The 72089-nt window shown below is 40.9% G+C and overlaps 1 protein-coding gene across 1 annotated transcript; it reads right to left on the bottom strand.

Annotated features, from left to right (window-relative positions):
* Positions 1-5870: 5870 nt before the first annotated feature.
* Positions 5871-24543, bottom strand: Rnd3 (Rho family GTPase 3). The gene is made up of 5 exons (NM_028810.2): positions 24157-24543; positions 23656-23743; positions 12568-12677; positions 9515-9649; positions 5871-7977 (listed from the first exon to the last, which is right to left on the bottom strand). The coding sequence occupies exons 1-5, from the start codon at positions 24304-24306 to the stop codon at positions 7726-7728; spliced, it is 735 nt and encodes a 244-aa protein (NP_083086.1). The 5' UTR covers positions 24307-24543; the 3' UTR covers positions 5871-7725.
* Between the last annotated feature and the right edge of the window lie 47546 nt (positions 24544-72089).

Below are 72089 nucleotides of genomic sequence, written 5' to 3' on the forward strand. Positions count from 1 at the left end.
AGCCTGGCTCTTGAAAGGCAATTTCATGCTCAAAGCCCACCACCACCTTTTACACCAAGGAAGTCAGAACTAAGGGGTAAAATACGAAAAGGGTGTCTTTATCATAACTGTATTGACTCCCATGGGCTGCCTGAGTAGCTTCAAACAATGCAAATTCATGATTTTATCTTAAGAAAAGAACACAAAACAAAACACAGAAGCTCATGGTTCTCCAGCAAGCTCAGAGGAGAATATCTGTCCATGACATTTCCACCTTCTAGGAGGTAACTGTGTCTTTTCAAATTCCATCTTTTTATGACCTCCCTTTTCTAGGATCAAAGCCCCCAGTGTGACATTTTTCACATCTCTCTCTCCTTTCTTCTGAGGCTCTGGTATCATGTGGCCACCGGCTGACGCTAACTCCTCCTGCACAACTTTTATAATGAGCTGTGGCTCCATGGGACTCACCAGGCTACCCAGGATCTCAAGCTTGTTAACCGGGTCCAGAGCCAGGGCCCTTTGCCATAGAAAACCACATTCATATCTAACTTCCATCGGTCGGTAGGCATGATTTGGAAGCCTATTTTAGCCAACTACAATACTTTGTGTTTGCTTACTTTTATTTATTTATTTGTACGAACAGTTCTTGTCATACTTTTGTATGAACAGTTGTGTTTATAAATATTACTTGCTGAGAAAGAAAAAGTAGAAAGAGAATTTATGTGGCTGGGTATTTGAAAAATGGTCAGAATTGTGTGTCTACAGCTTGAGTTTTTAACAAATCATCACCTGACTCTGGTGGACATAAAAGATAAAGGAATCTTCCCCCACTGGTGGTTTGTCAGACCTTCTGTCTCTACACCATTCATGTAGATGCCTGAAAATTTTGAGAAGGGTTTAAAAATGATAATAACAAAATTACACATTAGAATAGTATTATACAAATCCTATTATAGAACGAAGAAAAATGGGAATGTGTTCACATACTGCTGAGTTCCTTTGTGATAGATGCGATAACAGAACATCTAAGACTGGGTGATTTACAACAAACAGAAATTTATTTTTCTTGGTTCTTGGGTCTTAGAAATCTAGAATCAAGGCACCAACATGTGGTAAGACCTTTCTTACTGCAAACAAGGGAGAAGCTGGAAGGACTACAGACAAATTTTGTGTTTTCTCATATCAGGAAAGCAGAAGAGAATTCACTCCTGGAAGACATTTTTGTACTATTAATGCGTCCATTCAGACCACTACAGTTGCCAAGTGCTAATGTATGGGGCTGATGTGGGGTAGGTAGCCACATGGGCACAAGCCTTTCCCATGCTTCCTTCTCCAGGGGGGATTTCCAGGTCTAATATGCTTCTCTGGAAACCAGAGGAGTACCTCAGATCCAGAGTGCTAAAGAGAACTAGATCAGGAGCTGACAATCCTGAAAGCATCCTTCCCTTAATCCTTCATTCATTAACTCATTGCCTTACGGCCTACTTACTGTAGCAGGTTTCAGCATATACTGATGAATCAACCACAGTCACCTGCTAAGTGCTGAACATCTCAATTGGCCCTAGAGCAAGTGCTGTCTAGGAAGGAAAGGAGAGGACTCATCTGTCTGCAAACTGAGAAAATTGCTATCATAAGCTGACCAAAATAGTCCAGTTCAGTTTTTGATTTCAGGTAACTTTAAAACATAATAAAAGCCATAAGGCTGATTGCTTGTCTCACAGGACTATGTGTGAAGAAAGATAAATTAATAATGGTTATACATTAACTCTTGGACAGCAAATGAATAGAGATTAGGACTGAGTGAGAGGCAAGAACAATGAAAGAAATGTAGCCAGGAAACACATGAGTGTCTTAAGAGGAGAAAACCCTTACCACACAATCTTGATGATAGCCTAGCAAGTAGCACCTCGATCTATTGATGGCAATTACTTAAACTGCCCTGATCACTGTCAGTTCAGGGGAAGCCATTATATTGTTTAAACTCACTGCAGTTTGTTTGTTTGTTTGTTTCCCTATTCTCTGAGAATGTGTCAGGCTCCATGTAGGGAGTAGCTCACTCACAGCTACTCTTCAACATTTAAAATAACAATTTATTAAGAACATGCCTTCAGGAAAATAAAAGTGAACAAGGAAGCTTCCTCCTTTAACCGGGGTCCTCAAAATCAGGTACATGCAATAAGCATAATGTGCCTAGTGGATCTAATTGCTCCTAACACTCTTCATCTTACCCACAGACAATCAGACACAGAGCAGAAGAATCCTAGCAGTTAATGTCAAGTATTTTTCTGTTCCTTTAAAAACAAAAATTCAATGCTGCTATCCACAGCACACAGTTTGGGTCAGACTCCAGAACTATTGTGACGGAACCTCTTTCTAGATCATTTCCAGAGCAGTGGGGTGTGGAAGCCGTGTCGGCCATGGGTGGGGTTCCTTTCATCATCTCACCACTCAAGAAGTAGGGAAAAGATGGTGGTGAAAGAAGAGGCCACAGGCCAGGAGACGTGATAGGTGTCGGCAAATAGTGTGCACCAGGGGAAGGTTTGGGAAGCCTGAAGAGCAACGGAGGACAGGGTGCATGCAGTCACACCCAGTGGCTCACATAACTCAATGACTGTGATGGTCCCCTTCTTTCCACACCCCAACACCACACCATACTCAAGGACTATTTTCAGTGACATGATGTTGCTGGGGCAGAACACCATTCTACACTGCTTGCCTGAATTCTGTTGTTGGATTACCCAAATGACCCTGTAGAAGACAAGTCACCATGCCCAAACAGGGAACTAGACACTACTTGCCACACATAGGTGTGTTGGAGAATGGTGTGAACCTGTTCCAACAGTGTGCAACACATCCCCTCCTCACTGTGTATATCCACTCTGATGATACTGGGTCATAGATGGACCCAGTTTCTAATCTTACTAGGGGCAGTCTGTTCTTCATGTATGTCCAAATTAGAAATGACTTGTTAGTACTTCAGTGATCACAGAAACGAGGCACCAAAGAGCCCCTCAAAACAAAATCCAAAGTAACATCCCAAAGATACATGGGTGTTAAAAGGCCTACAAAGTTGTATGTGTGTTTTGTTTCTGGGTTGTCAGAATAAGGCATAGAGATGAGAAGGAATTAAAACTATTAGTGAGTCCTTGCCTAAAATTACTGTCTTTTAGATCAGTACAAAATACACATTTCAGCATTAAATAATGAAGCTCTACTTTCAAACAAATGATGTTCATAATTAATTTATATCATATTAATGCATTGGCAATAATTTCAATTTTACAGAAGAATTTCATGGATGTATGCCAATTTTAGTTTTGTTTTTTGAACTTAGCAATTTAAGAGTATGCAGGAGAAAGTTCCCAGGTACAACGAAGCCAACACATTTTATACCAGATGTCTCTGTGGGGTGTGCTCAGGCTTAATTGGAAAGGAGGATTGACTCCTACTGAACTTCTAGCAAGTTCCTAGTATTTTGTAAAATAGGAATAACACAGTGACTACTGACAACAGGCCATTGCTTTTCTGTCATTTTTAAATGGACTGCAGTCATTAATACACACCAAGAGTGTGTATCCCTGCACACTGAATTACAGCACTGTGGAGGTCCTTTAGCAGGTGCACCAACTACTCACAGAAACACTTATTTCCTAGCAACACAGTATTCGTGAGTTAGTTCACGCCAGTGCAGGTGAGCACTTCTCGGCAGCCTATGATCTGCCTGACTGTCCACCTTGACGACAATTCCACTATGAATCCTGGATGACTGTCAAGCAGACCTTGCCCTTTGATCACAGGTGCTCAGCTAAGCAAAGGGCTGAGCCTATTAGAAGGAACCCAACAAACATCTGGTGAATGGATGGGACAATGACCAAAATAAAAAACTGCAGGGTTTAAACCAGAATGCTGAAGTTAAAATGACCTACTCAAAAGAAGGCAAACCACCTGGAGAGTTTAAGAGTCTTTGAGAAGGAGGTCGTTTAAAACTTTCTTTCAATAAACCTAATCCCTTGGTCTATTTATGTTTCCACTCAAGCCACCCTCTCTGAGACTACAATCTTCGAAGCAACTATTGCTGAAAAAGATACCCACGGAAGGAGTTACAGAGACAAAGTTTGGAGCTGAGACAAAAGGATGGACCATCCAGAGACTACCCCACCAGGGAATCAATCCTATAATCAGCCACCAAACGCACACACATGGCATATGCCAACATGATTTTGCTGAAAGGACCCTGATATAGGTGTCTTTTGTGAGGCTAGGCCAGTGCCTGGCAAATACAGAAGTGGATGCTCACAGTCATCTATTGGATGAAACACAGGGCCCCCAATGGAGGAGCTAGAGAAAGTACCCAAGGAGCTGAAGGGGTCTGCAACCCTATAGGTGGAACAACAATATGAACTAATCAGTACACCCAGAGCTCATGTCTCTAGCTGCATATGTAGCAGAAGATGGTCTAGTGCCATCATTGGAAATAGAGGCCCCAGTACAGGGGAACGCCAGGGCCAAGAAGTGGGAATGGGTGGGTAGGAGAGCAGGGCGGGGAAGGGTATAGGGGACTTTCGGGATAGCATTTGAAATGTAAATGAAGAAAACATCTAATAAAAAATTGAAAAAAAAAGATTAACAGAAGTGAGAGAGACAAAGTCTTAAAGAGTTTTAAGACAACCTTTTCACATTAAAAAAAAAAAAAAAACTTAATTGTGACCACTACTAAATTGCAAGGACTTTCACACATTAGTCAGGTTATAAAGCCAGGACAAAAGTGGACCAAGGTGGCCAGTGCTGAAGCCAGACTCTTTTATTTTTTGGCTTCAACAAATTAAAGCTGCTGAGAACTGACCAGAAGGAACATCATTACCAAGTCCAAGAAGCAGCCAAGGTCAACAGAAGCAGAACATGAACTTTTTTTGTAGTAGATTGTTGAGAAGCAAGTTTGACCTTGCTGCAGGAATAGAAACTATCCAGTACTAGGGTTGGGAAAAGTACTTTTTCCCCCTTTAGTAATAAATGACAGGAGTGAGTTACAAACATACTCAGTAAACGTCTGGGCTCCAAACTCTTTCATCTGTCTAGCCCATAATACCCATGCTCTTAAGATGGTTCACTCATGTAGGAAACCCTGGTTTTCTCTGTTTTGTTCTGAGAATTCTTTCTCAATAAGTAAGGAAACCACAAAGATCTCTAAAGCCATCTTTTTAAAAAAACCACAGGATGCAGTTTTTATAGGAAATATCTTGCCTGTGTCAAATCGTAGTTTTGAAGTCTCACTGAATATTTTTAGATATTTATGTGGAACAAGCAGACATTTTAGCTGAAGACCGAGTCATCCGGCCTGATTGGGACCTATGCCCCTCTCCCCTAGGCTACCCCATGTGTACTTGACGATTTTGTGTTGAACAACATCCCTACCATAGATAGATGGGGCTAGTTTTGTTGTGCCTCTAGTAAGCTGCAATAGCTGGTCCTGGGCTATCCACGTGCTGTGAACAAGAACACACTTTGCAAGAGGATATCTGGGTTCCCAGGAGACACAGTAGAAACTAAGGTCACAGTCAATTTCCAGGTACCGAGAATCTGGGTCTGTATCATTCATTTCCACTATAAAAGACTTCCAAAGAATTTTGGTACTTTCTACAATTTAATCCTATCCAGTAACATGGCTTCTTTTGTCCAGATCAGTCGAGTACGCATGCCCCATTTCCTTAATTTTCTAAAAAAGATATCATGTAAATAGCTTCTATATACAGATACATCTTTTTCCAAGAGACTTTTGCCAAGTGTGAAATTCTGAACTCTAATTCAGCACCTCTCAACTCCCATCCTATAATCATCTATGAAACAACAGCGCCGAGCAACTAGGCCAAGAAGCAGAAAACATCCCAGAGACTGACATGGTTACTTTTTTATTTGAAGAAAAAAAAAAACCCATACGTTTTAATAAATACTGTGGAAACACTGACCAAACAAACATACAAAGTGACTTCAACATTAAAAAAAAAAAAAGCAACAAAAAGTTCTGCTTTATAACAGTTATAACTTATTTTCTTTTTACAATATTTAAATACAGAAAGCACTTGCCAGCGATTTTGTAATACTGCCCAAAGCATAATGCTGTACCAGTCAGAGCGTATTATGTTGGTAAGATGTCTGAGTTTCATGGGAAATGACTGAGATGGCATTTTCTTGCAGAGACAAAACAAAGCGCTTGTGAAGACACAGAGCTGGGTGTTGTAGTTACCTTCACCTCCCCTTCTGCCGCGGTTTAAGGGAGACACCGCTCCAGCGCTTCAAAAATGAAGCGTCATCATTGGGGAAAAAAAAAAAAAAGCTTGTTTTTAACAAGCACCAACTCTCAAAGATCGTAAATGATTTCTTCTCTGAAAGGAACTGCTCAAAAGGAGAAACCTGTAAACTATTTTAAATGCTTATTATCACTCTGGCAACGATCAACATTTTCAACCTGGCCCTGGCCATGTATGGTTAAGTGAGGTTTAGCAGTCACTTGAGAAACGCCCTAGGCTCATACCAGGGCAGACATTATAGGCTTCTTTGCAAACTGGGGTTTACTAAAGCATGAGCAAATGGGGGTTTTGCCAGAACAGCATTTCTTTGAAGGAAGTGGCACCAGACGACAGCTTACTTTCTGTTGCTAGTCTAGGGGCACCATCCCCAGACACGAGTGCTTTTGCTCTGTGTATTTGACGTATAATTTTGTTCCAGACAGCCCCATTCACCAACTGTGCTCTCGGCTACTACTACTCCTTCATTCAAGGTCTCTCCTGGTGAAATCGGCAACCACCTGCCTCTTCTTTAATCACGCTATCACATCTGACGATCACATCTTTTATTTGACTTCTCGTTTTCATCAACGATGGCAAAAAGAAAAACAAAGCCACACACACTCTTCTAAACAGCGCACAAAAAATATTACACGGAACAATTTACCACTTGTTAAGGACAATCACAAGGATGAACAAAACCATCAGACAGAATAAAAAGCAACACTCTCTTCTAGTTGATCTACGCAATCTCTGTAGTGCTGGTCTATGCATCTTGTAAGGGCTCTGAAGCTTGCTTTCAAACCATCTTGCTCAGCAGCGACCTTCAGGAAGTCAAGATTTCAAAGCCGCATCAAGTTTTCCTCTCGAATCCCAGCGGGTCCCAGTACAATTTCCATTTTAATGATGAGCTAGGAGGAAATTAGATCGCATCCTCTAGAAAACTAAACGCTAAGGTCACAGTGCGAGTTCCCCAATGAGGACGGTCTACTAATATATATTTTTTGGAAAAAGGGATTAAAACATTGAAAAACGAAATCAAAAAGTAGAGATCCACGAATAGGTTGTAACAAAACCACAAACACAAAACCGAAAATACTCAAGCACCATTCAGAGCGTGGATGTTCTTCTTGGAGGTACTGGCGTCCCCCACTTCTCTAGCGCTCGCCTGTTCATAGCTCCCTTTGTTTTTGGCGGATTTTTCAAGTCACACTTCTTGTCACACAAAACTCTTCAATGCATTCGCTTCTCACCACTCGGTCTACATGCCGAAACTAAGGACAGGATTCCGAAAAGTGGGTATCCTTTCAAGGGCCTCCTAAGCCTGTATCTATGTGACTTTGGCTGTGCACTTCATTTGACTCCATCTTTCCGGTTTGCTCCTGCTTTTTACATTTTTTAATTTGAATTATTAATTTTTTAAAACACCAGATATTCCCGCGTCCTCCTTATAGACGGCGAAGCCTCACATCACAGTACAGCTCTTCGCTTTGTCCTTTCGTAAGTCCGTAGCAACTGCTGAGAGTTCTGGTCTGCTAGGCATGTGCGAAATCCGCTTTGTGGCCCTCTGCGATTTGTTCCGCTTAACGTTTTTATTTGTCTTATTTACACACGCCAAGGTGGCGACGTGAAAAATGTCTCTGACGCTGTTTTCTGACTGTAAAGCTGAGCATTCTATGTAAGTGGCTGCTCCGATCTGCTTGGCCATATTTGCCCCCTGTGAAGTAAAAGAAAGAATTTCCGTCAGCAGCGAGACTTTGGAGAGACACTGGAAAGTGTTGAAATACCACAAAACTGTCTTGAATTGGAACATACCTAATATGCCAAATGGACTTCCCAAGTGGTGTTCAAAATAAAAAACAGATTTTATTTTAAAATGAGTTACTTTGTTACTACTTCCCAACTGCTGAAGACCCAGTCCGAAGGCCCTGAATTATATTACTCTGTAGAAACCCCTCTAGCTCCCCACAGCTTCTAGTATGGCGATTTGCTCTTGCAAGAGAATCCAAGCATCCAGCTCTCACTAGGAGGATGCAAAGAAGAGACAGGTGCAAAGGTAGCAGTTGACCCTCAGTGATGCTTTAAGCAGGTTGTGAGTAACCTGCTGTGTAGGTATCATTTGGGGCCATTGTGAGGCATGGTCTCTTGCTACTGGAGTAAGTCTCCTGATACCATAAACATCCTTCCTATAGATCTGACCAAGGTGCTTTGGCCCTCAGAGTCCTCGCCAGCATTTCAGGAGGCTCTCGTTTTCTCTTGTAGAGACTATTAATGACCTTCAACCCCAGCCAACAGGTTGTACAAAACATAGGGCTGACAGATGTTACTGAACACCAATTTAAATAAAAATCAGCTTCTAAGATTGTATTGAGTTTGTTAATGAGGAATGCAAGATAAAGATGAGTATAATGCTTTTACTCTGCACTTTTGTCACACTGGGGATGATGGGACCCTAAGCCTTTCTCATGCTGGGCAAGAGCTCTATGACTGATCAATGTCCCCAGCCCTACAATAGAATACTTTAAATGATGCATGCCACATATACCTATTTTAACAGGAACCCTCTTTAGAATCTGGTGGTGAGTTTTAGGAGAATAGATTCCTCAACAGATTCTCCTTTCTTTGAGTGAACACTCATATCACAAAAAACAATCAAAAGATGGCATCACAGAGTGATCTTTTTTTTTTAACAATGGCTTAATTGAGGATATTATTGGGCAAGAGAACAATAAGCTCTTTTAAGAGAACTAATTTTAATCACATTCTCTCTTTAAAAACACTGGTGTAGTAGAAGCATCCAAGGTTAGCACCTATCAATTGTTTGTGCACCCTACCCCTTGCTGACTTTTGCTACAGAAAGTCAGACAGCTCCTATTCCAGTTGACTCCTGCTTCATCTCTTGAAAAAGCGCTGCGTCTCATTTATCACAAATAATAATTCTCTACATATTTCCTTTCATTTTTATTGAAAGGTGACTTTTCAGGGCTTGGAGTGATGGCTCCGTGGTTAAGAGAGCCCTGGCTACTCTTGCGAGTGACTCAGGTTTAATTCCCAGAACCCACAAGGCAGCTCACAACTGTCTCTAATTCTAGATCCAGGGGACTCAATACCCTCACACAGATAAACATTCAGGCAAAACACCAATGCACATAAAATAAAAATAAATATATCCTAATAAAGAAAGAAAGGAAGGAGAAAGGGAAGGAAGGAAGGAAGGAAGGAAGGAGACTTTCCCACAGTGACAACACACTTACCTGGTCATATGACACAGGAGTCTGCCTGTGATTTGAGAGTTCCACTAATGTGCTGACATCTGTCCGCAGATCAGACTTGCAGCCCACCAACAGCATCTTGGTATTGGGACAAAACTCCTGGATTTCACCTTTCCACTAGGGAGGAGGGAAAGAAAAATTAATGAAGTATTGACACATACATATACAATAAAAACAATAGCTCCCCTGACAGACTTTGAAGTGCAACTTTAAGTGAAGAAGCCAGGTTATGTTGGATTAATTAGTAAGTGGGTACCAAACTTTAGAGACTGTTGTTATAGTCTGTGTGACTCCGTGGTTCCTCCCACAATGAACTTATTTTGTATCAACACAAGGTAACTTCAACAATGTCTTAATTATGGAGGTATTTGAAAGGTAAAAGCACCTTAATAGTCACAATCCAAATGGATTTTACATCCTGGGATATACTGAGTTCCTTATTACCCAGCCTAATATATAGTAAGTGGAAGGGTGGGCATAAGGAATAGGCCACACTAGCAAAAATGTGCATTCACACACTCCATCATGACAGACTAGGACATGCTTGCTTTCGTGTGCTGGCCTCCCGTGGTAGGTCAGTGTCTGGCCTATGATTACTAAAGCATAGTGTCTTGCTTCAAGGATCTTCCACTCAAGTGGCTGGATGGACACAGACTACAGCTTAAGCAGAGAACTACCTCTTGACATCCCAGGACAGCACCTAGTTTATAGCCCATAAAGACTTTGAGTTAATTTTTAACTGTCAGCCATTACTGTCTAGTCTACAATTTAACTATTTTCTGTCCTAACATGAATCAGGAGAACTTTGAGAAGTTTCTGGAAGGGATTCCAGCTGCCTCAAGCATCTAAACAGCTGATCATGGTTTTGCTTCTTCTAACTTGTGTTTTCCATCATCAGATGAGCAACTAGAGGGGTTGAGACTCTTCTGCCCACACTTATGATGCCTTTGGTGCTCTAGGAAGAATGTAATGGTGGTGGAGCTCTGACTTTCAGGAATTCACAGAGCAGAAGAGGCAATAAAGATTTGTAAGTCTAATACTAGGTAAGAGGGACATTCTGAAAGAGTGACTTAGGAGAGAGACCTCGAGAGGCTACCTCCAGATCTCAGGGTGTAGCTGAGCCAATGACATCTAGTTCTAAAGTGCTCCAGCATGAGGAGGGCAGTAACACACCGAGTGCCTGATCTGTCCATTGAGCCTTTCCTTTCTTCCTCCCTCCTACAATTATTTAGGAACATCTAGCATGTTCTTCTAAAGAATTAAAAAACAGAATAAGACTTAGTTTTTTTGTACTTTTTCTATTTTAAGTTACTTTAAACTCTTGACTCAATGGACTTTAAGACTCAATTAAGACAAAACACAGATGAACTAAGTAAGTTATGGTGAGCTTTTAAGCCTCACACAAAGAAAACATACTAATATCTACAGGTCCAATGTCACTATCTGATCTTAGTAAATAAAAATCAAAGTAGAAGAGGAGAAAAGCTTTCTGACATAAATTATGTATAAGCTGGTACTACATCAGGTACAAACACCAGTGAATAAGTGGCCCCTTTTCTCTTCAAACACAGCCAGACATGTTCTCAGCTTGTGATGTTGCGAGTCTCTCTCTATCTGTTTACAGGAGGACAAGAAAGTTGTATTCCCTGAAGACAGGAAACTTGTATTCTTGACAGAATCTGACAAAAAGCCAACCCTCTGTTTTATACATTACTCAGAACGAAAAGGTGTTACAAACTAAAAGGACCCCTTGATCTATCAAGAGTTCAATTTCATTGAACTGCTTGCAATCAATGTTTAGCAAAAAACTGAAGGAAGGCTATACCTCAAACCTAAATTTGTCTACTCAGGCAATTAAGTACCATGAGGAAAAATAAACTAATAAAAATAAAATAAAAAACCCACCCAAAATGCAAATGTCACTGAAAGTAGAAACCAAAAGCACACAGCCCAAATGGACCAAACCTGGACATCTACAGGGGCACTTCTCCCTTTATGCTATCTGCCCTCATGCTGACAGGAACACAGGGACAAGCACTGAGTGACATTCTCTGTTCCTATCCACATGTACAGTGCACAGAAAAGAAGGGGTAGTACAGCTAGAGTCTCACTCGCAAACCTACAACACCTAGCAAGGGTGAGTGATTAAGATGCTGCCCCATCTACCAGCACATATAACCCTCTAGAGCTACCATGGAACAAAGCCTGGGTTTGCTGCAGGCCAAGCGGAATCACCGTCCCACTGAGTTCTCTGGAACTCATCTGTGGAAAGTTCCTGTAACTACCCGGAGGGCCCAGTCCTCTGCTGGGGAAGGCTCAGCATCACTCTCTACACACATAAGCAGTTGCCTTCTTAGACCTCAAGACCTATGTGCAACAGGTACCATTCCTCCTAGCCCTGGTTCCTCTGTCTACAGCTTCTACTGGTCTCATCTCCACCTATAATCTGACCCACCTTTGTTTCCAGTAACCAGGGCTGTGTGATAACATACATATTTGGTGTAACTGGTGCTTTATTGGTAGACATTTATTAGTAGACATCGGATCATAATTCACATTGCTGCATGTCTAGGGACAAGCCCCACTACACATATTCCTCTTATGCTAATTTCACTTATGTTTCTATAAATAAGTGAACTAAAGTAGCTCTTATTGTATTAAGGTGACTATCTGAATTGAGATCAACAGCAAACACCTACAGAGCAGTCTGTCAAGCAAAGGAATGAAGGGATCAGGTAAGAGCTTACTGTAGCTATTTCCTACGTTTTCACTCCATTTCCTCCAAAAAACGAACGAGGAAGCTGTGAAAAGTAGTTTGTTCAGAGCTTTGGGAAATAAAGTTTCAAGCAGATTAATTAGTGCCTTATAGCAAGCAACAATGTATATGGGAATGTTGTTTTAGTGTGGAAGTATCCTTTCTGGTCTTTTCATTAGAAGAAATAAGTTCAGAATCTTTGAATCCCCTGGCCAATCACCTCTCTCCAACCCTATCTCATCGAAAGTTCAGGGTGATAGCCTCGTTCCTCAGCACTTACCTTTTTTAAGACACTGTCCAGAGTCTCTGGTCTACTGATGTCAAAGCAAATGAGCACTGCATCAGAATCTGGGTAAGAGAGTGGACGGACGTTGTCATAGTAAGGAGAACCTAAGAAACAAAAACACACAGGTCTCAGACAGAAATCCCCACTGTCTAAGAGGCACTAACTCTACCCTTTGAAATAAACCTCTTTCCTGTTAAAATGCAACATCCCATTGGTCCCCCCTCTCCAGCCTCCTTCCTGTAAGGAAATGCAAACACATCCACAAAAGACAGGTTAGTAATACATTCACTTTTACTAGGAGATCAGAGAGCTCCTATGCATGGGACCTCAGCTCCTGGGAAGGTCAGGAAATTAAGGTGCAATTGGTAGAGCTTAAGAATTAGAGTCAAAAGGGTTTTAGATGAACTGGGGAGTATGTGGGGCCAGGTGACCTTGAGGACAAACCCATTCTCCTCACAGGGAGAGAAGCCCAAGTCTTAAAAGTGTGTGCTTCTGATTCTTCAATCATCAGGGGAACATGGTGACAACCTATATCCACAGGATCTAAGCAAACCTAGGTAGCAGCTGGAATTTAGGAAGAGATGAATACATATTAACTAGAAGTATTGTGGCTGGTATGGCTGTGGTCAAAGGTCGAGTGGCATGGCAGCAGCCACTGGAAAGGGAGCTGCTTCCTCGGAAAAAGATCCAAACTCAAGATTAGCCCAATAGTTGCATGGGGGAGGGGTCAGTGGGGGAGGGCAAGTTTAATGGTGCACAGGAAGCCAGAGCAAAGCACACCGGAGTGTCACTCCATCCCCAGTTACAAGACTGGATAAGCCATTGACCTTTGTGCCTGCTTACACTTATCCCCCAGCTCTGTGTAAGTTCACTTCCTGCTACACCAAGAATGTCATAAATGCCATGTTGGATCATGTTGCCTTTCTACAGAGTCCCTCCTGCAAACATGACTGCAGGACATAATCCAAGGGCCCTCGCCTGAGTTAAACTCAAGGTAGTCTAAAAGTTCAAATTGACAGTCAATCAATGGAACCACAGAACTTTCTGGAAATTTAAGATTATTTTCTCTCTCTTTCTCTCTCTCTCTCTTTCTTTCTCTCTTTCTTTCTTTCTTTCTTTCTTTCTTTCTTTCTTTCTTTCTTTCTTTCTTTCTTTCTTTCTTTCTTTCTTTCTTTCTTCCTTTTTTTTTTAACATCTTTATGAGTTCCAAATGTTGGGAATTCATACAAGGCCAATAATTACAAAATAGATTGACTATAACACTGAAGATAACTTGACAACTGCTACTTTTAAAGAACTATTTCATCATATAGTTATTCACAGACACCAGGAAGATCATTTATTAGGCAAATGCAAATACGCTAAAGATTTTTTTGACTTTTGATTTAGTTTTGACATAATTTTGCATTTCTGGCAGGAAAACACAACATGCCTTCCCTAAGTCAAAACTTTGGTGGTCCAAGTCAGACACACAGAGAGAGGTGGGGGATGGGGGGAGCTATTCAAAGAAATGGTTTTAGTCAGGTCCAGTAGCAGGGTAAAGAAGGATTGCAATTTTGAGGCCTACCTGAGCTGTAGAGAGAATGCAAGATTGTTTAACTCTCCATGTGAGTACACTAGTATTTCCATGCTCCTTCTCCATTGAGCAAGAGAGACAATGTCTCAAAGAAAAAGTACAAAGACATCTGGCCTTCAGGAGTCTGTTGTCTCTTCCTAGAGGTTATTGTAGTTAGTGTGTGTGTGTGCTAGGCTCTGGGCACTCATCGCTGCAATCCCTACCCGCACTGTGTGTACCTCAGTTCTGCTTTAGAGATGGAGAGTCTGTGTGCTGAGCTAGGAAGATGCGGATGTCCTAGGAACCAGGAAGGAATGCCTCAGCAGTGAAGAAAGGCTAAGAAGCTCTCAGACAGGTCAGCAGCCTCCCACTGGCCTGTGGGAGGCTGGAAGTGAGGTAAAAAACCCTGAATGAAAGGTACTCCCAGAGAGCTAAGGCCTTAGTTGAAATGAATAAGAAAAATATGTAATGTGTTTCTAAAAATGACAAGCAGTGGCTACCCTTTCAGCAACTTGAAGAAATTAGAGGTGAGAGTAACTCTAAGGTGGACACTTAGAATTCACCCTAAGTTTTTCTTGAAAGGCACCAGAAAGGGATGGCTTTACCCTCTATGGATACACTGATATTTTACATTAGTTCTGCAGCTCTGACTCTCTCCACTGTAACCTTCCTTGTTTGCCTGTCCAAAGTCTAACTTTGGCACAGCTGCTGCTGTGAGCATTAGAATATCTCTTTCCTAATAGCCTGCCACAAAAAATCCCAGACTGTACAGAGAAGAAATTCAAAGGAGGACAGAGGAGGCTCTCTTCTGTTCTTCAAAGCTAGCTCCAACGACCTGACCCGACCTACACTGTCAGAGTCAGCCTACTGTGTAAAGCCAAACAGGTGTCAGAAAGCTCATGTCTTATGCTCTCCAGTCTAGACCTATGGGACATGATTAGAATCTGGAGGTGCCAGGCTCCTTTAGGACGCTGCCTGCACAGAGTGGCAGAGCGCAGTATTTACAGGACAATGGAGACCATCTTTTCCAAAGGTGGCTGAAGGAAGTCAAAGGGGCAAAACTAATTTAATTAAACTTGGGACTGCTGGGAAAAATCCAGAGGCTGGGTTGCAACATTCCAGTCACCATGTGGCTGCAGAGAACACCCCGCCTTTTGTGGGCTGCTTCCCCTCCCCCACCCAGTTTAAGGCCACAAAGGGATCTGGCTTTGTGCTCAGCCCTCTGTCACAGGCTGGAGATTGCTTGCCTCCAAAAAAAAAAAAAAAAAAAAAAAAAAAAAGATAAAGAAAAAAAAAAGAAAGAAAGGCAGCTTTTGTGCTCAGTGACTATATGCAAATAAGAGGGAAATTTACTCTCTTGATTGACTTTAAAAAGAAACAGTTCTCTTCGAGTTAAACAAGATTACAAGATTCTCATGGAGGCCTGTTTCTGCCTTTGTTTTTATTTGGTTTAACAGTTTGGATGAAAATACATATGTAGTGTAACGCTTCATGAGACATCAGCCACCAAGCTTGGAGGTAAAGAGGTAACTCCTAGGCGCTTTAACAAGATCTAATTAAGAGCAGGACTTTGATCTGAGCCCAGTCCAGCCCCCAGCAGTAAACAATGCAGCTTTTTGATCAACAAGTGCCCAAGGGCGCTAATAAAACAGATCCTCAAACTCATAACTGTAATTCGACCACCAACGAGAAGAGTAACTTGCCATAGAAGATAATTTATTCATTATTTTTTGAAAGCTTAAGGTTAAGATTTTTTTCCTGGATGGGGGGAGGGGGAACACCCAAAACTATTGTCTCCATTTTTTTTCAGAGTAAGGAAAGTGAACTTAGAAAACTGTTCTAACAGGAAAGATCTCACAGTTCATTGGGTAAGAGGGACCCTTCTCTTCTGTGATCAGCTCTGTGACCTGCACAAAGGAAGTCGGCAAGCTAAGGGCTGATCACCACAGGCATGTGTGGGAAGAATCCTAGGAATGCCCTGTCAACTGAGGAGTCCCGGAGACGCAGGAGACTCCAAACAGTGGAGAGTAAGCCCTCAAAGAGAGAACAAAGCCAGCCCCGGATTCCTGCTGCATCCCGCAGCTGGAGAAGTCCCTCGGCACCTTGGGAAGGCAGGCTTTCAGAAATACTAATTTCTATTGATTCTAGTTTAAGGTTGGAAGGTGCTAACTGAACGTGTTTTTACGGTGTGCTCAAACACAGTGGGTCCTCGTGTGCTCAGCCTACACTTCAGTACCTAAGAATGTACCAGAGTTAAAATCCAATAAATCTAAGGATGAAGCTTTGCTTGTCAAATAAAACTTCCTTGGCTTGTAGAAGGGGCTTCCTGCATAGGGACATTTCCAGGGCAGCATCGTCCTTAAAGACACAGCACTGCACTTAAGGCCCCCCTTTAAATAACCTACCAAACTCTCCATTGGCAAATTGCAGGGAACTGTTTTAGTATAAAGCTGTAACCGGACTATATGCAAAGCAAGTGTCTCACTCCGACCAAGTCCACCCACTCCAGCCCCACTCCAGCCCCACTCCCGCAGCTGAAAGGTCCACCCATCCCCTCTCGAAGCTGAAAGGCTTTATCCAGGCTTGGATTAGAATAAGCATGCATTGGGGGTTCTTTGTTGCTCGAGTTTGGCAAACATCAGAAAAGTTCTGACAGACTTTTGAAATTGCAGGTCTACCCCATCTCTGTCTTCAAGATCATTAATTTGGACTGAGAGGAAAATTTCCAGCCCAAGAAGAGTCACAAAGTGCCTCACCTAGAAACTAATTCTTCAAACACATACCTGCCTGCTGAAGTCACCCCGATGCAGAGATACAGCATACCATATATGTACATGATTAAACATATATGGACCAAGAGCCGTGCCTAAAAGGGAGACCTTTGGACCTGTTGCAAAACCAGCTCAAATACTAAAACTTTACCTTTCTAAAGTCTGCAAACTGAAAAATCCTCTTCACTGAATCTTTTAAAAAGTGTGATACCTTACACTTAAAAAAGTAAGTCGAAAGTTTTTCCTATAAGGAATTGCTACCAAGATAAGGAAGTTAGGAATAGTGGATACTTTGGGCAGAAATTACACAGTAAAATTTGTTACTTTAAGTGTTCATTAAAAGCACAGGGGAAGCAAGCAGCACGAGAGGCCATGGCTGGAAGGGGAGCTGTACAAGAGAAGTCGGCTCAGGAATGTGATTCAAGTCTGGACAAGACCTTGAGACTCTGTTTCAATATAAACCTCAGTTATTCCTCAACTACACCTACATTGCAAACATCAGGACCCAGTTAGCCATCACCACTTGGTCCAGCAGTTGTCTTTCATTTGTATCAAACTCTTATATATTATGAAGAGCTCTTATGAAAAGATATGGGCAGATAGGTGTTTCTAGAAAAACTCAGTGTTCTCTATTTCTGGGGGCAGTGCAGATGCACAGGTGGATATAAGTTCAGGTGGCTAGAACTAACATTGCTATTTGGTGGTTCTAAATAAAATTTTGGTACAAGTTCTCAATCTTGGGATACTTCAAAACAATAACATCTTACAGAGAGTGGAACCATAAGGAACCACAGAGCTTGATTATATAGATACCTTTTAAAAATCCACATTATCATTCACTCCAGACTGAAGCTATTCTACTATACATCCCATGCTCTGTGAGAGCCTGTTATCTGAGCATGGGGTCCCTTCAGTAGTTTCCCCTGACCTCATACGATAACACGAGGCTTGCGTTTCAGTCCCAATGTGCTCAACACCTGGCCAAACTTTTGAAGCAGCTTGCATTCTATGTCAGAAAAGTCTGAATTTTTGCCAAAAGGAGCTCTGTGAATGTTGCCAATATGTAATAAACCAGAAGACATTTCAAGGACATCAAAAAACAAGAGAGGCCCAGCTGATTCCTTTGGCACAGCCCAACCATGCATCATGAGCTGGGTAGACACACTGGTGTCTCTGGCGTCCTCTTTCCATGTAAGAGATTGTATTACTGATGGAACAAACACCTGGTTACTTTAGGAGCATTAGAATGACCAATCTGGTTACCTTCCTCCAATGTACAACTGAGGAAAAACCAAATTGGAGGCAAAATTAGCACTAGATGGATTTTGAAAAAAGCAGGAGAAGGGAAAAGAAGAAAGTCTAGGGACCGATGCTGTTTGTCTATCCCTAGCCCACACTTCAGTGTATGAAGGCTCAGTTTACTCTGGGCCTGATTTCGAAACCCTAAGTTCCAGGAATCATACTGACTTTGTGAAACTTCTGGTTCTTTGTAGTTTATTCTGTTATGCAGATAAAAACTGTAAACTCTTAGCCCACCTCTAAGAAGCTTAGGTCAGAAATCTCAACTTTGAGAACCTGTTTTTTTTTTTTTCTCTCCCCTGATAACCATTAAATTTAAGCAGGTGTGAAATTAAAGGGGAGTTTAAGAACTTTGGAAGATGAACTTGTAGAGAAGCTTTGGAATAATGGAGGGCTTTAACGGACAGGAAGACCTGAGCTGGGGACTCGGAGTTAGCACAGGTGCTGAACCCTCTTTAGTCTTGGTGCTGTGGGCGAATCCATTCCCACCAAAGCCCATCTTCTGTTTCCGGGTCCCTGTCCACCTCTGGAGTACTCATAACAGATGCCCTGGGAAAGATTCCTTGCCTGTTCAAGTGCACAGGCATTTCTTCCTAGCTGCACCCTACACTTATTCTGGGCTCCTCATTTGGTTTCTTACTTCACCCTGGAGAAAGAATGGGTATTTTAAATTTTCACCCATGTTCGCAACATTTTTGTTTGCTTGGTGGCCCTAACTAGAGTGCAAGCAGCTTGAGGACCTGAGCTTTTCCTGCAGAGCTCAGTACCGCCCATCCCCCATCAGAGTCCAAGCAGCTTTTGCAGAGGTAAACTCTGCCCTAATAGTTTACAATCATATCTTCCTGGCCTGCCCAGATGTGTTCATTTATATTTTAAATCACAAAAAAGGGACCGCTAATCTCCTTTTAAATGGCTTTCCTTGATTAATATGTAGATGAGCCTCCACAACTGTTGAACCTTGTCCATTAGGGCACTGGCCTTCAAGCTTGATTTTTTTTTAAAGCTGAAATATATGGGAGTAGTTAGATTTATATTGATCCTGAAGACCTTCCTCCAAGAAAAGTAGCTTGGTTTTTTCTTATCTGTTGTTTTATGCTAAAGTGTAGAGAATATATTGTTTTTAGTTAATAATACCACAAACAGATACAGGAAGTGCGAAGTTTAGCATTCAGGACCTGAAAGAGGTTCATAGCGCATTAAGATTCAAAAAAGTTTTCACTGGGCAATACCACAGTTATCAACTGGGAATCAGCAGTTGAATTGAATGTTTAAAACTAATAATATGCCTTAAATAAGATGTGCATTAACTTGCTCAAGCTAAAAGCTGCCAAGGACGACTATTGCTCCCTAAATCATGGATGCAGAAATTACACTGCCATCAAGTTCCTAGGAAAAGATACCCTGATCTTTAAATGACTAACTTTCTATTATTAGTAGGCATTTGGCTTTATGTTACAAATTGCTTCTACGTTTGGCAAGTGTTGCAGATTTTGAAGCACAAGCTATTAGAACTAACTACTTTGGTTTCAGTATCACTTTAAGATAGCAAGACTATTCCCCCACCCCCTCCCTGTTTCTCAAAACTCATTGGGAAAATCTGAATATTTTCCCAGCACATTTCTGCAACCATTAGATCAGCTCATTTTATAAGGAAAAGAAACTATACCTCAGTGAGAGGAAGACATGGCCCCAAGACTCCCTTTAGAAACCCCTCACTTTAGAAGATTTTCCTGACAGGTATGATAGTTCATTACTTTTGAAGTATTTTAAGCAGCCATGAGAGTCCATTGGCACTGTGCCACTGTGGCTGTTGTAATTGGTGAGTACTTGGGGAAAGACAGAAAGACTGAACCTAAAGACTGCTTGGAGCTCTACTGGGAAAGCCTCAGGAAAGCACATGAAGCCACCAGATAGAAGAAGCCATTACGGTTCAAGAGTAAGTGCACCCTAGGCTGGCAGTTGCCTAGCCCTGATTCCTATGCTGTCTAACAGAGGGCTTGCTTACAGTAGATGCAGAAGAAAGGAAGAGGGGCAGAAAGGAGGAAATATTAACTGCCTGGCCTCCCAGAAGAGAAACGAATGAATGGCTTCCTTTCCTCAGATAAGACTTGCACTTGCTACTTTTCCCCACATTCAAATTGGCGGCTTTTGCTTACACATGATGCTTACGTATGACTGCTTCAGGGGAAAGCAGACCACTTAGGAGATGTGGTTCGCACACACAGAAAACCCATAAAGAATTGTTTCCTACATGTGTGCTCCTCCACTGGAAGCTCAAACGTAATAGCCATGCAACCAAAGGGCAAAGTTGGTACTCTCTCTCCACCCAGTTTTCCCAATCTAAATCTCTTGCACACAGTCTTGGGAGAGGATAAAAAAATGACATTTAGAGATCCATAAACTTGGCTTGGATCTTCTCTCCTGAGATAAGCTGGTAGCAGTTAGGGAAAATCAAATGTATAAAGAGGCATAAAGTATATGCAATTATTTTCAGGCCTCAACCAAACAATGTCTTTGTGAGCAGAGAAAATGTCAAACAATGGGGGAGAAAGCTCTAGGAACTTGTCGGGAAAAGTGTATAGGAAAGATAGTATAAACTTCCTGCTGGAGGCACGCTAATTCTGACTGGCAAGCCACTTTCAGTAGGAACAGCCTCTTTCTAGAATTTAAGCAATGCTCCATCACTGTGTTTGATTAACTAACATCTCACTCCACCACCAACATGATAGGAATTTCAAATAATTCCCCATGCCTCTTTTTTCATTTGTATGAATCTAAATTTTAAGTAAGGTTTCATAACTGGATAATTTTGCAGTGCAATACTGTTGCAATCAGCTTTTAACCCTTCTTATCTTGCAGAAATAGGCATACAGAAATAAATAAATAAAATTTATTTCTTTTACTAAATAAAAATATGTCATTATGTTGCTACTACTGATTTCATTTCAAGTGATTAACTTTAATTTGATGAAAAGCAATATTTATAACGTTGCTAATCTTAAGGCAAAGGCAATTCAGTGCTAATTAATACCAGGAACCCCATCCCCTTAGCAACTATGCATATCATTATAATTTGCTCAGGCCTTAGGTTTTATTGGGTGACTACTGTATGCAAGACATTCTGCTATAAGTGCAGAGACTGAACTATATAGTTGCTGAGTAAGGCTAGAAAATACCTGAAGTGATATTCGCATTGGCTTCTCACTATAAACCATTCATACACATTCGTTTTATTTATTAGCTCTTGGAGAGAAAAAGAAAGAGGTGGCAAGTTTGGCCTTTGGGCACCTAATCTAAAAATCTCTGTTGGTGGTCTTGTGGCTTTGGGAGCTGGAGACACGGGATGTATAAGCCGGCATTCCTAGGAGCACACCCATCCCCCTTCCTTATCCAAATAGTCTCATTCCTAAATCCACCAGGCAGCCTGGCTCAGCCCGGAATCTGGCTTGGTTTGCAAGCTGTTGAGAACCTCAGCACGGGATGCCAGAGCCACTGAGACTAGGAGCTGAAGCCAACCAACAGCCTGGGACACACACACACACACACACACACACACACACACAAATCTGCCTGTCCAGTACACTAAAGCCAAGAAGCATAGCTGGGAAGAGATCTTGCACATTATCTAGCCCAGCGTCTGCCCTCTTTTTACAGATGATGAAAATGAGACCCAGGGAGGTAGAGGATTTGCACATAGAAATCCCTGGTAACCAGGAGCTGAGATGGAAACAGAGCTTTGTATCAAAGACTGTATCAGACCCACTGCACTGCCCCACTCCACGCCTAAATAATTCTTATCGAGTGTAAGTCCAAACGGGGCTGGGGGTTGGGGGGACGGGGGGGGGACGGGGATGCTGGTGCTAATTGTTGGTACCACACCAGCTGTCCGGCTCACTAGGCATAACAATTACCATAATATGTCTGAGAACAGGAGCCTAATAAAATACTAGGCTATGTAATAATTCTTATGATCGAAAGTAGTAATAAACCCCTAGAATTCCATCAACACTTTCTCTATAGTTTCAAGATTGCGTATGCAATCTGGACAACAAAAACCACAAAAACGCCCTTGGCGCAGCTCAAGGAAGAACTTGACTCTCCGGAGGGAAACTGGATCCATCCTTCTCACTGCAGCAGTCTGAGCATCTGGCACCGACCGTGAGAGGCGCCGGTGCAAGACTTCCCTCTAGTCTTTCTTCTAGCCTTTGTGCTGAGGGTTGCCTCTGGAGATCTTGGGACTCTGGCCCCTTCCTCCCACAGTCTAATTCCCCAAGTCCCTCAGAGGTTCCAGCCCAGGGTGTGGGAAGCTCGCTGAAGCTCCACGAGGCCACTCCCAGTTGAGCACGGCTCCACCTCGGGCCACCCCGCCTGACAGCAACCCTGCGTGTTGGCGCTTGTGCGCTCCTCCTCGCCAGTTTCGCCCTAATCTGTCTGGCAGCCCAGTTCCCCACCAGCACCGGCTTTTCCCCTCCCAGATTGGTAGTTTCTGCTCCTCTGGAGAAGGTATGGTTTCTACTAACAGTAGGCGTTTCTCCCGACGAGCCTCTGGCCAGTCTTGATACCGGGGGTGTGTGGGGGTTGGGGGGTGCTCAGTCCTCACTGTCCCTTCCCCGAACTCAGCCGGGGCTGCCAGCCTTCCTGCCCGCGAAAATCTGCCCTCCCCACCACCTTGTGCCACGTTGGTGGGTGGGCGCATGGGAAGGCAACAACCCGGCCTTGAACCCTAGACCTCTGGACGGAACCCTCCAAGGCGCCAATAATTCAAGTAGACAGGAAGGTCAAAGGCGATCGGTGCTGCCTGCGGCTCTGCAGGCAGGCGAAGCCGAAGCAAAAGGGTAGGGGAGTGGTATGTTCGGAGAGCTGGCACAGAGTGATCCCTGGGCGGCCGCAGAAGCCGCTCTGCACCGGTGGCACAGAGGCTGCGGGGGCGGAGGCCCCGCGGTGGCCGCTGCCGGCACCACCAGCGCATTCCTGACAGTAGGCGTCACGGGCGCTGGCTCCGGCCATTCACCCATCTCCCTCAGCCTGGAACACCCCACGCAACCCGGAGGCTTTGGGGATCTTCTCCCAGCTCAGCCTGCGCCCCTGCCCCCAAACCAGATGGCTGGTGACACCCATGAGGGGCTTCCTCCGCGAGCGGGAGGGCTTCCACGCTGCTCTGTATGCTCCAGCACTGGGCCACCCTGGCGGCCCGCTCCGGCACGGCTCCAAGGAAGGACAACACAAGGCCATGCGGCCACCAGAGGCTCCTCCAGCAGGGTCACTCCGGACACCTAGCGTCCTCCTGTCCCCAAGACCACAATCACTCCCATTGCTGCCCCTGCCCAGAAAGGATAACATTTTCCGGCGGCTCGGGACCGGGAAGTCCCTCAAGGAGCCACATTAGCAGACAGGGCACCAGATCCCGAGCCCCCGGGCGCACCGGTTCAGACCGCCACGCGGTGTGCCGAGTCTTACCTGAAGTGTCCCACAGGCTCAACTCTATTCTTTGTGTGTCGATTTCAAAACTGGCAGTGTAATTCTCAAACACCGTAGGGACGTAATTCTGGACGAACGAAAGGGACAGAAGAGGAAGGTGGCAAAGAGATTATTAAAAACACGACCCGTAGATCGAACACTTGAAAAACCACCAAGCCCCCAATTAAAAAACCACCACCACCAACAACCTCACACTCCTTACACAGTAAACACGCAGCCCCCTCCCGAGAGCCCACCCAGGTCTCCCCACCCGGCCTCCCACACTGAAACCAGCAAGTTTCTGGGGCCAAGAGCCCAGGGTGCTGGCGGGTCCCAGCCAAGACCCTTCCAGGACACTTTCGCTTCCCGGCCGTGTGGCGGCAGAGACGGCTGGGCATGAGAAAGATTTTCAAGAAAATCAGTGAAGCAGGAGAAAGGCGCAGTCCTCCAGACCGGGGACCCCACCAGCCGCTCCCCTCAAGACGTGCGGGTCACACTCACTTCTGGGAAGCAGTCCTTGGCGAAGACGTGGAGCAGCGCGGTTTTCCCACACTGGCTGTCGCCCACTACTACTATCTTGCATTTCACGTTCTGATTAGGATCCATGATAGATTTACTGGATAATTTCTGGCTGGCTCTTCTCTCCTTCATTGATGTTGCCTTATTTTCTCTTGGAACAGGAATTTTCTCTTTAGAAGAAAAAATATATATATATATATACTTCTCTCTATAAAAAGCAGATATAAAAATAAATCGCAAGGCCGGCGGGAACCCCTTTAAGCACAGCGGAGTGGAGGAGGAGAGGCAGCGGCTCTTTACTCCTCTCCTACAAGTTTTCTGCCTGACTCCGCGCCTCTCTTCCCAAGTCCAATTCCGATCGGTCTGCTTTGTTTCACGCTCTCCGCGCCGCTTTATACGCCCAGCCTTCCAATCCGCTCCGCTTTCTCAATGAGAGAAGGAAACCGATCCGCCTCCTCCCCTTTTATGGAGCCTGGGAGCCAGCACGGCCGCCCCGTTGGCGGAAAGTGTAAGCAGCGCGCCCTCTAGGGTGGCGTGCAGGATGGCTTGCAGACCCAGGTTCTGGCATAACCTGAAGGTGCCAGGCAGGATTTGCAGATGGGTAGGTTGTTCAGGGCCAGGGTGAGGGGAAGCAGATAATCTGTGCACATGGATTTGCATTGGGATTCCTTTCAAATTGCTTTCCAAGGGGCTCGCCTCCAGAAGCCTCGTCATCATTTGTGAAAATAAAAAAAAAAATTCCCAATCAAATTAATAATACAGAAGTAAATCTTGGAAGGGAAAGGCTAAGTTTTTGTGTTCCCAAACCCATAAAATCATTATCTATCTATCTATCTATCTATCTATCTATCTATCTATCTATCTATCTATCTATCTATCTACCTACCTATCATCTATCTTCTATCTATCTATCTATCTATCTATCTATCTATCTATCTATCTATCTATCTATCTATGTATCTATCTATGTATCTATCTATCTATCTACATATATAGTACATAATAACATAGATGATTTATTTCAAACACTAGAACTCGTTTTCCTTGACCTTTGTAGAGGACTGGCTTTTTAAACTGTCAGATTCAGCTATTCCAGAGAAGGTAGGAGGCTTTGGGGAGTGACATGATAATGTGAATAGGTGCAGGGGCGAGAAAAAAGAGAGATGACAAAAACTATCAGAAACTTGGCCGCAACTGCCACTCTCTCTGTGACAGCTCTAGAACCAGGGGTCTAAGCACTCTTTGCTCCCTTCAGCTGTACCCTCCCTCCTTCACCTAAGAATCAAGGAGTTGGACTTAAAAAGCACACATGCTCATTGTGGAAAATTTAGGGACTCCCCTCCTCCACACACGTACTCCAGTCATTCCAAGTCTCCCTTTCAACAAGTCTTAGAAGAGACAGACAAGACTGTGTTTGTTCTCTTGTCTTCTGAGAACAGTGTCTTCATTGCCAGTCACCCCGACAGCCAGGAAGCGTCAGTTATTAAATTTGTAGTGAAGGTGTCTGGGAAGAAAGTTCAGCCTGTGAAGGGCTTGGTCAAGTGCGACTTGAATTTCACCACCAGCACCCATATAAGGAGGCACTCCTGAGACAGACCCAGAGGATCCGTGGGGCTTGCTAGCCAGCCAATCCAGTCAAATTGAGGAACTCAGGATTCAGTGAGAGGCCATGACTCAAAGATAATGTAGATAGAAATTGAGGAAGATAAACAACCTCTGGCTTCCACACATATACTAAACACATACATATAAGTACTTACACATACACACACAACCCTTTAAGGAAAGTATAGTGACTGAATATGTAGTGAATTACTAGAATCATGAAATCACAGGACCTAGAATGCTATCTTACTTCTTTCAGACTCGAGAACCTTGAAGTCGTCCCCTAAAGACAGTCCTGAATCTATCTTTGGGGATAGGTGTGTTTTACACAGGCTGACCATGGAAAGGGCAGAGCTGGCCGAGGTCATATGTCTGCATTTGCCAAAATTTGCTTGGCAGAGCTTTATTCGTTTGCCCCAATATCATCTCTTAAAGTCTTAGGTTGCACTGTCATGTCACAGAGGGAAAAGTATCCTATGTGAACTTCATAGAGTTTACCCTAGCATTTCCCTAGTCTTCCTAGTGCGGGAAATGCTCCTCAAGCTGTTTGTGTGGTCGAGGGAGATTGGGCAGAGCAGTGGGGGCTTTCAGACAAAGATGCATTTAGGCCATGAGCTTCACAGCTTCTGGCTAAGTGACACTGGAGTAGTCATTTCATCTCTGTAAGCCTTAGCTTTATCTTCTTTAAAATAGGTTTCATGAAGACATTGGTAAGAAGATGACAATGGCGCCTGCCTGTACTTGGTATTTCCCTGTAGCTCCCACTTGCTTGCCCAGAACCAAGTCTCATGTCTGGGTGAATCCTGGATTCATTAGTCGACTTACTAATAAGAAGTGGGCACATTTTTGTTCTCTCTCTCTCTCTCTCTCTCTCTCTCTCTCTCTCTCTCTCTCTCTCTCTCTCTCTCTTTCTCTTTTTTAACCTATGACACTTCCCCTTCCAGAGAGATGACTTGGCCTGCCACATTCCTGAATTGATATAGTTTATATGGTCAAAGTCACCTTACCTACAATTAATTATTAGTTATTTTGAGTTGACTTGTTAATGAACTGGACATCAGATAATTTATCATCTAAGCTATATCTGAGCACCAAATAAGACACCGCCAATGATCTGGCAGGCCTCCAGGCTTAAAGGAGTTTACTCCTTGCTAATAGTAGTATAGTCACTTCCCCAGGGATTGCTCTGGAATTATAGTGGATAGATATTTTTAGAAACCAGGTGACCTGAATCTCCAGAAATTTGCCAGCTGCTAAGTGAAATGTAATAGACATGTGACTGAGTAGCAAATCAACTTCCTGAAGCCACCAGCACTTCTAGGAAATGAATTCTTTCTTTTGTCTTTTGAATGTACTTTTAACACCTAAACATTTAGTTTAGTAATTATTTATTAGGTGCCTGCTATATGCCAGGCACTGTTCTAGGAGCCTCAAATAGGGCAATAAACATGAAATTTTCTTTCTGCTCCCAGAGAATACATTTTAGACAGTGCTCAATAAAATATAAGGAAGAGAGTACACAAATCAGACTGAATGTGCTGAGCTCTGTAATGCAAACCAGGATTCTGTGAGAAAGCAAAGTTTAGTGGTGCTTTCTCAGTGTGTCTCCGTGGAGATGGATTCCTTGAGAGGAGGAGGGGGAGGAGGAGGAGGAGGAAGAGGAAGAGGAGGAGAGGAGGAGGAGGAGGGAGAGGAGGAGGAGGAGGAGGAGGAGGAGGAGAAATCAGCCATAAGCAGGCCTTACAGCAGGCTGTTCCAGGCAGGAACAGACAACAGGAAGGTCAGATGGAGGGAAAGTGTTTGGCAGCCTTGAGGAACAGAAGGAGGGCCAGACTGAGGCCCACTGAAGGGAAGCATCAGGAGAGGGAGACACCAGGAAGAGCAGGGGCTGGGTAACCAGTCTTAGAATCTGGACTTTTCTGGGAAGGGTCACATGAAACCAGTCACAGAAGGGCATATATCAGGGTCATAGCATGATTGTATGAATGAACAAGGAGGCAAACAGATGACTCTGGACCTGGGTCTGGATCTGGGTCTGCACTTTTCTGTAGCTTGGCTTCCTGGATGAAGCCTCATCTTAACTGAGAATATTGGACACAAACACACCTTAAGCCCTAGACAACGTAAAGATGCTAGAATGCAAAGAAATGTTTCCCTGGAGACACAGAATCACCCCATTGAGGGCATCATCTATGGCCTAATGGCCTTCCTTGTGCGGTGCTCCTTGTTAGTATTTCTTTGTCTTCTCGTGGCTCTTTCTTACTTGCTAAACCATGAAGGTTAAGAAAGGGGAAAATAAGCAGCAAGAACGTCTGTACGGTTTTGTTAATTGTGCAAATATTCAGTTGCTCTAAATGGTTTTAACGGAAACATTATTTCTTTCTCTTGTGACAAACCCTTTCATACTGGGGAGAGGGGCCATCCTCCTTCCATAGCCAATGCATCCCTTTTCACGACAATAAAAGATGATTTGATAACAGTATAAAGAGTGGATGTAGATTCTGTATCTAGGGGCAGCACAGATAAACAACAGTTCTGTGTCCTTCCTTCCTTCCTTCCTTCCTTCCTTCCTTCCTTCCTTCCTTCCTTCCTTCCTTCCTTCCTTCCTTCCTTCCTTCCTTCCTTCCTTCCTTCCTTTCTTTCTTTCTTTCTTTCTTTCTTTCTTTCTTTCTTTCTTTCTTTCTTTCTTTCTTTCTTTCTTTCTTTCTTTCTTGTTTTAAGGCATTTATTGTAAAAAGGCAGAGAGAGGGAGAAGTGTAGGGAATTAGAGAAGTAGAGGGCGACCATGGCCATGTGGAAAGGGAGGAGAAGGGAAGGTGGAGGGGGGAGCAAGGGAGCAAGAAAATAAGAGGTAAGAGAGCAAGAGCTCTGTGCTGTTCTATGAGGAACTCCCACTTTAATTCTGACTTTCCCACTCTACATATGGTCTGACCTTGGACAATCTCTGAGTTCTTTTTCTTCCTTACAGGAAATGAGGTATCATTATTTCACTTCTTTACATTGCACAATAAGGTTGCTTAGAAAATTGTGGGTCTACACTTTAAGACGTTACTGCTTAGAAACACACGGCAGCTCACCCTGTGCCACATTCCAAGTTTACTATGTCCACAGATAGCTCACACAGGTATGCCCACAGTGTGATAAATCCTAATCCTAATGGTTTACACAGGTCACCTGTCTGTCTTCCATCGCCAGCAGATGTGTTTGAAACCCGAGTGCCCCGTGTGGGGAAGGCACAGGTCACCAGCAGGTGTAACCCAGGAGCAGAGAGAAATTTGACATCAAAACAAGAAAAGGAGCAGGGTGCCCTCAAAGACATTATGTCAGAAAATATGGACATGACTCATAGGCATGCTCTCTGAGAGCCTAACAAGGCGATGGATAGCAAATAGCTTCCAAGTTGTGGAGAGTGAGGGCCACAGCCTAAACACGGACTTTTCTATACTGAGAAGTGTTGACTTCATTGGTGTCTCTAGTGGGGTAGTCTGTCAGAGGGTGCTCTCTGTACTAGTTCCACACATTAACAACAGAGGAGCATTTGTTTGTGTTTTTTTGTTTTCTGTAAAAAAAAAATGCTATTCAATAGGCTAAACCTGCTCTTGGGGAAGAATATGTTCCTACGGAAAGGAATGTTTTTATTTAATTATCTTCTTAAGAGTTTGCCTATGTGCCGTAGCTAAGGGCATTGGTCAGGTTTCTGGCTGTGTGGTAAGAATACTCCAGTCTGGGTAGAAGTAACTGGTCTTGTTTGTGCCCAGTAATGCTAATACAATTACCAGTACCAGGTGGACTTAGGCTTCTCTGTAGCCAACAGAAAGCACTGCCCTGTGAATCTGCATGATCGGCCAATCTGTCATCCTTTTCTCTGTTCATAACACAGTTGAGAAAGAATATCTTGCCTTCTATAGTGTCCCACAACATATATATTTTGGTCTATCAATTTTAGGGCACATATAATCCTTTGCAACGGGCCTCTTTTTAAAAGTTTTCAATTGTTTGATGCCATTTTCTCTACTTTAGTATTTCCCAGAAAAAGCAAACAGGCAGCAGATTACTACAGAATCATCACACTGGGTGACTGCTTAATTTGCCACGTATTCAACTATACTTTGTATTAGTTGGTAAACAGAGTATGAAGAATATATTTGAGAATGACTTTCAGGAGAAGACATTTTTTTTTCTTGTGTTTTTTTGTTTGTTTGTTTGTTCTTGGTTATTTTGTTTTGTTTTGGTTTTGATTGCTCTCTTTTGAGAAGTGCATGCAGTTAGTTCTAGAGAAATATCTTTTTGGATGTTTTAGGTACAGCCAGAGGAAAGCGAAGTCTTTATTGTGAACAGATCAGATCACCTCTCAACACTGCTGGAGCTTCACTGCCAGTGTCCAGAGATACTCTGAGTGTGTTATTGTTGGCCCTGTGAGTGGCCAAGTGGTATTTGATATTTTAACTCAAGACTTCAGGAGAGATATACTATTAAGTTCTGGGGGGGAAAAATCCCCTTTGGAAATCCTTGTCCCTTATGCCAAACTACTTAACTAGTTGGTATGTAAAAACTTAATTAAAATCTGTGCTTGCTTAATGCAACCGAAATAACTGTTACATTAAAATCTATTAGATATGTGAAATATCCCATAGCTATTATCTGACCAGAGTGAGAAAACAAAAGGCAGCTGACTGGGACAGCTTGTAAACAGCAACTAGCTTTCATACAAGTAACTAAACTTCGAAAATGGAGTCTGGGTACTTAACCTTGACTTGCCCACTCATTTCCTCCCCCGCCCCAGGTTTTTGTTTTTTGTTGATAACAAATTTGACAAAGAACTTGTTGCATTAGCTCTATGTATTTGCCAAACTACTTAACTAGTTGGTATGTAAAAACTTAATTGAAATCTGTGCTTGCTTAATGCAACCGAAATAACTGTTACATTAAAAACTATTAGATACGTGAAATATCCCATAGCTATTATTTGTTTGTTTGTTTGTTTTGTTTACATTTGCTTGGCTCCATCCAACACACAGGTCCTAGGAGCAAACTGAAGTCATCAGCCATCTTTTGGGCCCCAGTTGCTGCATTTTAAAAAGGTTTGTCAGATCTACTGGCACAAGTCTGAGGGACTACAAGCTCCAGGCTCGTCTGGGCCACAGTCAGTACAAGGCAACCTAGTAAGACCCTGACTCCAAATGAAAGTCAGAGAGAAGATTTGAGATGTCACTTATCAGTGGAGTCTTACACGTGTGAGGTCTGGAGTTTCATCCTTAGTTTCTATACAAGAAAAAAAGATAGAAAGACCAAGGGACTTAGCTGGAAGGGGCATGTTGGGGGTGGGGAGAATATTTGACGTGGTTGGCTAAAATCCTGCTAGAATTTTTTATGTTACATACCTGATGACCTGATGACCTGAGCTCCATCCCTGGAATTCACACAGTTGATGGAGAAAGCTCACCTCTGAAAGTTGTCCTTTGGCTCCCACCCCAACTGAAACAAATACTTAGATATTTAAAATTAGAAAACAGAAAACCATGCCCTTTACAAACATCTGATCTTTATGGTCCTCTGCCTTTTCCCTTCATGGCTTCTGGAACTCTCTCTGCAAGATTCCACTTCTCCAGTGCTAGCTGAAATATCATTTCTATGTCATTGTGAGGTGACTGCTAGCACCTTGGAACCTGCCATCTGAGTGGAGGACAAATGACTCAGCCTTCTCCTGGCTCTTATGTAAGATTTTCTGTAGGTCACATCATCACTGTTAGCAAAGCAGGGCAGAGTGACCATAGGTTGAATGAATATGCAAGCGTTATGATGTCATGTCTGGTGACTAACAAGGTGTATAAATTATGTGGGGGTGGGAGCTGTTCTGTCCTTTAGAAACAAATAAGAGGTCCTAATATATCCATAATGTCATTTCTCTCAATTCTGATGTAGTGCAAGAAGTTGCTACCAGCATATATTATGTGGCCATCTATCTGAATAAATATTTACTAAGCTTTATGCTGGCACAGTTTGTTCTCATGTATAGTTTCATAACACCTTAGAAATACATCAGAATGAATCTGTGCTGTCATGGCAACTCTATGGAATCAATCAAGTGCCTGCTCTCAGGAGTATCCCATGTCATCAGACTGGGCTGAGATGAGGTGGGACTTACCAAAGTCCCAATACACCAGCAGCAAGGCACACAAGGTGGTGCATGGATGATTAAAACTTTGAATATATAGCAAAGGGAGCCCTAAAAGGGTTGGAGAGACTAAAGTTAGTGTTTGGAGTGAATGTTCTGGGAGATGTCTGGGTTGAAAATGATGAGTAATGGCTGAGAGAAGTGTCCAGATATAGTGATTGGACACTGTGCTGGGAATAAAGTCACTGCCATTTCAGTCTTAAATTGTCATTGAGCAGCTCTGTGTTCCTGGGCAAATACCTCTCTGGCACCAAGTTTCCCATCTTACATTTTGAGGGATGGTCTGTACACCTCTGAGATATTTTATGACTATTGATACCATGTCCTATAACCAGTTTGTTTTGTAGATCAGTAGAAGGAACTATGTATCTTCAACTGCCTGTCACTGAGAAACCATGAATCCAGGATCCTGACCCAGTATTATGGAGCCTTCCTAAGTCCTAGATCTTTTACGTACTTGTACTTGTAAATTTAACTTCATGACAGGTTAAGAATATTGGCAGATAAAGGTGATCTTCTTTCCCAACTTGCCTAGATTTAGAGTCACAATAGAAGCACACACCCATAGGTTTATGAAGACATTTCCAGAAAAGTTTAATTACTGAGTAAATACCCATCTCCTGGCCTGGAGTTCCAGACTGAATTAAAAGGTAAAGGGAGCCAGCCCAGCAGGAACAGTCATCTCTCTCTGCCTCCTGACCAAAGAGGCAATGTGGCTGCTTCATGAGCCTGATGTTTCTTCCTCACTATGATGGACTGTAATCTCATACTGCGAGACAAAAGAAATCTTCAGTTGCTTTGTGCAGGTATATGTGTTTGTGTGAGGTGGGAAATTGAACTTAAGACTTTGCACATCCATGCTAGGATGTGGAAACATCCAGGACATTCAGAGCCTAGCTGTAGTCCCAGTCCTTTTCGTTTCTTTTTGTTAGGTGTTCTGTTGCAGCAGCAAAAACAAAAATGCCATTACAGGAGATAAGAAAAACCCATTCAAATCCAAATGTGTGTGTGTGTGTGTGTGTGTGTGTGAGAGAGAGAGAGAGAGAGAGAGAGAGAGAGAGAGAGAGAGAGAGAGAGAGAGAAGAGAAGAGAAGAGAAGAGAAGAGAAGAGAAGAGAAGAGGAGGGGAGGGCAGGGGAGGGGAGAGAGGGAGAGAGGGAGGGAGGGAGGGAGGAAGAGCAAGATGAGGGAGAGAGAAAGAGAGAGAGAAATATGATTGCACTCCAGGTTTTGTTTCAAGCACACACAAAATTTTCTGCATAAATATCTCACATCACATATTGATTTTATTGAGATCCAATCACAGAAAAGAAGCACAGAAGCTTAAGAATATAGATAAATATGCACTTTGACCAATAATACGTGTCTGTGCCTTCTGTATGTAAAGGGAGACGAAACATACTAGAAGCTTGCTTCTCGACCTCGCTCAATCAATCTTTCTTCCACTCAGAGCAGTCATCAGGCTGATTTCACCGGACTGGCTTTATCTACTCCTTGAGTGGATACATGTATTCTAGTGGACTTAACTATGAGGCAGCAAGTGTTTGCACTTTGTTTCCATTTGTTGTGAGCAGGAAGCTACTGGATGAATACATCGCAGCTCACATATGAGCTTCTTTCAAAAGATATTTAGAGAAATTCTCAATTTTAGGGTTATGAGTTAAGTTGCTATGGGCATTTCCATATGTGACTGTATGTGTCTCTTTGTCGAGGTGTTTTTATTTTGAAAAGTCAATGCCTAAGTGTAGTCTGTGGGGCCAAGCTTTCTGTATAAGCTTAATGTGATGAGGAACTATTAAATGATTTTCAGGGTAGTAATACTATGCTACTGCTCGCCAGCAGTGTGCGAGCAGTTCCATAGTTTTAATTGTAGCCATTTTAATGGACAAATAAGATAATTTCTTTATGTTTTGATATTTATGTTCCAACATATTTATTACACGTTCATGTGATTATTATTGATACCCTTTTATGAAGTAATCATCCAAGATTTTACTGATTTTTCTTAGTTGCCTATGTTCTTATAGATAGATGAGAATGTTTTAAAAGAGTTTAGATTCCAGTTGCATGTCAGGTATTCATCCTGAGACGATTTTTACCTGAACTGTGACATGTCTCATTTTCAGTATTATTCTCCATCTATTTTGGTCTTTAATTTTTGACAGTATTTTATCATTTTTCAGTGTAAGAAGTCATGGAAATATTTTGTTAAATAAATCCCTATAAATGTTCTCTTTTGTGCTGTCATAATGTAATTTCCAACTACTCAGCAACAGTACATAAAAAAAGAATCGATATTTGTATATTGATCTTGAGTCTCCAAGTCTTGCCTAAGTCACACAATTATATACTGTGCCTAGTAGATCTATCAAGACTTTTTATGCAAGTATTCTCTCTCTCCCTTCCTTTCTCTCCCTCTCTGACTGGAGATTCCCTAGAATTTTCTTCGTATACAAACATTCTGTCTAAATTAAAATATTTTCATTGTTCTTTTCTGAATTTGGTTATTACTGAAATATTAGTGAAAGTACAATGTTGAATAGAGTTGGCAAAAATGAACAGATTAGTTCTAGTCTCTGTGGAAAACACTGGGGATGTGCTGAGTTGTTCAGATTTCTTTTATTGGAGCCAGGAAATTCCCATCTTCAGTTTGCTAAGAATTTTTACTGAAATCATAAAATGAGTTTTCTTCTTTATCAGGGAATACATTGATATTACATTTTAAACAGAATCAATGCCGTGATCAATGTGGTTGGATTATGCTTGTCAACATTTTCTTAAGAATGTTTATGCTACCAAAAGGTCCTGAGCTGTAAATCCTCTTGTAAAGTCTTTCAGATACTGGTAACAGGGCGATGTGGCCTCAGAAAACTCACACTTTTCAAAACATCCAGTTTTTAGAAACATCTTGAGTTTGAAGAAATGGTCAAACTCACTCTCAAGACATTTGGATAAACTTTCTTACTGGAAATAATCTAAATAAAATGTCTGCTGCTTGGACAGCATAACAATTATACATGTGTTTTATATTCAGCCATTTATCACATTTGGAAATGATGTTTTAAAAGTGTCTGTTCTTGTCATTCATGTTGTCAGAATTTTTAGTTTGTTCGTGGCATTTTCTTCTTCCCATTGTAATGTATGTCTGTGGAGTTGGCTCCTTTTAGTCTTGGGTGTTTTTTGACTTCTCGCTGTATGGTGATCGGTCTTGCTGGATGTTTGCCAATTTTATTCCCAATTAAAAGAAACAACTTTTGAAATTGGATCATGTACCTAAAAAAATAAAAGTAAAAGTATAATTTTAAAGATTTGTTCGACTGATTTCTGTTCTTGTTTTGGTTGTTATTTCTTACTCTTATTTACTTAAAACAATTGTATTTTACTCTGTGTCTAGATTTTTATAACTAGGAAAGGAAGATCACTTTAGGACTTGATATTTTCTAATATGAACATTCAAAGCTATACAGTTCCCTTTAACCAACCAGTTATTTTTCTTACTGCAGGGAGAATATATATCAATCATCTCAGAGAAGGGTGTATTGGGCTCACAGTTTGAAGAGATAAGGAGATAGTCCATCCTGCCAGGGAGACATGTCAGCAAGGCTGTACAGAGGAGTGCTGGTACTCTGACGGCATGTCCTTTTTATTTGGTGTAGGCCCCCAGTTCTTAGAATGGTGTTGCCCACTTCAGGGTAGGTATTCTCTTCCTCAGTTAAACTTCTGGAAACATCTTCACAGCCACACTCAGAGGTGTGCTTGTATTGGTATTCGAAAGCCAGTCAAATTGACAGTGAAGATTATTGACCACAAGCAGTGTGGTAGAACATAGCCAACAAGTGTCATCGTGTCGCATTTGTTATTGTTCAGAACAAATGGGAGTCCTTCGGTGAACGATGGATCACTTAAAAATGTGTGCTTAATTTCCAAACATGTGGGGGAATCTATTGATTTAAAAAAATTTTCATTCCACTGAAATTTATGGGAAATTTCAAATGTAGTTTGTTCTTTTTGTTAATAGTTCATGCATTCTTGAACATCTGAGTCAGCTGCATATAGAATTCTATTAGCCTGTGAAGTCATATGTAACAATGCTCTTCAAATCTAATACATTCCTGCAGATTTTTAAAAATATACTTGGTTATCAAATGTGTGCCTCGATGATTATGAATTTGTCTATTTAATTTGCTTCATTTTTGTTTCTGGTACTTCAGATATATCACTTATGAAGTTGTCATTTTAAATGAATTCATTTTGTTCTATAGAAAAGGTTTCTGTTCTCATTGCACAGTGTTTACGTGTCTGTGGTCCTCGGGAGAGAATCCAGGCGCTCACACATGTTAAGTAGGAACTCTCCCACTCACTAAGCTGCATCCCTACACTGTCTGACTTCTTGATTGTTTGCTACTTGTTGACCCTACTTCCCTTTCTGTCAATAGAGTCAGAAATTAGCTGTCAGCGATTAGTATTGGAATGGCTTATTTTTTTACCTTTACTTTTACATGATTTGTGCTTTATATTTAAATATGCTTCTTTTTTGACAGCATACAGTTAGATCCTGTATTGTTAGTATACCTGCTCTGATAATGGATCTTTATCTGTTATTTAATGTTTAGGTTGAATATAGTAATTGATTCCATTGGATTAACAATGGCTTTTTATTATCCCCTTTCTTTTCCTTTCCATATTGTCATTGAAATGTTTTTGGAGCTGGGACTACTTTCTGTCTCTCAAGAAAAATAGATCAATACAAGTACGCTGAATAGAATCAAGTAAGAGAAGTCATGGCCCAGTGCCAACCCTGATGCCAGCACTGGATCTGGCAGTGGGCAACAGTTTCTTTTCTCATTTGTAAAAATAATAATTAAAGCAGCAAACAATATGTTGCTAGCTGAAACTGTCGGATAGTTTGGATAGCCCAGATCTTAATATAAAATGATATGCTGAAAACATAATCAGAAAAAAAAAAGAATGCAATAGACTACATCTTTAACTGGTAGGCTAGAAAACAAAACTGAACACTTCAAAGCTGAGAGGATACAAAACAACATTGCAAGACAAATAGCGCTGGCCGCGGTGGTAAGGCGAGGATTCCAATACAGTGGGAAAGCATCTCAGAATGAAGGTGTGGCCTTTGTATTTAACAACAGGATCCTACACCCAGTTCTAGATTCCATGGTCTAGAGAACAAGTGGATTCCAGAAGAGGATCAGAATGTGATATAATTAGCGATAGTTTTGTCCTAACTCTGCATGTTACTGATTCTAACACAGAGAGAAGTTGAAGTAACTTAGACAAAAGTGCAAGTGAATCTGTGGCCAAGCCGTGTCTAAAGCCTTTCCTATTGATCTCTCCCTAGCGCGTCTTCCAGGTCTTACTGTGAACCAGGCACTGTGAAATTAGTGTGAATGAGGAAGGATACAGAAATGTGATACAACTCACTTGAGGGAGAAAATGCTGATAGATAAAACATCTATCATTAAGTTTGTAAAATAAAGAAAGAAATGAACACATAGTAACTATAATATAATGATAATAGATCTTCAGATATTTGAGTTTAAAAACACATTATTGTATATATTTAAAGTAGAGAACAGGATTGTATAGGATACACACACATAGAGTAAGTTGGTTACTGTAGTACACTAAAACTCTGTATACATGTATACATACACACATGCATATGTGTGTATGTATGTATAAATTATCTTGCATACATTATGTGGTGCTTTGAGTGAAAATACCCTATTCCCATAGGCTTATATATTTACATGCTAGTTCCCAGTCGATGGGCTGTTGTTGGAGGTGTGTCACTGCGGGTGGGCTTTGGGGTTTCAAAAGCCCATGTTAGGCCCAGTGTCTCTCCCTCCCTGTTGTCTGCAGATCAAGGTGCATCTCTCAGCCACTTCTCTAGCACCTTGCCTGTCTGCCACCTAATTCCTTGCCATGCTGATAGAGGGCTAACCCTCTGAAGCAAGCCTCAACTAAATGCTCTCTTTAAGTTTGCTGTGCCTGTGTCTCTTCACAGCAATAGGGTAACAAAGACACATTACTTATAACTTTGTGGCAAAAACAGTTACTATCTACCCATTCAGAAAAATCCTGAATATAAGCAGGAGTATTAATGACAGTCTGCACGTATTAAGTGCTTTATATGTTTCTCTAAGATAGTATTTAGAGTTGAGTGAAGTACTTGTGACAGTGTCTTAAAATTCCATGCTACACATTCTTACTTACCTGTAATTTTGCTTGTTTCTTATTCCTCTTGTAAGATTACTCCAGGAATTGAAGCTATGTGTGGCTAACTGAATATTCATCAGGGTAATATTATCCATTCAACAGTAAGCTGACTTGCAGCTAAGCCTCAAGTGTGATGTTACTATCTCTATGTTACATTAACTACGAGCTTATGATATCATAAGCTGAGACAATTTAGTTACGCAATCATCTTAATTGGCCAAAATATGTTCACAGATGCATTGGTGAGCATGTCAACCCTTGTAAACAACAAATGGAATCCTTAACAAAAAAACTAGCAAAAATTTAGACGGTTGATTTGTTATTTTTTCAGTATAATAACTTATTTTCAGTTTGTCTAGAATCTTTGAAATCTGTAGCATGCATCTGTAACACATGCAAAAACTATAAATTAACTATGCTTACCTGGGGGGTTTTTATTTGCTTATAAATAAACTGCAGATCCAAGTAACATTAAAGGGCATCATGTTATTTTAAAGAACCATTTTAATGGTCCTACATGTTCAGAGATTACTTTATGCTGTTATGTTTCTCCTCTCCAGAACATTCTACTCTATAAATAAAACAATACAGACTTTTTGATAGCTGAAAGTAAAATGGAATTCCTTTTTAGGCCGGTGCTTTCAGTCGAAAAAAATCAATGTATTTCAGTTCATTTCAAGGTTGATTCTTTTCCATTATGGAAGAGTGTTTACAAATGTTTCTGACAAAGGCTACACCAGCAAATCTTTATTCTGCTTTCAAGAATGCACCTCTGTAAGAGATAACAAAATAAGAACCAACAGAGGAAAATAAATAAGGTTGTTTACTTCTTTTGAAGGGCTGTGGAGACCATCTATTTGACTTCTCCATATCTGACCTAATTTACAAGGAAGAAAAACAATTACTCTGTAATAGCTGGCTGCTTAGAACAGCTTTGGTGCTTTTAACATTAGCTAGTATGTTTGGTGGGCTCCCATTGATTAACATGTGTCCCATTTTGGATACTTTGGAATCTGTAGCCTACATTTTAGGCCTAGTTGTTCTTTCTACATAAAAGTGTCTGTATCCTGGAGTGGGTAAGGCCTTGACCAGTGGATGCTGGCAAACCTGGTTTCAGATAGTTGCTTTCTCTGTACTTCCTGTAAAGAGCAAGGTGGGATAGACCTGGAGTCTTTCACATCTTTGTGTTTGTACATGATGGCACAATTACAGCTGTTGGTGCTATAGGTAGGAAGTTCACACTCCCCTCTCATTCTCTGACTTTTTGCTTGTCCTGGTGCTAACGCACTATGAATAAGCACAACAAACTCTGCATGGTGAGAAAAGTTCCTAGTGATACTTGCTGACCTTTAAGATGTCCCTCCCGGTCCACGCTCTCCTACCTGGAGGGAGCATTTGTGCCTTTCTCTATTCTGGACAAAAGCTAGAGAAAGGACCCAAGAAGCTGAAGGGGTTTGCAGCCCCATAGGAGGAACAACAATATGAATAAACCAGTACACCCAGAGCTCCCAGGGACTAAACCACCAACCAGAGTACATATGGAGGGACCCATGGAACCAGCTGCATATGTAGCAGAGGATGGCCTTGTTGTTCATCAAAGGGAGGAGAGGCCCGTGGTCCTGTGAATGCTCAGTGCCTCAGTGTAGGGAAATGCCAGGTCAGGGAAGCATAAGTGTGTGGGTTGCTGAGCAGGAAGAGGGGGATGGGATAGGGGGTTTTCAGAGGGAAAACCAGGAAAGGGGAAAACATTTGAAATGCAAATAAAGAAAATATCTAATAAATATTTTTTTGCATACAAATGTATAGAACTTGCTGTCATTTTGATCCAAAACTATGCACCTGGTATCTATTACCTTGAAAGTCATTTCACATAGCCTCATGATAATCGTAAATGTGCTGGGCCAGACCTTCCTTACTATACACACAGGGTAATTTTTGTTGTTGTTATATGCTTCATTTTCTCAACAGCCATGTGTTTCAGATAGTATTGCGATAGAGCTGTACTGAAAACTGCCATGGATTTCAACAGCACAATACATTATTGTCTGCTAGTACTTTAAATGTATATATCAAATACATTTATCAGCTTAGAGGGCTATAACCAACCACAGAGTCTGTGGTTTAAGTAAGATAAATTCTTTTTTTGTTGTTCTGGGGTTCTTATAAGTTGAAGATTAACTTTGGGGCCTTTCCATTGCTGGTAGAGTCTCTCCTCCTGGCTTCTAGATTGCGATCCAGCGATGGTGTTCTAATGTTTTCTCTGTGCCTAAGTAGAGAGGAATCTTGCTGTTATGAAAAGGTACCTGTATCATTTGGAAGATACCCTGTATTACAAACCTCATTTAGCCTTCATTGCTTACTAAAGACCCTTCTTCCAATTCCAAAGTAATTACAATGTAGTTAGAGTTTTAGTCTTAAAATTTGAGGGGAACAAAATCCATCCATAGCACAAATAAATGTGAAGATTTAAGGGCAGCAATTCAATCCCATAAATACATTTTTTTCCCTGAAAAAGGTGACCTGAGTTTTGTAAGATTTCTTTCTAAATTTTATTTTTTTGGAAACTGCATCTCACTGTAGCCCATGCTAGCTTAAAACACTTGATCTAGCCTAGCCTGGACTCAAAACTCTGATCTTCCTATGGTGGGAACCAGTTGCCCTTTACAGAGATTTTTTTTAAAGCAGTTATTTATATTTATATCATTTAAATATTTAAACCTTGCATATGTTTATTCAGTTTTGCTAAACATGTTTTGAAGTAGTAAACTCTTTTTATTACACCACAGTTTGAGGGTTCATAAGGTCACTGTAGAACTTTGTGGGGTGAGAGCATTAGCATTTCATTATAGTGTCAGTGAGACATAGGTCTGGACCTCTGCTGTGAAGATAACAGACCAGAGGTCTAGAAAAGCCCCAGACTAATTAGCAGCCATCAACCCCAACTGTTGACCCCCACTTCAATGCTCTGGTTCATCATTCTCTTATGCAGATTCTTTAGAGTCTAGAATCAAGCTCAAAACTCTCCTCAGATTTCATTTGAATTGTTACCAGAGTCTGTAACTAAGAAAAGTCTGGTGGCTGTAGAATGCTAATACAACTCTGACCTTGTCTATTGATACAATAAATCTAAATTTCAAAGTAAATCGAGCCTTAGGAATTAGGTAGGTCATAAGATGACCTTACTTAGAAAATCAGATAGTGTGATAAATACTGTTGGCATGTTTCACAGCTATCACATAGACTAGAATATTGATAAGACCCTGTGTAGGTACTTTACCAAACCTATTTATAGCAGTGAAGTAATCAGCAAAAGCTGTTTATTACATGATTTCTGGGAACACAGTGTGAAATAAGAAAATGGCGTTCTGATTCTGCATTCCAAGTCACAGACAGCACTCTAGCAGTTCTAAAAGTAGTTTATGCTACTGTCAGACTTACTCAGCCATTAAAAGTTGAAAATCAAGATCATAGACACTGTGAAGAATACACACTAGTGACTCTTAGTCTATGTGAAATGGTGGCGTTTCTTTGCCGGAACAGCTCCTAATTCAGTAGTCAGTGAAGGTCAGACACAGAGGTTGAGAGGAGGCCAAAGGGAAAAGGACTGCACTCCTAAATAATAGTTTGTCCAACTAATGTGTCCAGCCAGGCTCATGGAGTCTCTCTTGCTCAGCTGAAAGACACCTGACTGTGCCGTGTTAGTTTGCTTAGCCTTCCTGGTCTCTCAGACCAGCGTAAGTTCCTCCTTGAAAATCAGAGAAAAGGAACTCCACCTTGAGAGTGAGTAGTAAAATGTTTTGGTTAATCATAGTGTAGCTGAGTGCTCAGCTCCGAAGGGGTTAAATTAAGGGCATGGGACATTCCTGCTTTGGGTGGAAGAGCTACCGGTCATGTTACTGAGCACCAATGTCACGTTAACTGCTGAAGAGCAATAATTAAACTCATACCTTTAAGTTCGCTAAACGAATTATCTACCGAGCTCCACCTCCTCTAGAAAACTGAATCAAGCAGTATGGAGTCTGCTGCTAGAAACTCCAGTGACTGCGTGGGAAACGGAGGTCAAGATTAGCTGGTTTAAGAACAAACTCTGTGTGTACAGAGTGGCCACTCAGGAAGTAGTCTGCTTCCAGGGCATGCTTCCTCTTCCATGCTGTGAACATATATCAGATAAAAGCAAAATCGCCTTCGGAAAGGAGTCAAGTCACACTTCATAGTGACATGTTTAAAAATGGAGAAAAGGCATATATTTCAATTTAGTTCTTAAAGCAATAAAGTGATGCATTGTAAAATTTTACTAAACGCAACTAATAAGGGGATATTTTCATATGGACCAAGTAAAAGAGATTGAATAAACTATATTGGAAAAGGTCTAGATTTTTTTCATAATACAATAAATTTGAGAAATCAGAGAAACAAAGGTTTCATTCAACCTAAGAGAGATGTTAAATTTATCATCTTCTACTGTGGCTATGGACTTAAAAAATGACCCTGTATTTTTCTTTATTCTGGCTAATTAATGTACATAATGTGTGTTTATATGTGTGTGTGCCCTGCTTGCATGTCTACTGTGATATGTTGAGGGTGCCAAATACTGGAAGAGCTTATCAATGAATGACCTCTGGAAGGTCACCACTTCCTAATTGATCTTTACTAAAGAAGCAAAGAGCAACTGATTCCTCTTCCACAAAAGAGATCATTTTTCTGAAGACTAGCTTCCTTGTTTTGCTTTCTCTGCTGAACTAGCACTAGAAAAATTATCTGGAGATGGGCAAAACACCTGTAGACTCTGGTTACCTCATGTTCTAGAGACATACCACACAGACACCTAGAGGCATCTCAACTAAGTGGGCATGACTATCCGAATTAGGCAAGAGTCCTCACCATTAAATGTCATTAGATTTAATTTCATGCCCCGAGAAAATTGTTGATGAAGCCCATACCACTAAGGGTAGGGCTTTGTGTACTTAAGCCAAAACAGGATGCTCAAAACACACTTCTACAAGAAAATCCATTAAAGGTTTCCAACAATAGCATTTGGCAGCATATTCATGGCATCTAACACTTTTATTTTACAGATGAAGGAAGTATGGCTAATTAAGAGAAATAAGACTAAGTTTTAAACCTCACTCATCTTCCAGCCAAGAACACTCTACCTGATACCATCAAGCCTCCTAGACATTGCAGGAATTGGAGTATACCTTTAAGGTAATGAGTGCTGGGTGTAGTTGTATTGTTGATTGTATGCACTAATGATGAAATCAGAGTGATATGAGTTTTGACTAGTGTTTCACCCTTGAGGAAGTCAGTCCTGGGCCAATGAGATGGTTTCTCAGTTGGACGTGCTTTCCACCAAGGCTGATGAGTGAAGTTCAATCCCCAGTACCAACATGGCCTCCACATATGTTTCATGGCACGTGAGTGCCCACTCCCAAATCTATCTATCTATCTATCTATCTATCTATCTATCTATCTATCTATCTATCTATCTAGAGAGACAGAGAGACAGAGAGACAGAGACAGAGAGACAGAGAGACAGAGAGAGACAGAGACAGAGACAGAGAGAGACACAGAGAGAGAGAAATTCAATCTTATTACATCTGATTTTTTTGGGCATTTGTAAATTAGAGAGATAAAGGTAAAGATGTAATAAAGAACTGAGTGACGTGTTACTTTGTGTGTAGTAAATATGTCTGAGGATATGTTGCTAAACCAGTGATGAGAAGTTGTTTTTATAAGCTTACTTGTGACTTTTAATTCTAGATGGTGGATGGCATGCATCTTTCTTTTCCTACTTGACTATTCCATTTCACATGAAATGCCAAAAATAAAGAGGGTTAGGCTTCAAAACACAAGTGATCTAAACATGCTCTTGGAAGACATGCATGGACATACAGTAGACTGTTTCATAGAACATAAAGTTGATCAGTATAAAACACTGGTGTAAGTTCATTAATATTCCTGGTTGGAACTTATTGTTCCTGAAGAATCCCAAAGAAGATTAAGATGAAGAGGTACCAGGCAGTGATGGAGAGAAAGACAATGGGTGCAATGATGGCAGTAAAAAATATATGGACCACATTTCGATTGATCTCCACAAGATGGCCAGGACCAAGTTTCTGCTTATCACTCAACCATGACCACCATGACCACAGAAGTTAGAGGAGTCCTCCTTGAGAAACTGAAGCCACTGCTCAGGGGAAGTTAGGGCAGAGGGTATGGGAGTTGTCATTCTACATAGAAAGCCACTGGATTCTGCCTCTTAGAGGTACCAAAGCAGGATTGCCCATTCCCTGCCAGTTTTCGGCAGAAAGGTTATTGGTAGAAAATTCCTTTCCTGTACTAAAGCTAGCATGAATTTTATATTACCTTTCCCATAAGTATAATAAAACAAATAAAATCAAAAGGCAGTTGTGGCAAACTTACAGTGCAAAAAGAAAGAAGTAAATAGAACATAAAAGCCCAGAGAAATATAAGTCAATTTAAGCAGCAAGTGAGAATAAAGCAAAAAATCTGCAGAGGCATTCATAGAGTAGAAATGATCTTAAATCCACAAAAGACACATTCTGGGACGGACAAAAATGAAGAAAGAGCTCCTGAAAATTTGAAGACATAGTTAAAAAATAATAAAAGGGTTGTAAGAGGAGGAAATTTAACATTTTTAGAAAATCAAGTCAAAACATTATGTGTAAAGGGAAGAAAATATGTGAAAAATAATAAAATAATCAAACAAGCAAGTGCTTAGTCCAGTTAATGGAATTCAGCAAGATATAATCAAGCTTAGATGGGAAGACATCTTAAAAATGAAAACAAACAAACAAACAAACAAAAACGAAGTAGAAATGTCTTTGCAGGGAAGGGCATGAGCCTTTGAATGGTGGCCTCAATAACATAGCCCTGAGAGATGCTTGTTGGAAATGTCACAATGTTCAATGAAAGTGACGTGTGGAAAGCACAAAGAAGACGAGACACGTTCATTTGGATGCTAGAAGAAATGAGGACCCAACAGACACAAGTGCCCAGACACTCAAAACTAACAAATAAGCAAAACAAAGCAAAGCAAAGCAAAGCAAAGCAAAGCAAAGCAAAGCAAAACAAAACAAAACAAAACAAAACAAAACAAAACAAAACAAAACAAAACAAATCCCAGCACCTTTAAACCAGAAATGTGGTATCTGATCCAGCCCGATCCTTGGAGGCATTATGTTATAGCCAGCATTCCACCACAGTACCAGAGATGCCAGAGATAAACAGCATATTGATTATGCACAACCATTTTGACTGTTTTGTCCATGGTCAGCTGGCTCTGTTGCTCTATGGCTCGTGGTAAGGAATAAGATACCCTCATGCCCCTATGCCTAACAGGAAGGGGATAGGAGCCCGTTACCGCCTTGAGACATGCCCATTTAGGACTTAACTCTGTTCAATTACGTTCCACCACAGTTGAGCACCACGAAAGGGCACTACCTGCCTTTCTAAGTGTGTTGAATAACTACTACACATGGTCTTAGAAGAAAATGGTTTTAAACAATTCAACATTGCAAGCAAACTTTGGAAAAAGTTTGTGAGGATGTTTCTTGGCAAAAGGGGGAAACACACCAAGAAAAAAAAAGAGACATGAACGCTCTAGTAAAGAATATATCCAAGTAAGAGAAAGAGTTGAAAGTGGTCCTAGAAAGGCAGCTGAGGAACCAGGATTATCTTGGTTTGAAAGTTAGCCTTTTCTGATGAATCTCTTCTTCCCACGTGCTCATCAGTCATCCGCACTTTTACTCGAGTCTTTCGAGTTCTTTCACCACTTGACTATTAGTCTTTTCCCTAATTGCACTGTTCATTGCTTCTTAGGAATATATCTTTTATTACATCTAATATAAGAATTTTTCCACATTTAATTATTTCTTTTAGGTTTTTAATTTGTAAATATTACAATATGTGGATGTAGAGCTTTCATCTGATCTTTCTTTGACTTTCATTTTCATCTAAAGAACGAGGTTATAACAAAATGCATAATGGGTTATGAGAAAAGGTCTTACAAAACTGAAGCAAAATTTGCTATTTCTTCAGACACCTAACTTATTCAAACACATTGATTCTACCTGACTGTTGAGTTCTTAGTAGACATTAATATAGTGTCAATGAAATATATTTTGTAGGTACTTAGCAGATATCATATATGGTCATTAAATTTTTCTAAGTCTATACATCTTAGCGATCATTTGATTTAAAGAACAGTTGAAGAGCTGACTTGGAGACTCGGGAAGTCAAGTTCCTTGACTTTAATCATACCTCCTAATATTTTTCCTTTCCCTTTTAATAGTCTGAAGCTCCTCAATTCACAGAAATGTGAGCCATCCAGCAACATTTTAGAACATATTCTATATGACTTCTCATTCATGTGATTATGAAAAATAACAATTTCTCCTTCCATTTTGCCCAGAGACTCCATCCAAAGACACCCACCCACTTTTAACCAAAAAAGGAAGAGAGCATGCAGCTGAGCACCTCCTTTAAACCTCCCTTGACTCATCCCTGACACTGCCTGGCATTTGAGTTCTGCATTAGTCAACAGTCAACCAGCTTGAAAGAAAAAAGTGAGCACAAAGGCTTAGAGTCTCCTGACACCCCTTTCAGTTTTAGGGTGCTAAATACAATTGACAAGCAACTCTACAGCTCCTGAGAAACCTCAGGGCTTGAAATGCTTGCCAGTGCCAAGACACAGCTAGGTTCTGTTGGCACACCTTCATCTCATCACCTACCCAGCTCAGGCATTCCTCATTCACCAGAAGACGTACATTTCTCCTCCAAAGATTTTGTCTTTCCTCCATTCCAACAAAGATCATGCATAGTCTCAGAATATTTTGAATTTTCTAGTGGGGGGGGGTGAGAAAAAAAAAAGAAAAAGAAAAAGAAAAAAAAGCCCAGGTCAATTGGCTGTACCTGCAGTCCTAAGCAATCAGAGATTTGTTTCTGAATAGCTCTGGGGATTTCACCATATGACTCCCATTAATGAAATTGCTGGGTTAATCTCTCTGTGTGACATTACAAACATCAGCTTCCTGTCCAACTTCAGTTGAAGGATTTTTTTTTTCTTTTTCTGTATTTCTTTTGCTGTTACTACCAGAACTGTGAACCTGGAAAGGATTTCTAAGATCAATCAGTTCAGTCGTTCAATTTTACAAATGAAAAATTGGGCTTCTATGGGCCGTTGCTCATTGTAAGTGGCCATATGCTTGCACAGTTTGCACAGGCAGTCTTGGAATTTAGGAATCACGTTTTAAGGCATAATTTACACTAAGTTATAGAGTAAAGAATGAAATATGGAGAAGGATACAAGGTTGAAGAAGTTGCTTTTGCCTTGTAAGTAGTCTAATTAATGGTTGTATTAATATTTGGAAGGTTCTTATTTAAAAGATTATATTATAGAGGCAATGTTAAGGTTCAATCAACTACAGGGACCTATTATTATTACAGATAGTGTTAATATTGTAGGATAATCTCTCAAGCCTGAGCTTACCATGGTTACCTAAATTTGTAGTCTGTAGAAAGCAATAGCATCATAAAATTATATGCTAAAGAGTTGGAGAGATAGCTCAGCCTTTAAGAGCACTTGCTGCTCTGGCAGAGGACTGGAGTTTGGTGCCTGGTCCTCACAGTGGGAAGTTCACAACTTCCTGTAACTCTAGTTCCAGAGATCTGATGTCCTCTTCTGGCCTTCTTGGACACTGTCACACAGGTGGCACAAAGACACACTCATACCCAATTAGCTATGGCTCAACAGGAACTCTTGGATTAATTTTGAATATCTCTGAAGAGGGTCATGGAGAGCCACAAGAGGTTTCAATCGTTATCTGTGTTTTCCCCAAATCATTTTCTTTTGCATGATTGTCATAGTTTTAAGCAACTTCCAGTAGCTAAAATTCTTTCATCTTATACCTTCATAGATTCACCCAGTTTATTTAGAGCAAATAAGACACCCGTTTTCTTTTATTTATTTCTGTTTTCTTTTTTTTTCATTTAGTTTAGTTTTTGGTATGGAAAGATTATTTTTTTGTAGATTTTAGTGATATTGTCCCATAATTTAATACTTTAACATATTACTAGAATCACTCGAACATGTGCTGTACTTTATAAGCTGTGACTTCACCATCATGCATCCTCTCAGATCCATCCAAAGCCTTTGGTGTTTACTGTGTGACTGAGGATCCTCTAGGTCTGCATTTGTGGTGGCTCCAGCGACCTAGTGATCAAAGTCTTAGAGGCCCATGAACCATTTCAGTTTGAACTGGGCTTTTATCTTTGTTTCTTTAGCTTCCATTCCACTGAAGAGAAAGATTGTAGAAACCAAAGCTTCTATATCTTGTTTCTCCTCAGGAAAGGGCAAGTGTGGGACTAGCCAGAAGAAAACCCATCCATACCCACATTCCATGTTCAAACCTAATGTATGTGTTTCTGTACTGGCCTTTCGCATTTCATCAAATAGTTCCGAGAGATGAATGGCCACTTATTTTAGTTATTTCATGACGACCACAGAACTCTTAGCATGTGAGAGTGGCTCACCTGGCTCTCTTCAGATCTTGCATCTCTCACATATGTTTTAATTCACATGTTTGGTACTCTATCATGGTGGAAGGGTGATTCAGAAACTGCAGTATAACCATGCAAGTTGCCCTTACTTGACCCTTCCTTGGAAAAGGCTTATACTGACATCTATATTATGAGGCCAGAGTCTGCAATTAGAAACAAGTTTATTAATTTGATTTTGCCAAAAATGAAATAGAATCACTCCAAACTCTCCAAGCAAAAAGAGGAACACACAGAGCCCTTCACCTCCAGCTCCTGGCATTGACATTTTCTTATCCCCTTTAGCCCTTACTCCTTTGTAAACCATGCTAGAAAAATTGCGAATGAAAGGCCTTAGTTTCAAAGAGTCCCTTAGGATTCTTTTCAGAACAAGAAATGACAGTGTGGATTGACTGAGCCTGGACAAAGCATCCATCTTATATATTGGAGTTTTGCTCTGCCTAATTCCTCAAGCAGACTCTTAATTTAGCAACGACACCTGAACTGTTGCAAGCATTATATGGAGATTAGTGAGCTCATGACAACGAACCCAACAAACAAAAGCAAACTTAGAAACTCAAGTTGTGAGGCAGAGCTCATGTACAGACAACAATTTGAAATATTCTCCCAAAGTATGTGCCAGTTTTACGAGAGGAACCAACATGTAAAAGCTGGGACCCTTTGCTGTTTCAGCTATGCTGGCTTCTGGCAATTGCTTTTGAAAAGACACAGAGGTCTATAGATAAAAGCATTCCTGGGATATTGCCAACAGGTGACTCTTCTCTTTAGGAGTATGGACAGAGGTAGTATGGTCAAAAGCTTATAATTTTCAAATGCCATAGTTTTTATTTAGGTGGAAATCATTATTTTAAAGCACATAGTTTCAATGGTCCATACTTGATTTATGGCATAAGAATTGATTTTTTTCCTCTTTATGCTGTGTTAGCATCTTCCCTTAATAGGTTTCCTCTTGAACTAAGATCAGAATGGTTTATTATAATACTGAATATGTCATTACCAACTGTGTGTGTGTATATGTGTGTGTGGGGGGGTATTTACATGAGTTTTGAAATAAGTACAGAATTGAGATAATGAGGTGGGTAGCTTAAGGCTAAAGTCTCCAGAAATACGGAAACCTGAACTGTTTCATTTTATGGATTCAAGGTAAAACCCTGTCCATCTAAACTTGGCAGGCACAGTTATAATGCTGGCTTGCCTGATTTGGAGAATCTCTGCTTTCCTTTGCATCTTAGTCGTGTCAAAATGACATGGGTGTGTGAGCCTGGTTAGATTTAATGAGATCTGAACCTGAACACATATTTCAAATGCAAATCAAGTCTCCATTGTTTTAACCATAAAAGGTATGAGCATGAATTCCAAAGTGCATTTCACATGAGATGACGTGGATAATAACATTATTTCCTTTGTGAACCTCTTCCCACAGGCCTTACCACTTCCTTACCTGTCTTGAGGCTTGTTGGGACATGTTCATAAACATTTATATGAATAAACGTAATTAAAATACATATCCCAGTCTTTTAGCAGTTAAATATATTGACTATTATTCACCCTTTAGAAGAAATTCCTTAAAGATCTAAAGAGTGACAACCTCATCCAGCTTTCATAGCCTACCTTGATGCACATGACTATATTTGGAAGCCTAGTCTGACTTTCAACTTGATATATAGGGATAGAAAATGAAACTCAAATAAAGGTACCTTGAAAGAAGATCTTCATTAAATGATTTTCAAATTAGAAAATTACATACTCACACATCACGTGTACACATAAAAAGATGAGATATACATGCGTCTGCATGTTTATATGGGGCTGTGCAGTCTCTGGGATATATAAATATGCATAAGTTTCTCATACAACATAATTAGAGAAAATTACATATCTAGTCAATTAGTCTTCAGAGCATCTTTCTCCCTCCTTGCCCTCAGTGCCCCTGATAAGCCCGCTTTCGCTTTCTGCGGTTGGGTTCACCCACATGCCTCCTCTGGTTTCTCCCCTGATACTTCAAACATCACACTTTTCCTGCAGGGCAACCTGCTTCCTCCTGCTCCCTAGTCCCAATCATTTCCTCAACTGCTTCCAAGTCTCAGATACTGGGCAAGACTCCAGCTGTTTGTGGGTGGACAAAACAATTACACAGAGATGCTAACAGAAACAAAGATGATTTTCTGTCTGATGTCATGGATGGCCCTAGACCACTGCTGGTCCTCTCCATCTGTTTGTCCCTCAGAGAAGAAGTCATTGCTCTAAGCAGAATTGGATTGCCAACACATCTTTCTATGCCAGCCCGCTAGCTTATAGAAAGTCCCGTGTCAGCATGAAAAGGAAAGACTTGCTGGATTTGGAGAGACACAAGCTTAGGCTAAGCTCTGCCTGCTCTATGGAGAGCCCTGGGAGTCCCCATCTTCCAGTTCAGCACACCACTCCTAGGAAAGTCTGGGCAGCTTATAGTCTGCCTTCCACTCTCTGAATAGAGATGCAGCAGTCAGTCATGTCCACCAGGGCTCAGAGGAGTCTTTGTGTGATAGTCTCACGGACTTTTCTTAGTGCTCCCCCAACCCCACTTCTGTACTCCTGTGACAGCATTTCTTAGCCTTTCTCATCTTTGCTTTTCCAAAGAGCATGTATAGACGCTATCCCACAATACATCTGCAAGTTAATAAAATTTACCACAGGATGATTTAATGCTATGATTACACTGGCTGCATATCTCCATCTCACTTTACCACTTGGTTGTGTAATATTTGTGTGTGTGTGTGTGTGTGTGTGTGTGTGTGTGTGTGTGTGTTATCCTCCATATAACACTAGTTAGATGTTTTTACTCCCTAAGAATCAATCCTGGAGGTAAAGGCACATCCATTAATATTCAGGCACTAAGTATATTCTTTATCGCCTAAGTAAGGCTGATTCCAAATTTGGCATATCCAAGGTCCTTATGTAACCCTCAAGGTGGTCTATCTTAAATAAGTATGTATGTCACTTCTTCCATCTTTTCAGCTATACTTCATTTCTTTGTGCATCTGCAGACATAGGGTTGCCTTGGAGAGTGTGGAGGGCTGCAAAGGTGAAGGGGAACAGGAAAGCGAGTAGAATGTTCCTGCAGAGTTAACAGTACTGTCGAGAACATTTCCTCGATATCAGACTGGTTTTTGGCCCAGTTCTTTATCTAAACACCAAGAGGGAGAGAACAATTACACAATACATGCATGGTTTAGGAAATGTTCCCAATGTAAACAAGGATTGATACTCAAGGGACCTTATATTGATGCCTAATACAAGGGCAGGTCTGGAGATGTTGGAAAGGGAGAGGCATCTTTGAAATGGGGCAGATTTGGCAGAGTCCAGAATTGATATTCTCAGCGTGAGAATATCACATGCTATATTTTGAAGACAGAGCCATGCTCTCTCTTGTTCTTGATCTCTATAACATTTGAGGTTTCAGCAGGGACAGGGGTGTGTTTTGGCAAGACCAATAATTACATAAATAAGTCCATTTGATGCCTTCAAATTTCTAAAGATTGAAATGTACTCAAACTAAACCAGCCTGTTAGGAGCTGCTCATTGCTCTTTTACTGGTTTCTGACTTGCTATCTACATTCTCCCTGTGCTAACCCTGGCTCTCTACCTACACACGCTTCCTGTATATTGCTATCTGCTCAAATCCTGCCTTTTTTGACACTGTCTAGGTCAGCTTCTATAAGATAACTTTTGGCATTTCCCAGCAGCTTTTAGTTCCTCGTTCTTTTGTAACCTTTATATCATTCCCTTGGGCTATCACAGGAGAGGAAACTAGGTTAGAAGGAAAGGAAGAGTCCAGTGTTTATCTTCTCCATGACACAGCTAACCAGGCTCTAGGTACACTGACCTTTAACCCTTTAGTGAGGATACTGTCAGAGAGCTTAGTGTTTTGTTGTTTCTGCTTGTGTTCTTGCTTAGAGGCAGCAACTACAGTAAAGGGCTTGGCTGGGAACACCCATCCCCAACCCATCTTCCTTTGTTCTGTTTGTCTTTACTCCCTTTAAGGTGGAAGAAGTTGCTAGGGCCAATGAATTTTAGAATCTAGAGGGTATATCTGCCTGGATTTTAATATCATTAATTTGCAAAGCTAAAATCAGCCCCTCTGCTGGGATCTGGTAGACTCTTTTCAGGCCATTGACAGAACTGGACAACCAGCTCAACAATCCACTCACTCCATCTTCACATCTTGTGTTTTTTTGTTTTCTTATTTCTCTGACATCCTTTTTCTGTGTGTGTCCCTGCTGGCCAGTCCTATCACATTATCCAAACAATGAAAGCATCCACATGACTGTGCTCTGGTGAAGTTATTTTGTGTTTAGAATTGAGCAGCAAGGTGGAGAGAATTTAAAGTACATTTCCCCTTCCCTTTTGGTAACCATGGGGACGGGAGAGCAACATACACCAAGCTGGTGGGAAGGAATAACCTTGGAAATTCTCCTACTGAGGAATGAGTAAAACATTATTGTGACATAGAATCAGTAGGGCGTAGCTTTCTGTCGACCAAACCAGAAATTCCAGTTTCCAGTCTCCAGTCTCCATGCATTTACTAGAGCTGACATCACTTCTGGGAAATAGCACATTGATGGGGGAATTCTCCTAAAATCACCATGAAAGAGTACATGTAACATAGGAAGAGGCAAATGATATTTTCTTCTAGATACTGGGTGCATAATATTGATATTCCTGGACTGTATAAACAACACTGTGAACAACTCAGATTTTATGGCTAATTTGGAGGATGAGTAAATGGTCAAAGAATTTTTTTTTACCTGCCAATATCAAGGCATAGATGATGATCAAAGCAAAGCCATTCTAGCTGTGAGTTTTAATGTTCCGCCTGCATCTCCTAAAGCAGATATGCAGATATGCGGGCGTGTTTATAGTAGTAGTTCAAGAGATTCCTGTGGTCCTTTCTAAAATTATTCTGTAGAAATGGTTACTTTAAATCACTTTAAAAAAGAACAAGAGCAAATGTGAAGGATCATCCCAGAAGGTCTGAAAACTCCATGGGTTTTATTCTTGAAGTTGTAAGAGAGGGGTCTGAGAAGAGCATGGGTGCAGACGCTCTGTTGTGTGACCACTTTATCTGAGAGCACCTTGATTTTTTTCTTTGCATATCACTGATGTGCATAGCTGCATCCGTATCACACTTCCCTTTGCATTTGCTTCACTAAACTGTATATCATGCTCCTGATAACTCCGTTAGAAAAAAAACCAGAAGCTTTAGATTTTAAGTATTTTTATGAACAACAGATATTAAACGCCTATACCAGTTACTCTGTTCCCATCATGCCTTCACTAGCTTTCTCTACTACAATTCAGAGACAGGCTATCAAGAGCCATATTCACTGTCTAGACTGGCAGAATGCCTTTACCTCCCTTCTCCCTCCCTACCAACAGGTTCCATGCGTGTTGATCTCACGCTATTCAGCAGCCTCACAGGATACCCAGTTGGTCATCTTCACATTCTGTTGCCTGTCTAATAATTACTATATTAAAATTATTATTATTTATTAGCATTAATATTATGCCTATGGTATGTGGGTGTGGGTGCACATGTGGAGGTCAGAGGGCAATTTGAGGAGTTAGTATCTCCTTCCACCTTTTCTGGGGTTCTGGGGATGGGACTCATGACACTTATATGGTGATAATGGCTTGCTCTGCAAGTGTCTTTTCCAGCTGAACCATCTTGTGACATACTATATGCTTTTGATGCCGGCTTCAATCTTCTGTGCTCACAAATGGGTTTAAATACACCTTATGTTAAATGACACCTTATTTGTCAACACCCAGTATACCACACTGTAATCTCAACCTTCATACTTTTACCAGTCAACCGTCTTCATTTCTTTACATATGCCTTTTCCCTAACTCTCTGCTTCCTTGAGGTGAAGGACTGACTCATCACTGTGAGCTGCCCCAGGCTTCCCTTCCTACACAGCTTGGGACACAGGCTAACAAGAAGCAAAGCCAGAGTTTATTGCCTGGCAAATTCTGCCTTTCCTATGACTTTGAAGCCACTAAAGGTTCATCATAGAAAGTCTGTAGCTTATAAATTGGTTCTACGCCAGAAATAACTTCTGGGTTTGGATGAAACAGAAACTCATCAAGCATCTGTGGAGATGGAGCCACAGAGACACGGTTTTGTGATCCTGTGAGTGTGATAGAGATACTGTGTTGAATTGCCGAATAGGAGGAAGGGGCAGAGAATGCTGGAGGAGGGAGGGAATAAGAATCTCTCTGGCATCTGCTGTGGTTTTATCAAAATTCTAAAATTGAGGTTCATTTAGGATATTGTCTATGTTTCATTTTTATTTCCAATTGTCCCCAAATCATTCTGTATACTTCTCACTCCTACTCTCTACCCTCTGGGTCACTTTGGCTGTCTTTTACCTTCTGCAGTTAATGACAATACTGCAGGGGTGGGTGGTGACAATGGCCACATGCAGAAGCTGACAGCAGCCCTGATTGTACTCTTACCTGCTTGGAACGGAATGACTAATAGCATTTTAAATTCCTCTGTTATTTGGAATGTGAAGTCTTCCCACACAGCAAATTACACTAGTTATAGCCTTTGGAGGTTTTCTCTTTACACCCTAGACCTCATGTTCAGAATAGGAAGAAAAAATTCTTCATGTGTATGTGATAAAGCAACGATTTTGTGTGAAGGTGAACATTGGTTGAGGAGGGAGGAAAACCTGTGCCTGACATCCTGATGGATGAGTCTGGTTTGAAGTTAGGAATGTAGAGAATGTGGGGAAAGGTTGCGGCTTCCATACCATTTTTGTCTCTATTTCAGTCTTTGCAGCTTAAATAAATAATCCCATGAAAATCTTGGGTGGAGAATGTCACCCTCAAACTAGTTTTCTTTCTCCGTACACAATCCTAGAAACTCGATTATGTCAATTCGGTAAGGTTTATGTTTCCTTGTTTTCCCTAGGGAGTTTCACGCTGTATTCTTTGGGAATTACCATGCAGTCATGAGCGAGAACAAGCCTCAGACACCAGAGGACATTGGTGGCGGCTTCTTTAGTCCTTAAGAAAGAATATTCTTGGGGTCAAGGACATGAGAAAAGGAATACCTGAACTACAATGATATTGCCTTCATGTTTCTTCTTTATAGCTAATACAAATAAATATATGCAAAATCAGATAACATATGTAATATGCTATATATTAAAATTTATATGCAGATGTATACATGCCTGAATAAATACTCGTGCTTTATTGCTACATGTCGTACAAAATACATGCATGTACATATGGACCAACAAAATGTTTGTGTATAAGTTAAAATATGGTTGCTTCTGAAACATCATGACTATATTAACATCATGTTTGAATGGAAGTTAATCTAAAGGCCTGACAAGAGGTCTGTTTTCCAATCTTTCAGCTGGAACAGCTGAGCAAGCACGTTCCCAGCACCCCTCAGTCCTTAGCCATGTGCCCTTAATCCATGTGGAGCTGAATTAAAGCATGGTCTTTTTTTTTTAAATTGTGACTTGTTGACATGTTCTTTACTGCTCATTTGGCAGCCCTCCATGGTTCCAAACCGAAGGTTCTTTGCTGTAACTACGTTCATCCCTGCCATTGTGGAACAGTTTTATCCATAATAAACTTTTGTGTGAATACTCTCTACTCTGTGCAGGTACTATAGTGAAGGGGGCATTTCTCTTATCTTTACAGTGATCCTGTTGGAGAAGGGGTTATTGTCAGGTAGAATGCAAGCATATTATAATTACGTGTTTGGGTTTACTAGTTTAGAAATTCACAATAAAGGCTATAGTATTTATATGCAGAAATATTAAAATATAAGGTAATTATATTACACAATTGTATGCAATATCCTAGATGAATACATAGACAGTAAATTGTGTTTCAAAAAGGTAACATAATAAGAAGATAAAGTACATCTAATAAATGAAAAATAGAGTTTTTGGCTTGGGAAGAAAAACCTGATAGTGAAGTGCATTTTTCTGACAGTGATGGGTGAGTTTCCAAATATATGCAGCCTAAAGTTATTAAAATTAAATAGTAAAACAATATATCTTCATAAGTCCTTGTGTATTTTGACTTTATAACTAACTATGTTATTGATCAAATATGGTTTCCTTCTTCTGAGAAAAAATAAAGGCCTTTTAAAAAGCTTCCTTTCATGGCTCACTGGTGACCATGTGCCTGTGGGAAGCCACATTCTGGTGAAGAAAAAGAATGAATCAGAAACACATGGATTGCATTACCTCTGAATAGACAGACCTTTAGAAAAGCCATAGGAGAAATTCCTGGCAAAGTACTTCCTTGAGTTAGAGTATGAAAAAAGTATAAAAGGTGGGTACTAGAAAATTGTGATATGTAGACTTGACTAGACCTTGAATACATTTCCCCATTCAAAAATGTCTAGGACTTTTCTAGAAACATATAGACCTCTGAGGGATTACCCACCTATGAAAAAAAATTCACTTGGGTATCAAGTTTATAGAACGCATAAAGAACCAACTGCACAAAGAGCCAACCAACCACACTTTACAAGTATCCCTGAATAAGGAACAGTTTCTAATATGTGCCTTGGAAAAGTGATGGAGGTTACATAGAGTGTTGCATGTCCATGCAAGCATAGATGTGTGTACACAGAGAGCATCTACCAATGTGCTTTTGGAAATAAATCTATATTGCAATAATGCATTCCCCTACCACTTTCTATGATAGGGCTGCATTAATTTAACTTACATGTTAAATGGTATCCAATATAATATTTTTACCTAGTCAGTCTAGATAGTAGGCTTCCTGAAAAGCAAATGTGGCCACCTGAGCCCTCAGCAGGAATCAAGGGAGGGGTGAATATACCTTTGCCACAAACTGCCTGTCGCATCTGTGGAGTATAGGGTTCTCACATATCTGCCCTACTTCAGAGGATGTGTTGGGTGATTCCAAGCTTCCTAACAGAGCAGTGAGTCCACTTTTTCCACACAAAGGTTCCTCAGGGCCGAGTGATGGCACAGGACTCAGAATTTCCACAGAGGCTCACCCTGTCATCCTCCAGGCCAGGCCTATCTATGAAGAGTCTTCACTGATTGAATAGTTTTCTTTCTGTAAATTTTTTCTAACAATGTTTTATAATTTATAAGACAGCTGACTCTTTTCTGATGAGAAAATATAATTAGGCCTGTTTATTTGTTTGTTTGCTACAAATTTGGTTTTAGAAAGGTCCAGTAACTACAACTGTATTGGAATAGGAAACAGGAAGGTGTGAGTTAATTTCCCAACTGAATGTGTTGCTCTTTTAAATTCCAGATATAACTCCAGCACAGAAGACAAATCATTAAAGCATGTATGTACAAATTCCATCAAGGAAGCCAATGGGAAAACCCTTGTGATGACTGTAGCCGCATCTACTCTCCATCAAGGCACCTGGACCTGCTCAGGGCATGTAGGCTTCTATAAGAAAATTCCTGGCCATTGAGTTCCACCACAAGCTCTGCACTGCATCCTAGTTTAATACGCTGACAATACTCTAGTTAAATGTGAAAAAGATGCGCGTGAGATTTCATACTGTATAATCGGGTGGTCTCAGAGCATCTGGTGAGGCTGCCCCTAAAAAGAAATGACTCAAAGATTGGTGATATTTACTGCTTTTGTTTTGTTCTGTTGTAATTAATCTACATGGCACCATTAGTGCTTAAGAGTAAATTATGGTGATTTTGAAAGCTATTTCATCACTGTGGCCCGTATAGTACTCCTGGGAGCAAAAGCCAGTTATGAGATCATAGAGAAAACCTGCTTCCTCGCTGATGTTCCTAGATGTCCCATGGGCCGCCAGCATTCTGTATTTCTGTACTAGGCTGGTTGCTAGCAGATGCATTGCCTTCCCCATCCCAGATGCTTGGCACCTATTCACATCATGAGGCTTATTCTACTTTGTAACACACACACACACACACACACACACACACACACACCACAGTAAACCATCGTAAACCATCTGTCTACACTGTCCCTGCTTTCAGTGCCCTGGAACAGCATCTCAAGTGCTCAGTATTAATAGGACAAAATCTACTTTGAGCCTGCAGCTAAATGCTAACTTATGACCTGATTTTTGCTTGATGGAGCTTCTTCCTCCCAATCAATGGCAGCCAAACTCAAGCACATCTGGATGTAGTCATGAAACATCAATAAAACAGAGCATTGTCAACTTTAGTATAATCAAGATGATTTTTTCTGCTTCTCTATATATTTGTGTGTGTGTGTGTGTGTGTGAGAGAGAGAGAGAGAGAGAGAGAGAGAGAGAGAGAGAGAGAGAGAGAGAAGAAAGGAAGGAAGAGGAGAATAAAAGTAGTTATTATTAAATAGGAAAGACATTTACATATACATCCTTCTAGAGAACTTCTCATTGTGTGACTTTTTTTCTTGGGGAGGAAAGGATCTAATTATAAAGGCGAGTGCATCTACAAATGCCTTTAGGATGTGATCTGTAGCACATCAAATGGTTAACATGATAGTCAAGTGGACAGCAGGACAGACACCCCTGCGGGACTACAGTAGAATATTGTCCAGAACTGAACAATAGAGGGAATCTTCAGAAAAAAAAAGAAGAAATAATGAGGTCGAATTAATATGGAGTTTAATGATCTCAACCCAAGCCCATGTCAGAAATTGTTAGTCTTAATTTTTAAGTCACCAGCATCTAGAAGATGGACATTTATTCCGTTTGTAGATCTTGTTTCAGTTGAGGCAAAAAGACCTGCCCACAGTGGGTGGAACCATTTCATGGGTAGAAGATGCTGGGCTACAGTAAATGGAGAAAAAGAACCAAGCACAGATTTGTGTCCTTCTGCTTCCTTACAATGGATGCTATAGGGGCAGCTTGGTCAAGCTCCTGCCACTGTGACTTCTCCACCATGATAGCTGTACCTTAAACTATGAGCTGGAATAAACCCCTTCTCCCTGAAGTAAACTTTGTCACAATACTTTATACAACGGAAAAAAAAAAAAGTAAGACAGTGCCCAGAAAGAATTGCCAAGTTTACTCATGACCAACTTCAGGAGCCAGCAGGTAAGCCTGAAGTACTTCATTAACAACATCTTCCTAAGAGTCTGGCTGTGGGATTCCTCATGAGTGACAGTGTCTCATGTGCACATTCAGGTTTTGTTCTTCCTTCTTATTCTTGAAGGCCTACTCAGAGTGACACAGTGAAAACACAAACAAAATAAAACAACAACAGCAACACACTCAAAGGCTGACTGGGGATGTAGCTCAGCCCAATGCTAGACTAGCATGCACAAAATGCTAGCTTTAATTTGCAGTACTCCATAAATCATGATGGAGGTGGAGGCAGAAAATTAGAAACTCAAGGTAATTATTGGCTACATAAGCAAGTTGAGGCCAACCTGGGCTATTTAGGAGTCTCTCAAAAAATAAAAGAGAGATCTATAAAATAGTCAAAAAATATCTAAACATATCTTTCTTTTTACTTCATTTAAATTTCTCTGGCACTGAATTTTAAATACCAATTAAAGTTTTAACAGGTTCATAAAAATAACTGTACCTATTAATGACAAATTGTGTAATATTTTGATATATGTATAGGTTGTATAAACTTTAAATCCTCAGAAGGTTATCATTCCTTTATGATGACAACCAAAAAGTTATCATTCCTAGATTTTTGAAATATTCAGTTCATTGCTGTTATCTGTAGTGACCCTTCTGCACAAGAGCATACCATAGCTTCTGACTCATATCAAACTGTCACATAGTACAAGCTGACCACCCTGGCCTTAGCCTCCCTTCACCCCTGTCAGTGGTGCTATTTCAAATGCAACGGACCATGAAACCCAATTGTGTTTTATGCAGATTGATTTGATTTCAAAAAAGTATCTGTACATTTTTTACCTGGGAAATCAAAGTTCCCTGATTGGTCACAAGGCCACATGTGCAACATCTTGTGTCCTTTTCTTAGCTATGGAAATCTCCATCTTCTCCATTAGAGTCTGATCATGATGAAACATCTTCCACCTGATGGTGATGGTTCTAAGTCACCAAGAATATCATGAATCATTAAGTACAGAAAGGGAGTCTCCAGAAGGCTGCCCATGTCTATCAACCTGTGCTTAAGTAAAATGAATAGCCAGTACTCTCCCAAACTTTGGTAAGGAGGCCATCCAGACTAGCTCAGAAGCATTATCCAAAGCATGCAGAAGATAGTGACTATTAGGGGGAAATGCACATTGAAGATGGACCTCTTTGATTTGAGTGTCTAGCTACACTGCATTCATTCACTGTTAGAGACTCCTCCCAGATGTAGAATTGGGACCTTTCCTTGCCTGGTGATGGTCAGACCCCACTAAGAGATCAGAGAACTAAGAGCCATGAAAGCTCACATCGACTCTCCATACCTCTGGGTAGTTTTGAACTTCATGGAAGACCTTTGTCTTTCTCATGATTTCTTGCTGCTGTCATTCTTCCAAAGTTAACTAAAGACATGCGTGCATTTTGTCACCTCCCTCATGGAACCCCTCAGGAAAAAGCTACATTTTGATGTAGTATGACATCATACAAAATAAAGCAAAACAGATTTTCCTAGCATACTACACATGACAACAAACCATAAGATATGGCTGATGTCCAACCTGCATTCTGTTTCAAACATTTAGCTGGAGAAGAAAAGGCACTGTAATACAATGAAAAAAATGTTCACATGAAATACAAATTACTGAAGCGGCAATGTTTTGTTTTGACTTTTTTCTTGCTAGGTTTTCAGTACCCTTTTAAAAACTAGTATTATTGTTGTTGTTCATACTGCCTGTATTTTAAATACACTATAGAAGATAGCCAAATGCTGTATTCTTTGATATCATTACTCAAACAAGGTCTTGTGATGAGCAGAGATAGAAATCCCACTATAAACAAAAACAAGTCTACAACCCCTAAAACCATTGAATTTTATTAATTTCATGTGATTAAACCTTGCAAAAGAAAAAAAAAAGTGTGCTAGTATCACAGTGAACACTGCTTGAAAAGGATCGATATTCTTTCCATCAGAGCCATAAGAGAAATATAAACATTCCTGTTCCATTCACCCTGGGGAAATCTTGAGACCTGAAATTTCTGAGTGTGAGATGGGAATGGGTTTATCGAACACTGACCTTGGCAATTTGCATACCAGCTGTACAAAGATAGTACTAAAAGTCCCTTCTGCTCCGGCTTTAGGGAGTGAACGTTTCTTTCAGAACTCCCTTCTACATTTTGTGTACATGTGACAAACTATTTCCTAGAGAAAAAGGACAAGCTTAAATTGTTCATTCTATTGTTGGTTAAGCATGGTAACTACCAAGCCCTAATTCCCTTTTTGGGGACAGTTGGTTCTGTGTTAATCCAGGAAAATCCCCACCCTGCTTAAGGTGCAGCCTCACCTGGCAGCTCGCTCTGTCTCTCAGGTTTCTCTCTTAAGATTCCTTAGAAACAGAACTGGTGGTAGATATTTCTCAGTCCACTCAGAGAGAGAAAGATAATTTTTACTGTTCTCACGTCCTCTGACATCTACTTCTCCAAGTGAACAGGGGCTAATGTGAAAGGAAAGCTTATTTCAATGCTTGAACTTATTTTTTTTCCCATGCCCCCAAGACGTGCATTATATCTGGGATGTTGCAGCCCAGAATAGCTGTTCACTGTTTCAAACCACATCCTCCTCAGTAAATAGTTCCAGTTCAAGGCTTATCTTTAAAGGGAATGAATCACTTTCATGTTTCTTTTAAACTGCATCATCATTTCAAGAGAAGTGCTTATGTATGTAAAGAGAGGAGGACTGAAAGGGAAGAAACCCTCTTATGATTTGAGTGTGAAATGCCCACAACAGGTTCATGTATTTGAACGCTTGGTCCCTGGATAGTGTCTGGAACTGCTAGAACATGTCATCTGGCTGGCAGAGGCGAGTCACAAAAGGCAGACTTGAAGACTCTATCATGGGCTGGTGAGATGGCTCAGTGGGTAAGAGCACCCGACTGTTCTTCCGAAGGTCCAGAGTTCAAATCCCAGCAACCACATGGTGGCTCACAGCCATCTGTAACAAGATCTGACGCCCTCTTCTGGAGTGTCTGAAGACAGCTACAGTGTACTTACATATAATAAATAAATAAATCTTAAAAAAAAAAAAAAAAAAAGACTCTATCAGCTTCTGGTTCTAGACTGAGTTCTGTACTTGCAGATTTGTAATTATGCTAAGAGTCTGCTTTGAACTCCTGGTGCCATGAACTCATGCCTTCCCTATGTTGGTGAACTGAACCCATGAGCCAAACCATTCTTGTTTCTGTCCAGTAAGTTGTCACACCAATGACAAAGGTAACTAGCTGGGTAATTAGTAAGGTGAGCCTGATGGCTGCTGCACCTGAGTTTGCCATTTGCAGGCCTTTGGAACTGATTTTCTGGAGGAAAAGAGTTTGGAACCATAGGCTGAAGAAGTCTTAGAATTCTGTAAACTCTTAGTGGGTCATCATGGTAGGAGTCAAGAAAATAATAATACGGACAGACATGTGGACAGTGAAGGCTAGGCTCATGAATTCCAGAGGGGAACAAGGACTTTACTAGGCAGGAGGTTACTCACATATTCCAGAAAGTATCTGGATACCTTCTATATCCCACAAATTTGAGTGAGACCAACTTTAAAAGTAAGGAAGTATGTGTGTGTGTGTGTGTGTGTGTGTGTGTATGTGTGTGTGTGTGTGTGTGTACGCGCCCATTTGTGTGTAGGAAATTTAAAGGCAACATAGTTCCCCGGCTATGACATGATCATTACTTGCTGAGTTTACACAGATCTCTACTGAGAATGGAAAGTAAAAAGTGGATCAGAAAGATTTGAAAGATATGGGTAGATGGAGATAAAGTTGCAGACAAGGAAATCACAGACAAAGTGACTACATTTTCAGAAGAGCTCAGCAACATTCAAGAGAAATCATGCACTTTGTGCTAAGACAAAATGAAAAAATCTTGAAGGCAAGACCTCACTCATCATAGACTAACACATGGAAGACCCCCATTTGCAAAGAGAGTGCTGATGAAGAGGCATCCAGCAGGAAGAGTAGTATCTGTTCTTTCTCTGATTCATCCAAACAAGTTCTCATAGAGTCTACAACCTGGTGGGGGTAGGGTAGGGAGGGGACTACAGCATAAGCTGGCAGTAATGGTCTATTTTGATCAGCAATGAATACAGACATCTGTAGGGATAATCTCTTCTGTACTGTGTAAAGGCATCATCTGTCAATAAATATCTAATGGCCAATAAGTAGAGGCAGGATTAGAAGGTGAGACATTTGACACAGAGAGAGGAACTCTGGGAAATAGGCTCTGGAGATTCCCAGCCCAGATTTGGAAGAAGTTGGACATAAGTTATGAACTAGTGGGAACAGACCTACTTTATGGCCTAGGCACTTCAATAATAAGCCTCCCAAGTTGTTATTCTGGAAGTGGGGTAAGGGTGAAAAAACTTATAGTTACAGGCATCTGTCATAGCAATGAGAAAAGTAACTGCCATATTCTGATAATTTAAAGAAAGTCCAATGGGGAAACTGAAGAGGAAGAAAAATTCATTATGACTTGAGGCAGATAATTCTGTTTTCCAACTTACTCCACACAAGTGAGTAATTTTTCTTACTGTGTTCTTCATTTGTACAAACTAGATAAATACAAAATTAAGCCTCTCAGTTAAGTACAGGGAGGGAATTTCTAACTCTGTCTTAATTTTATCCAAGAGAGAGTAAAATTGAACTATCAGGGTTGAGCTGCAGTCAGATTTTGCCTGCTGTGAAAATACCATAGTTAAATATCAGGACCATTTCAAGCCATCGTCAAACTATTGTTAGCCTAGAGATGATCATAGACAGAGAATTTAACCATAAATTTTGGCAAATTCTACACATTGGAGTTTTTCTTTCTGTTTTTGTTTTTCCCTCAGAGCCATTTAACAGCACAACAATGAATAAACCCATGAGGAGGCAAATGGGACCCATCAGAATGCATTAGAAGCCAAGAAGCAGATATTCAAGCTATAACTGATGTAGCTGATTAAAGCAAACAAGAGAAGCATTCAAAGAAGTCTTCCCATGACAAAGTACCATAGGGAAAAAGGTTGTTCGGTATAGAAGGCCAGAAAAGGTTTAAGAATTTCATCTCAGTTGTCTGGGAAAGCAGAAGGAATAGAAACAAGAAAGAAGAAAAATCTATTAAAAGAGAAACTGGGTCCTTACAGAAGCTTGTTAATTAACATACCCAGCTGGTGACCACTCCTCAAGCTCAAGCCTAAAGGAGACAGAAGAGTTTAAACAACTTACCAAGTGTGTATGCGAGAGATACTAAGATGCAAAGATAGCCTGTACTGAGAACAGGGAAGTAGGTGAAATTTATACTAAATGAAGATACACAGATCTTGCCTCTCACAAAACTCTTAGGATGATGGCAACTAGGCTCACAAACTACAGCTATGAGACTAGAGGACTAAAGTCTGCAGATAGACACCTACAGGTTTGAATATAGCGATAGACACTAACTGCTGGAGATCTCTTTACCATGGATACCCAACCCAACAGATTACAGTGGTAAAATCCATTAGCCTATTAGCATTCAATCATTGTAAAACCAAAAAGTCTAACAGTGATGAGAGTTTGGGGTTTGGTAGATAACACAGAAATTATGGGAATATGTTTTTGTTTTAATAACATGTGTGAGGATATGGGGTTGCTTCTCACGAAGTGACTATGATTCGCCTCATGCTCTGGAAGGGTAGAGTTTTGCTAGCTGCTGATAGTTTCTGTAATTATGTGAAGTTTGGAATTCTGAAAACTTTTCAGAGGTTATATAAAGTCTAGGCAGGTTGTTGGTTGTTAGTGGACTGTTGGTTTCTATAGGTTGCAGTTTGTTAAGTAGTCATACACAAAAAGTAAACAAGGAAAAAAATTAGAAGGCATAAAGGTGAAGATTAAACTTACCCCAAGAAATTCAATGCCTGTAATAAACAGGAAATAGTCTACTGATATTGTCACCCCTTTCTTCACTCCTGACTTTATTCAGAGATCTCTCTCTCTCCCTCTCTCTCCCCGTTCTATCCTTTTCTACCTAATGTTAGGGGAGAAGGGTGAAAAAATGAAGAACCCATAAAGTAGCCAAAAGCCCGATTACGCTAACTAACCACTTCCTCTTAAGAACCTAACGCTTAACATTCAATTTTCAATCAGTAATCATTAAATATCATTGAGAAAACATAAAAGAAATTATCAGTAAAAACAAAGAACCTAACAAAAAGAGCCAATGTAGAAATATGTAAATATTTAAGAATTAATATTAGGAGCCAGGTATAATGGTGTACACTGCCTTTAATCCCAGCACTTGGAAAGTTCAAGGCCAGCCTGGTCTATATAGTTAGTTCCAGGTCAGCTAAAGCTACATGATGAGACCCTATCGCAAACAAACACAAGGAACATTCTCAGAGACACACAAGAACATTACTGTTCAAGAAAGACCATGCTAAGAAAAACAACATGGTCTTCATGATGAAAAATATGTTAACATAACTTTAAAAAAAATAACAGGAAGCTTGATAAAGCTGAGGACAAATCTTACAAATCAGAGCAAAATAAAGAACAAAAATTAGGAATAAAAGTTAAGAAAGATAACTGTAATTTTCAGAATAATGTCAGGTTTTTCCCAAGGGGAGAATGAACGAAAATAGAAAAGGAAAATTGTCAATAAAGAGTTTTTGAATGCTTTCCAGAATGGGCATGAACAATTGCGATCATTTTGCTTCAACTAGAAGAAACACTAAGGATAAGAAAAGTGTGCCTGCCCTGCTTTTATGTTGGAGTGAGGGATAGAACACTCACAAGTCAAACCAGTATCTTTGAACCAAGAACAAAAATACTTTGATTAAAAAACATTAATTGGTCCAAAGGAGTGTGGACTCTACTACAGAGACACCTGCACACCATGTTCAATGCTTCCCTATTAGAAACAGATAAGAAATGGAATCAGGCTGGATGTCTGTCAGTGGATGAATGGATAATAAAACGGTGGCACAGAGAGTCAATGGAAGATGACTCAGCTACATAGAAACAGGAAAACATGGACTTTTCTCATAAGTGAGTAGAAGTGGAAATAATATACTGAGTGAGGTCACCCAGGCTCCAAGGACAAATGTTACACATTCTCTCTCACATGTGGGTCCTTGCTTCAGATCTTTTGTGTGTTTAGCCTGGAGTTCATGTAGAATCTAGGAAACTGGGGGTGGAGGAGGTATTTAGGAAGAGGTATAGAATATGGGCTGAATGAAAGTAGGAATGGGGAGTAATACTGGGCCCAAAGGGTTTCAAACAGGCACTTGAGTGATGGAGGAGAGGGGGCAGGGGAAGCCTTAACCAAAATGAAATATGCATGAAGAAGCTGCATAAGAACATATAATTTTGTAATCCAAGTACAAAATATAGTAAGAAGACATGGTAAGACACACATAGTATTTAAAACGGAGGGATGGGAAATACTGGAAGTGAAAGATTTAATACTGATATGGTTCAGGCGGTAAAGGAGGGGCAGAGGTGGATCATCCAACCAAGGGTGCATGAAGAAGCCTTACGAGACCCCAGTAGTTTTAAAGCCAATTTTAGAAGTACATTTTATAAGAGTTTGAACCTCACATTGGTGAACAATGTTGCTCCTAGAAAACATGGGCCATTAAAAGAAAATCTCAGTATCAGATCTAGATGAACCCCCTGAAAGTGGTTGGTCTGGAGGATCCAAGAGCCACCTAAAACACATGGGGTTTGTTTTGCTATTGATTACCCCACCATAACTACATAGTAAGACCAATTGCTGAAGACACTATATGCTTCGGCTGCAGGACGCAGAAAAATCAACCTAAAATTCACAGGGAAACCTGTCTCCCTGCTGGGTAGCTTTCACAGTGCCGGAAGGTGCTATGTAAGCTGATGAAAGAGAAAAGGCACCAATGGTCTTATCCAGTGCTGGACTCTGTATGCCATGATACCAACCTACCAGGCAACATGCATACCTCTGCACAATAGTGGTAAATAAGTTTCTGGAACAACCCATCATTCTAGTGATTGGATTTGAGGCTTCCTCCACAGGAAAGAATCTATGCCTAGTACTGTAAACATAGCCAAAGCCCACCACTAGGGGGAGAACCTGCCGATCTCGTTTTTCTCAATGGTCATGTGTTTCAACTGTCTTCTAAATATTTGTGTTTATGTCCCCAGCTCTGGTCACAAAAGCTTCTCTGGTCACAAAAGCTTCTTAATGCATACACATCACTGTTTCAAGTGCCTTGAGGACTCTGCTGATGATGGGACATCTATTTTAACACATAACCCTGAGACTCAAGGAATATCAGGGAAGAGGGCACAGGAAAGAATATATGTGCTGGAGATGAGAAGTAATGGTGTGAAAGGCTGCCCTCTGGACATGATATGGATGTTATACACATGAACCCACCAGCTGGGTTTACCTGCATAAGATCTGCATTAGATCAAGCCAGTTAAAAATTGCAGCATGGAAGTTTACTGAGACAGATACAAACACCCATAGTCAAACAGTGGATGGAGCTTGAGGACTCTTATAGAAGAATAAAAGGGAGGATTGTGGTCCCTGAAGGGAATAGGAATGCCACAGGAAGACCTACAGAGTCAACTAGCCTGGACCCTTGGGGTTCTCAGAATCTGAACCATTAATCAAAAAACATACACGTGTTGGACCTAGGCCTCCCTGCACATAAGTAGCAGATGTGCAGCTTGGTCTTCACGTGGGTTCTGAACAACTGGAATGGGGGCTATCCCAAAAGCCATTGCCTGGATGTGGGATATGTATGGGCTGCCTTGTCTGGCTTCAGTAGGAAAGAAAGATACTTGAAATGCCATAGTGCAGGGATACGGGGAGTTTTGGTGGGGTGGGGGGAAGGAGCACCCGCTCAGAAGAGAAGGGAAAAGATGACCGGGAGGAGGGCAGGATGTAAAATGAACAAGTAAAAAAAATAAATTAAAAAATTTCATGCGTCTATACATTGTTAAGTAATAATTTGGAGTGTCTCTGTCCAAATTCCTTTACGAAAAATTATTCTGAATTGGCTTTCAAACTTGTGGAGTTTCACAAGGGTCTTTGTACATCCTTAGTGTTGGTTAGCTGTTGGAACATAGTCCCAGAATAGGGTTGTGTGAGGATATTTCTCAGTGCTTGCAAGAAACTCCAAGGAAAGAAGACAAGGGTCTTGTGATCTCAGTCTCTTCATAAACACAGAATTGTTCTTGCTATGTATTTTGGGCTCCTCCCAAGTGTACCAGATAGGAATGATGTTCCTTCAGATTTTCCTTTCAACTGACTATTGTGAGGTATGTATAAGCCTTTACAGAAAACCATGTTTTTGTCACGTGCAGTGTGCAGCTTATCAGCCACGTGTGGCTTGTTTGCCGCGTGCAGCTTGCCCTTGTGACTGTACATTTTACTCAGTGTGACTCCTCTTATCCCTCAGAGTATGAGTTGCTTGATACTCTGAATAAAGTTAGCTATTGCGTGAGACTTTAGTCCACTTCCTTTATCAACTCCATTCTCCCAGGTCCCACTGCCTTTAGAGCAGTAAACATTTAGCCTCTCTCTCCCCCTTCCCCCTCTGCAGTCCTGGCCCCATTCCTGTCTTCTCACCCACTACTACAATCCACATCTGGACCTCCCTACTCCATGTCGGATTTTTTTTTTAATTTTATTTATTCACTTTACATCTTGTTCACTGCGCACTCCCAGTCACCCACTCCCACCAGCCTTCCCCCATCCCACACCCCCTTCTCCTCTGAGCAACTGGGGGCCTTCTTGATGTCCCCCATCCTGGCACATCAAGACTCTGAGAGGCTAGGCACTTCCTCTCTCACTGAGGCCAGACAAGGTAGCCCAGCTAGAAAAACATACCCTACATACAGACAACCGCTTTTGGGATAACCCCCTGTTCTAGTTGTGAAGATCAAACTTCATGTCTGATACATATGTTCAGGGAGGCCTAGGTCTAGCCACTGGCTGGAGCCTGTCAGAGGACAACTTGCTCCTGTCTGCAAGCATAACAGAGTATCATTAATAGTTTTATAATTGGTGCTTGCCTATGGGATGGTTCTCAAGTTAGGATGGTTATTAATTCCCCACCCCACCCTCCCAAGTCTCTGCTTCATCCCCCATGCTTGCATTTCTTATAGACACAATTTTGGGTTGAAATATTTGTGAGTGGGTTGGTGTCTCGATTGCTCACTGGAGTCCCTGCCTGGCGACAGCAGGTGGCCTTTTTCGGTTCCATATCCCCAATGTAGTGAGTTACAGCTAAGGTCACCCCCATTCATTCTTGCGTGCCTCCTTTATCCCAGGTCCCTGTCTCATCCTGGAAATGCCTCCCACCTCCTCACTTTGTCAGTTGCAGATTTCCATACATTTTCATGGCCGTCTCACCTGTCCTTCTTCACACCCCCATTCCCCTTTCCATCCCTCTTCCTCCCAGTTCCCTCCCTCCATCTGCCTCTTATGACTATTTTATCCCCCCTTCTAAGTGAGATTTGAGCTTCCTTGCTAAGGCTTTCCTTCTTGATTAGCTTCTTTGGGTCTATGAGTATAACATGGTGTTTTATGGCTAATATCCTTTCGGGACTGAGTTACCTCACTCAGGATGATATTCTCAAGTTCCATCCATTTGCCTGCAAATTTTAATTTTGTCTTTGTTTTTAATAGCTGAAAAGTATTCCATTGTTCAGATGTGTCACATTTTCTTTATTCATTCTTCAGTTGAGGGACATCTAGGTTGCTTTCAGTTTCTGGTTATTATGAACAAAGCGTCTATGAGTAAGTGTCTATGTGGGATGTTGGAACATCATTTGGGTATATGTCAGGGAGTGGTATAGCTGGGTCTTGAGGTAGAACTATTTCTAGTTTTTTGAGAAACCACCAAATTGATTTCCAAAGTGGTTGTACAGGATTGCATTCCTGCCAGCAGTGAAGAAGTGTTCCCTTTGCTGCACATCCTCTCCATCAATTGAGTTTTTGGTCTTAGCCATTCTGATGGTTCTAAGATGGAACTTCAGAGATGTTTTGATTTGCATTTCCTTGATGACCAAGGACTTTGAACATTTCTTTAAGTGCTTCTCGGCCATTCAAGATTCCTCTGTTGAGAATTCTCTGCTCAGTTCTGTACTCCACTTCTAATTGGGTTATTTGGGTTGTTAGTATCTAACTTCTTGCATTCTTTGTAAATTTTGGTATTAGCCTTTCATTGGATGTAGGGTTGGTGAAGATCCTTTCCCAATCTGCAGGCTGCCAATTTGTGCCTTTGACAGTGTCCTTTGTCTTACAAAAGATTTTCAGTTTCATATGCATGAAAAATTTAAAGAGTAAAAATTATTTATAGAGAAATCAGAAAAAAGAATAGCAACTCCCTGTGGTGAAAATTAAGGTAAACTTTATTTGCTTTTGGCTATAACATTTTAACATCATTACTTGAACATGTTCCATATTATTTTTTTTAAAAAATCCTGATAATTATAACATTGTTTTATTTTCTTCTAAAAATAGGTCACCAGTTCTAAATTTACAAAAACCCTTTCAATAGCAAGACCAGTGATATGCCAAAATTCCTCTCACACTAATTTGTTATACATGAACATGTCTGTTCTTCTCCATCATGTTAGCCATAAATTGCTGAATAAGACACCAACACAATCTTCAAGACTTGAAATAATAACTGATTCTTTCACAGTCTTCACAGCTCTGTCACCTTGGCTGAGGCTACATGAATCCCCCAGTGCTGCCATCTCTTCAAAAGCACAAGGTCCATTGTCGAGTTCATATGGTAACTATCCAAGTCCATTTTCATGAGGCCATAGAACTCATAGCAGCTTTCTTCTTCCCTCTCTTTATTATTCATTTAGATAGTTATTTAGGTACTGGGAATTGAACCCAGGAGCTCATGCATACTAAGCAGTCTGTCCACGCCCTTATTCTCTGACCTTCTCTCAGACTCATCATTTAAGTCCATTCTTCTAAGAATTATCTTCTTCCTGAAATCCAAGTCAATTGCTTTGGGGTTTTTTCTTTCTTTCCTTTCCTTTCTTCCTTCCTCCCTCTCTTTCTTTCTCCTTCCTCCCTCTCTCTCTCTCTCTCTCTCTCTCTCTCTCTCTCTCTCTCTCTCTCTTTCTTTCTTTCTTTTTTTCTTTCTTTTTCTTCCTTCCTTCCTTCCTTTCTTACTTTTCTTCTTTTCTCTTCTCTTTTCCTTCTTTCTTTTTTCTAGGTAGCTCTG

This window comes from Mus musculus, chromosome 2 (genome assembly GCF_000001635.26).
Source record: "Mus musculus strain C57BL/6J chromosome 2, GRCm38.p6 C57BL/6J".
Lineage (NCBI taxonomy): Eukaryota > Metazoa > Chordata > Mammalia > Rodentia > Muridae > Mus > Mus musculus.

Coding starts and splice junctions, on each gene's coding strand:
- Rnd3 (NM_028810.2), bottom strand. CDS start 24,306: ATGAAGGAGAGAAGAGCCAGCCAGAAATTATCCAGTAAATCTATCATG. Junction 12,678..23,655: donor GAGCCTGTGGGACACTTCAG/GTAAGACTCGGC, acceptor TTTGTTTCTTAG/GTTCTCCTTACTATGACAAC. Junction 7,978..9,514: donor CTCCTGTGTCATATGACCAG/GTAAGTGTGTTG, acceptor TTTACTTCACAG/GGGGCAAATATGGCCAAGCA.